Genomic DNA, 71,029 nt, shown 5'->3' with positions numbered 1-71,029 from the left:
ACAGCAGAGGGAACACCCCCCTATCCACATTGATGGAACAGTAGTGGAGAGGGTAGCAAGTTTTAAGTTCCTCGGCGTACACATCACAGACAAACTGAATTGGTCCACCCACACAGACAGCATCGTGAAGAAGGCGCAGCAGCGCCTCTTCAACCTCAGGAGGCTGAAGAAATTTGGCTTGTCACCAAAAGCACTCACAAACTTCTACAGATGCACAATCGAGAGCATCCTGTCGGGCTGTATCACCGCCTGGTACGGCAACTGCTCCGCCCACAACCGTAAGGCTCTCCAGAGGGTAGTGAGGTCTGCACAACGCATCACCGGGGGCAAACTACCTGCCCTCCAGGACACCTACACCACCCGATGTCACAGGAAGGCCATAAAGATCATCAAGGACAACAACCATCCGAGCCACTGCCTGTTCACCCCGCTATCATCCAGAAGGCGAGGTCAGTACAGGTGCATCAAAGCTGGGACCGAGAGACTGAAAAACAGCTTCTATCTCAAGGCCATCAGACTGTTAAACAGCCACCACTAACATTGAGTGGCTGCTGCCAACACACTGTCATTGACACTGACCCAACTCCAGCCACTTTAATAATGGGAATTGATGGGAAATGATGTAAATATATCACTAGCCACTTTAAACAATGCTACCTAATATAATGTTTACATACCCTACATTATTCATCTCATATGTATATGTATATACTGTACTCTATATCATCTACTGCATCTTTATGTAACACATGTATCACTAGCCACTTTAACTATGCCACTTTGTTTACATACTCATCTCATATGCATATACTGCACTCAATACCATCTACTGTATCTTGCCTATGCTGCTCTGTACCATCACCCATTCATATATCTTTATGTACATATTCTTTATCCCCTTACACTTGTGTCTATAAGGTAGTAGTTTTGGAATTGTTAGCTAGATTACTTGTTGGTTATTACTGCATTGTCGAAACTAGAAGCACAAGCATTTCGCTACACTCGCATTAACATCTGCTAACCATGTGTATGTGACAAATAAAATTTGATTTGATTTATACTGGGCAGGGCAGGGCTGGATAAAACCTTTTCTAGCTGGTCCCATCTGGCTCAGTTGGTAGAGCATGGCGCTTGCAACGCCAGGGATGTGGGTTTGATTCCCATGTGGAACCAGTAGGAAAATGAATGCAATCACTACTGTAAGTCGCTCTGGATAAGAGTGTCTGCTCAATTACAAAAAAAATAATCTAAATGTCTAGCTGAGAAATAAACTTACACTGTCTCCCGAAGGCGACTTGAACCTTTTGATGGTGGGCTCCTCTTCTTTGTGGATGCTCATGTAGCGTCTCACTTTGTTGGCATGCTTTTTGCTCTGAAAAGAATGACCGAATGTAAGAATGAAAACATCTGATGCTGCTCTGTATAGTGGTCAAGAAGATGACCGTGAATAAATATCAAACTCAAGTGGGATCACCGACCTGATAATGTGCAAGTTTCTGGGAGTCAGAATTCAGGACAGCACTGCAGATTTTGCACAGGGCATCAGAAAACAGGTCACCATTCTCCTTTATCATTTTGTTGACTGAAAAATAATGTCAGCATTACTTTAAAAAAAAGAAGACATCAAATATCTGTATATATCCATCCATCTGTGGTGTCACTATGATGCTCTTCAGCCTTTGATGAAGCACTCACAGCTAAGTTAAAAGGACCAGTGCAGTCAAAAAAGCAATTTCTCTGTTATATACATTTCACACAGAGGTTGGAATAATAACTGAAAATGATAATGCACTTTTAGTGAAAGAGCTGTTTGAAAAGACCACCTGACATTTCTGCCTGTTTGGTAGGAGGGAGTGACGTCACCCGTACCAAACCGGCCACGCGCCTATTGATTTTGTCCCCGCAAACCAAACGCAATCACGACACGCAGGTTGAAATATCAAAACAAACTCAACCAATTATATTAATTTGGGGACAGGTCAAAAAGCATTAAACATTTATGGCAATTTAGCTAGATGGCTTCCAGTTGCTAGCTAATTTGTCCTATTTAGCTAGCTAGCTTGCTGCTGCTAGCTAATTTGTTCTGGGATATAAACATTGAGTTGTTATTTTACCTGAAATGTACAAGCTCCTCTACTCCTACAATTAATCCACACATAAAACGTTCAACCTTATCGTTTCTAGTCAGCTATCCTTCATGCTTTTTCTTCTTTGGACTTTATAGGGCGATTGTCATTTAACTTTTATAGTTACCACGATGACTGACCAAACTCAGTTAATCTTTCATTCACCCATGTAGGTATAACCAATGAGAAGATGGCATGTGGGTATCTGCTTCTATAAACAGTGAGGAGTGGGAGAGGCAGGACTTGCACCGTGTTAAGCGTCACAAATATAACTGATTTCTATTTTAGCGCTTGGCAACGCAGACGCAAATTAATTGAATAACATGTGTTTGAATGTATTTTGCAACGCTCACGCACGCAAGCGGTGTGGTCAGCATATAATAAGAAAGAGAAGTCCAAACCTCTGCCAATAGCATAGCATAGCATAGCATAGCGCCCCCCCCCCCGGTTCTGCCTGACAAATTGCTCAGAAGCGGTTTCCTTTTAACCATTTTAATTGAAAGAATATCACAGTAAGGTATTAAGTTGTTACCCAGATTTTTTTGATAGAGGTAACAGCTGCAATGGACCTTTCAATTAGAGTACTGCTTTATGCGTGGTTGTTGTTGGAACGTTAACTAGCTTAGTGGTACTAACGTTACTGCACTAGCTACTGATTTGGCCAATTTACTTCAGACACAAAAATAAAGACTAAAAGCATATACAAATCAATGCCGTCCTTCGTAAGGCCAAGGTGGATTTGAAAATAGCTAGCCGCTAGGTAACATTACTCCTTCACTAATGCATTGCATCGACCTTGGAACTTGCTGCTCAAATGGCTAATAGCTAGCTAGAATAGTGCAGATGTAGGTATTGCTAGCGTGGATTGTTTATGCTCTGTTCACACGGGCTAAGGCGGTAGCCCTAGGTTTTGGATATAATAAATAATGCATACTAGACCAAAGTGTATATCCATTATATTGCGCGAAGGAAAACATAATCTTACCCTCCGCCACCCCTGAAGGTAAATATGGAAAATCTCCATTTGGTTCTTCGAGCGCCATGTTTTCTGTCGTGTCAGCAGCAGCGGGCACATGCGTAATCGTGACGACACCAAAGAGCTAGCTTTCAAGACAACTGGAAATCAGGAAAAACGAGGTAAAATCATGACGTCAGTGATCTTCAGGACGGAAAGTCTGAGCTTTAGGTTTAGAAAGAGGTTAGAGTTCCCCGATTTGGAATTCCGAGTTGGATGACGGTTCAAAACTACTTTTCCCAGTCGGAGCTCGTTTTTATCTCCGAGTTCCCAGTTGTCTTAAATGCACTGAGGTCGGAGATTGCCGAGTTCCCAGTTGCTTTGTATGAATAAAAATGCACAAATAAATAATTGCATTAATGAATAAATGCACACAAATGCATCAATACATAACTAAATTGATGAATCCACACATAGATAAATAATTAATTACAAATTTAATCCCACTTTAATTTATTCATTTCTATTACTTTTTTCATTTATTTATTTTGTATTTCTTCCTGCAATATGATGAGGGGTGTCAAGCAAATTTATGTGGGTGTTATCTAACACCATTGGTTGATCAATGCCACAGCGCTTTGAGTGATTGCATGATAACAGTGGGATGCACTGTTGAGCGGCGTCCCTTGAGAAAGCAAGAACAAGATGTCAGATGTGCAGTATTATCATAAGGAGACGTATACTTGGAATACGGAGGAGGAATGGAGGGGAAAAGAGAAGCAGAGGAGGTCTAAGAGAGAGAGGGAGGAAGATGGTGAGCTTAAGTCGGTTCAAAATGGCAGAAAAAAGGGAGATGGTTTGTTGAAGAAGAACGGTAGAAAGTGTAAACAGAGTGAGCTGAAGACAGGAGGAGAAATGGAAATGAGTGAGGGTGAAGTATCGGACGTGGTAGGTGTGGTGAAGTTCTTGGAGGGGCAGGATAAAGATGAGTCTGTGACATTAGGAGTGAAGTTTTTGGGAAAAGTGGACCCTTGCCTTTTGGCTGATCCATTTGTGGTTTTAGGGTGGGTGAAAACAGAGTTGGGTACTGTGGAATCCGTGAGGGTAACCAGAAGTGGTCTTGTGATAATTGTTTGTGTTTCTGCTGGTCAGAGGGAGAAGACGCTCGGCGTTAAACGAATGGGGGCAAGAAATGTGAATGGTTTCGCTCTCAAGAAAAGGATACGTAAATGTAAAAGTTGACCAACTGATGGGGCAGATTCCTGGGACTTGTGATGCTCGTTGTTTGGTGTGACGCAGACAGGGTAACAGAAGAGTCATTGTCTGTTCTTTTGAGTTTTGAAGTTGAGTCTTTGCCCGACAAAGTGATGTTTGGATATATACAAGTTATCCTGTACCAAATACATTACGTTGTTACAGGTATCAAGCTTATGGGCATATGGCAGCAGTGTGTAGGAGGGAGGTTCCTAGGTGTGAGAAGTGTGCAGAAGGGCATGAGACAAAGGAATGTGTAGCATTGGGGAAAGTAGTGGTATGTGTTGATTGTAGGGGTATGGGCTGGGGATCATGCAAGAGAGGCAGATTGAGATTTAGATCGCTTAACAAGAGCTCTGTCCGTGGTGCTGAATGCACTGTACTTTCCCCTCTGTGTTTAATAATGAAAATACCTACCAAAAGGAGAACATGGATGTGTTTTATTTCTGTGCATGTTAAAAAAGTAAAATAAGTAGCATATCTGGACATGATTTACTATAGCTATATCTGTCAACATATTCATACACATGATGTATAATCCTGTAATATGATTCTGGCCCGGGATGGCAAAAATATATTCTGTGGCCCTCCATGGAAAATAATTGCCCAGGCCTGCTCTAGCTTAAAATGGGTATGCACAAAAACACAAGAAACAGAGAGAGCTCAACATTACATTTAAACTACTCAATCAGTGTGAGGAGTGAAGTCTCTGATGGGCCTTGACTAGAGCAATGAAGTCAGGTATAGTTTCTGACATCGCTATGCGCAGGATTGCTGAGTGGTGAGTCAGTAAGAGATGATCTGATCTGTACCTTGACTTGTTATATTTCATCACTGAAAATGTCTTCACATACATAGGTTGACCCAAACAGTACAAACATCTTCTGAGCATGTCTCCTAATCTTTGGAAAGTTTTGTTCATCGAGAAATGCATAGAACCTTTTCAGTGGCATTGTTTTGAATAGTTCTCTAATCACTGCTTCTATCTGATGATCGATAAGCTCAAGTTGCAGGTCAGTGGGAGCATGATCCACATTGAAGGTGAAAGGAGAGGAAACCAACAGCATGTCATTTTCCAACACTTTGAACTCTTCAAAACTATGAGAACTCACCGTTTGAAGCACACAGCAGCGATGTACACTTCTCCTGCTGATCATCTGATAGGGAACTAGTAGTGTTGGAAGGTCGGTGAGATTGTTGGCTTCTATTTGGCGGGTCAAGAGGAGTAATTTTCCCTATAAGGTTTGACAAGGCTGTACATCTGATATGCAAAAGGCCCTTCCCTTGTAGTTTGGAATTCAGTTAATTCATGAGGGCCGTGATATCGATGGTGAAGGCAAAATCAGCCAACCATTCTTTATCTTGCAGTTGAGGAATATCCACATATTTTCCTTTCATTTGCAAAAACTCATCTATCTCTGACTTCAGGTCCCACACCCTTTTAAGCACTTTCCCCAAACTCAGCCATCTCACGTTTGTGTGGTAGGGGAGATCTGCATGACCCGACTCGGTCTCTTCCAACAGTGAGAAAAACTGCCTGTGGTTTAAAGATTTAGTGGCTGTATCCACAACATGGCTCATTTTCAGAACACATTCACAGAGCATCTCCTGATGAATAATGCAATGCAGGAAAATAATTTTCTGATCTGGGTTCAGCTCAACTACTTGATCTTCTATCCTTTTCAAAATGCCAACGCTTTTTCCTGTCAAGTTTGGGCACCCATCAGTGGTCACTAAATAACTTTTCAAAACTCAGTCCCAGCTTTTCCACACTTATTAACCTCCTCCAATAAAATCTTTCCCTGTGGTTGTGCTCTTCATTGACTGCACTGAAGCAAGCTCCTCTGTCATTTCAAAGTCTGGGGTTATGCCTCGTAAGAATATCAACAACTGCACCGTGTCACGTACATCACTGCTCTCATCCAGGGCCATGGGGAAATAGGTGAAATACTTTACCGTGTCTTTCAACTGTTGTTCCATATTGTCTGCGATGTCCTCAACACGGCGTGTCACTGTTCGTCTTGACAGGGAAACATTTTCAAACAGCTCTTTCTTGTCGGGCAAAGTATTGCTTGCAGAGTCAATTAAACATTCTTTAATGAATTCGCCCTCAGCGAATAGATTGCTATGTTTAGCAATTTTGTGGACAGTACATAGCTATCTATCGCAATTCTACTTTTGCAACTGAGAAAATAACTGTTTCGATGCACTTGCTCTCTGCTCAGACGACATATTCCTATATTTCTCTGCATGCTTCGGCAGGAAGTGTTGGGACAAGTTGTAGTCTTTCAAGACAGTGATGCTCTCTTTGTACACGAAGCACACAGCTTTCCCTGATACCTCAATAAAGATATGTTTCGATGTCCACTCTTGTTGGAACATCCTACATTCATTGTCTACCTTCCTTTTCCATAAACTCATTTTCTGCAAAAATCAAATGAAATGTTTTTTGTCACATACATATGGTTAGCAGGTGTTAATGCGAGTGTAGCGGAATGATTGTGCTTCTACTTCCGAGAGTGCAGTAATATCTAACAAGTAATCAAACAATTTCCCAACAACTACCTAATACACACAAATCTAAAGGGGTGAATGAGAATATGTACCTATAAATATATGGATGAGCGATGGCCGAGCGGCATAGGCAAGATGCAATAGAAGGTATAAAATACAGTATATACATATGATGAGTAATATAAGATATGTAAACATTATTAAAGTGGCATTGTTTAAAGTGACTAGTGATCCATTTATTAAAAAGTTTTCAGTGATTGGGTCTCAATGTAGGCAACAGCCTCTCTTGAGTTAGTGATAGCTATTTAGCAGTCTGATGGCCTTGAGATAGAAGCTGTTCTTCAGTCTCTCGGCCCCAGCTTTGATAAACCTGTACTGACCTTGCCTTCTGGATGGTAGCGGTGTGAGCAGGCAGTGGCTCGGGTGGTTGTTGTCCTTGATGATCTTTTTGGCCTTCCTATGACATCGGGTGCTGTATATGTCATGGAGGACAGGTAGTTTGCCCCCAGTGATACGTTGTGCAGACCGCACCACCCTCTGGAGAGCCTTGCGGTTGAGGGCGGTGCAGTTGCCGTACCAGGCTGTGATACAGCCCGACAGGATGATCTCGATTGTGCATCTGTAAAGGTTTGTCAGGGTTTTGGGTGACAAGCCAAATTTCTTCAGCCTCCTGAGGTTGAAGAGGCGCTGTTGCACCTTCTTCACCACACTGTCTGTGTGGGTGGACCATTTCAGTTTGTCTGTGATGTGTACGCCGAGGAACTTAACAGTTTCCACCTCCTCCACTACTGTCCCGTCTGTGGATGGGGGGATGTTCCCTCTGCTGTTTCCTGAAGTTCACGATCGTCTCCTTTGTTTTGTTGACGTTGAGTGAGAGGTTGTTTTCCTGACACCACACTCTGAGTACCCTCACCTCCTCCCTGTAGGCTGTCTCGTTGTTGTTGGTAATCAAGCCCACTACTGTTGTGTCGTCTGCAAACTTGATGGTTAAGTTGGAGGCGTGCATGGTCACGCAGTCGTGGGTGAACAGGCAGCACAGGAGGGGGCTGAGCACGCACCCTTGTGGGTCCCCAGTGTTGAGGGTCAACGAAGTGGAGATGTTGTTTCCTACCTCCAACACCTGGGGGCGGCCCGTCAAAGTCCAGGACCCAATTACACAGTGCGGGGTTGAGACCCAGGGCCTTCAGCTAGATGATGAGCTTGGAGGGAACTATGGTGTTGAATGCTGAGCTGAAGTCAATTAATTCTTACATAGGTATTCCTCTTGTCCAGATGGGATAGGGCAGTGTGAAGTGTGATGGCGATTGTATCGTCTGTGGACCTGTTGGTGGGGTATGCAAACTGAAGTGGGTCTAGTGTGGCCAGTAAGGTGGAGGTGATATGATCCTTGACTAGTCTCTCAAAGCACTTCATGACAGAAGTGAGTGCTATGGGGCGATAGTAATTTAGTTCAGTTATCTTTGCCTTCTTGGGTACAGGAAAAATGGTGGCCATCTTGAAGCATGTGGGGACAGCAGACTCAGCCAGCTGGTCTGCACATGCTCTGAGGACACGGCTAGGGATGCCGTCTAGGACAGCAGCCTTGCTAGGGTTAACACGTTTAAATGTTTTACTCACGTCGGCCACGGAGAAGGGGGCGCAGTCCTTGTTAGCGGGCCGGCACTGTATTATCCTCAAAGTGGGTGTTTAGTTTGTCTGGAAGTGTGACGTCGGTGTCCGTGACGTGACTGCTTTTCTTTTTGTAGTCCGTGATTTCCTATAGACTCTGCCACATACAGTTGAAGTCGAAAGTTTACATACACTTGGGTTGGAGTAATTAAAACTCGTTTTTCAACCACTCCACAAATTTCTTGTTAACAAACTATAGTTTTGGCAAGTTGGTTAGGACATCTACTTTGTGCATGACACATTTTTTCCAACAATTGTTTACAGACAGATTATTTCACATATGTATCACAATTCCAGTGGGTCAGAAGTTTACATACACTAAGTTGACTGTGCTTTTAATCAGCTTGGAACATTTCAGAAAATGTCATGACTTTAGAAGCTTCTGATAAATGATGTCAATTAGCCTGAGTCAATTGGTGGTGTACCTGTGGATGTATTTCAAGGCCTACCTTCAAACTCAGTGCCTCTTTGCTTGACATCATGGAAAAATCAAAAGAAATCAGCCAAGACCCCAGAAAGAAAATTGTAGACCTCCACAAGTCTGGTTCATCCTTGCGAGCAATTTCCAAATGCCTGCAGTCATACTGCTCAGGAAGGAGACGCGTTCTGTCTCCTAGAGATGAACGTACTTTGTTGCGAAAAGTGCAAATCAATCCCAGAACAACAGCAAAGGATCTTGTGAAGATGCTGGAGGAAACAGGTACAAAAGTATCTTTATCCACAACCAAATGAGTCCAATATCGACATCACCTGAAAGGCCGCTCAGCAAGGAATAAGCCACTGCTCCAAAACCGCCATAAAAAAGCCAGACTACGGTTTGCAACTGCACATGGGGACAAAGATCGTACTTTTTGGAGAAATATCCTAAGGTGTATGTAAACTTCCGACTTCAACTGTATATCCCAGACAGGATTGAACGGGACAAGTAGACAAAGTGAATAGAAGTCCGTGATTGCATCCCTAACAGTTTGTATGAATGACTGGCTACATACAATACATGTTGCTAGAATGGCTGAGAGAGAGTTGCTGTACTCTCTGGTAAGGCCCTTGCGTCCAGTACCACTGAAGGCCGCAGTATTCAGTCAGTCAGTGTAACTATCCAAGTACACGTCACCGCATGCAGTGGCCTGATGACAAATGCATTATGCACCTGTAAGTCACCAAAGCCATGTTAACATTTACTCTACATGTTTAACAATGCAACCCTTTTGTTAAGTGTCATTGATATGGAAATTCACACACTGAATTCAGTTCATAAGCATTGACAAATCGGGGTATGCAATCCTGGCACTTCATGTTTTTAATTTAACCAACCTGGAAGACGAGGTGTATTGAATTTACGCAATTACTGAACTGATCAATTATCTCAGTTGGTCAGGGCTGCATTCAGTACATAAAAACATGATAGCAGTACTGTACAGAACGACCAGTTGAAAAACGGGGAAGGGTTGGGTTGTGGGTTCAAAATGCTCCATAGCCCTTTAAATACGTCACTCCTTGCGTCAAGCCACACCTCGGCACACCCACCGAACAGAGCAAACATATCTCAGACTGTTTAAGAACGTTTTGGGAAAGTGTTGTTCAGCACAAACCGTTGTGCAATGTAGAAAACGTTCAAGCGAACTGAACGCACCCCTGGTTTAGGGCCTAGTTGGAACAAAATCCTGCAATAACTGCGGCACTCCAGGGTCAGGGGTGCCTACTGTTAAGTGAATGCTGTGCAAAGTATTGGGCAACAGCTTTCTTCCAGGGCCCATATTCACAACGCGTCTCAGAATAGGGAGTGATCTACGATAAACTCCCCCTTGTCAATGTAATTGTGAAAGTAAAATGGATCCTAAAATCAGTACTCCTACTCTGAAGTTCTGTGTGAATCGCTAGCCTATCAGCAATGCCACTCTACCTGAAATGCAACAAAAAACATAAGAATTAGCTAAGTCAGTCAATTACTTGGTTAACTATACTGAACAAATTTGTGCACAAAATTTCAGAGAAAAGCTTTTTGTGCTTATGAAACATTTCTGGGTTCTTTTATTTCAGCTCTTGAAAGATGGGCCAAACACTTTACATGTTGCGTTTATATTTTTGTTCAGTGTAGGTAATGAAACACTCATGTAAAATGTGCACAAGCCTAATATTCCAAATTATATGGTAACAGTCTAGTTGCAGTGAAATTAGGAAGGGCATTTTTCTTGCCAACTTTCAATCACCAATAAACAGGCAGGGGAACAAAGTAGTTTGTCAAAAATGGTTGAATAGTCAGTAACTAGTTAGTCTTTAAAATATAGCTACGAATTACATAGCTAGTTCGTTTGTACAGTAGCTAAACTGAACTCTGACGGTTGAGTAAACTAAACGTTAGCTAGCTTTACCCCAGCAGCTTTCTGGCTAGTAATGGCATTTTTATCAGCTTTATCAATCAGATGAATAGCTATCAAATATATTCATACATCTGTCCCCCTTGTAGCAGCTTGCTGACCCAAGTTTGATGCATGCCTCCACATGGAAAAGCATGTAATCTGGAGTTGTGTTTTCAGCAGAGTTTAGCCAAAACAGTAAAAAGTCTTGCATTTAAACTGATGCAAACGGATACAAATAGTGGAATCATGCCAAATTTGGACTAGATAATGCTTAACAAGTTTGTAATGTTATATTAATTCAACAAAAGACAACAATTAGTTAATTTCACAAAAAGGACAAGTCAGTTAAATTGCACTGTGGATGCATTAGACTTCATAATTGCATTGGGGGGATACTTATATTTCACTGTACAGCCTTACTTATGGACCTTTTGTCCATGATATGGGGTAACAGCCTACTCAGTGACACCCACAGAACACACCTGTGAAGAATTCACACAAATATGAGCATTTTAGCTCTTTTTGCAGGATTTTGACTGGGAAATCACCTCCCCAGTCAGTCGATTGTGAAATGAGCCACATTATCCCACCGGTCAACCTACTATTTGTATTGAACTTTCATATTGCAATGTAGTCTTGGCTAGGGATCTTGAGTCCATGAAATGGGGTATCAGCCAGTGGTGTAGTGCAATTTTCTTTAGGTGAGGGAGTGCACATTATCTAATATCGAAGTTTGTACTGACAGGTATAGCCTATTGAATATCATTGTACATTAAGCCTATGCATAAAATGCATCCTCCAATTGCAATGTTCTACCTATGCCCACACTGTCAAATGTTTTTCTATTTTTTGAATTACTGTTCCGCAGGAAAATTAAGGCAGATGGCATTAAACTATTAGCTTTTCTTGTAGGCCTATTTCGTTGAAATCCAAGCTTAACCTGCCTGGTTGCACGCACTGTTCCATTTGGGCTGCATGAGGAAATAAATGTGACTATTCAGCTTCAGATAAGAAATGACATGTTTTTGGTGTAATACAGGCCTACTATGCTACAGTAGTCTTAATACTGTTATATTTGTTTCTGTTAAATACACAATCATTGTGATCTTGTGTCTCACTGCTTTGCTTTATCTTGGCCAGGTCGAAGGTGTAAACTTGTTCTGAACTAGCCTACCTGGTTAAATAAAGGTGAAGTAATCAAATTAAAAATTCACAGTCGCCTCTGAACAGTTGATGTTGATATGGCTCTGTTACCTGAACTCTGAAGAATTTATTTGGGCTGCAATTTGAGGCCAGTAACTCTAATGAACTTATCCTCTGCAGCAGAGGTAACTCTGGGTCTCCCTTTCCTGTGCCGGTCCTCATGAGAGCCAGTTTCATCATAGCACTTGATGGTTTTTGTGACTGCACTTGAAGAAATGTTCAAAGTTCTTGAAATGTTCCGGATTGACTGACCTTCATGTCGTAAAGTAATGATGGACTGTTGTTTCTCTTTGCTTATTTGAGCTGTTCTTGCCATAATATGGACTTGGTTTTTAACCAAATAGGGCTATCTTCTGTATACCACCCCTACCTTGTCACAACACAACTGATTGTCTCAAACAATTTAAGATGGAAATAAATTCCAGAAATGAACTTTAACAAGGCACACCTGTTAATTGAAATGCATTCCAGGTGACTACTTCATGAAGCTGGTTGAGAGAATGCTAAGAGTGTGTAAAGCTGTCATCAAGGCAAAGGGTGGCTACATTCTCTCATATAAAATATATTAGGATTTGTTTAATTTTTTGGTTACTACATGATTCCATAGTTTTGATGTCTTCACTAGTATTCTACAATGTAGAAAATAGTAAAAATAAAGCAAAATCCTGGAATGGGCAGGTGTGTCCAAACTTGACTGTTACTGTACCTATGGGCTGCTATAGCCTACATATTCATGCCATCATTTTCCTTTCATTTTTGTTGTAATTAAATAGAATCTTTCAGAATGAATTTTACAGAAATATTTTTACCAGCTCAGTGTATTCTGAAATTGAAAAAAAGTGAGGGAGCACTACAGCAGCACAAAATCCCTGGTAATCAGCCTACTCAGTGACACCCACAGAGCACAACTTGAAGAGTGTACACACATATTAGCATCATAGCTCTAATTGCAGGACTTTGACTGTGTCAATCACTTCACTATTCAGCCTATTGACTGGTGAGCTAATGTGGCTTATTTCACAGTGATGTCAGTCTTGCAATAAGAGCTACGACCTTAATATTTGTGTAAACTCTTCACGCTGTGTTCTGTGGGTTTCACTGAGTATGCTGATACCTATGGATCTTGGGTCCATGAAATAGGCTAAGGCTGTACATGGCAATATAAAATGTCCAATACACACAATAGACTGACTGGTGAGGTGATTTTCCACAGTCAAAGTCCTGCAATATGAGCTACACCGCTCATATTTGTGTAAACTCCTCACAGTTGTGTTCTGCTGGTGGCGCTGCTAAAACGTTATGACATTATTTTGATAGGGTAGTTTTACACAGCTTGCTGTAGTTTCATTTGTGAACATTTGAACGGTTCTCGAGTGTTGTAAGACCGCGTACCTTGCGTGTTTGCTTACTCTAACGTTACCTGTTTGAAATGTGCATTCCAAAGAGAGCACATCACATTTCACCCCTCCATCAAAAAGTTCGCCCTGCTTTGAGTCACGTGGTTTAAGAAAATGGCTTCTTGAAACGAATTTTGTCAAATGTGTTGCTAAAAGTTGAAATTATAGCTACCTAAAACTGAATGCGAGTGTTAATATTGGACTGAAGGGTTTGTAACTTCAATCTCAGAAATCGTTATGCATAAGTAACCGTTCTTTCATTTTTTCATGATTCTCAGGAAGATGGGTGTGCAGCAGATCTCAACTGTCGTAACATAAGATAGCTTACAGTAGCTAGCTAACTAACAAATCTGTCTCGATTTAAGCACCAAAGTCAACCGAACAACATGCCTCCTCGGAAAAAGCGAGAGAACAGAGGCACGGATGATTGTCCCAGGAAACGACGACGAGCTCAGGAAGAGGGCAATGTCGTCATCTCAGACAGAGACGAGGTAACCAGCTGAACTAACGTTACTGTATTTAGCTAGCTGGTAGCACACTACATTGCTAGCAAACTATCTTCCCACACTGGACGCAGAACTACCGAGATAGCTATATTTCGGTGTAAATGTACCTTTCATTAAATCTTAGCTAGAATACAAAGACTGTATGGTATACTTGATAACTGTCGGCCTTCAAGCTATTTGTATTTGGATCTCTAAGCTAGGCATCCAGGCTTGAATAATAATATTATACAAACCTGGATGCCTAGCTTAGAGAGCCAAATACAAATAGTCTGAAACAGAGATACTGCTTGGCCGACACTTATCAAGCATAGCATGCAGTCTTTATATTCTTCATGTCATTAACAACTCATCTCTCTTCTAACCCAGGATGAAGACTTCAGACCGACATCATCAAGAGGGGAGCGCAAACGGGAGAAGGAGAGTAGAACACGACCAAACGGTATTTTGACCAACATATGTCTCCTTATTTGTAGCTAATTAGACTCGTAATTTTCATGTACCACATCAACAGAATGCAACTATTGAAGCACTGCAAGATGGAACTTTAACCTACTGTACTGAAACTGTCCCTTCTCTTCTTAGAGATGACAGAGGAGGAGATGCTGGACCTGGCCATGAGACTGAGTAAACAGGAGGCCAGCAGCGCTGCTCTCCGGCAACGACAGGAGGAAGAGGCCGTGAGGAAGGCCATCGCTGAAAGCCTCTACGTAAGTGTAGATATTACTGACAGAAATCAAATGTCGCCTGGAGATTTACTCGAGCAGTCCTCGCCATTCTTTCAGATCAATCCAACCATTTGTATTGCATTCTATCTATTCCTGTGATACATGAGTGTTGCTGTATCCCTTCAGGCAGACAGCCCTACTCATCCCCACTCAGAATCTTTGCTCGGGTCAGGGAGCCCTACACAACAATGTCAAAATTCTCCTCCAGAGGGAGAGAGCAGCATACAGCCCCCCAGGTGTAAACTCTCCTACCCTAACCATGGTGTGGCTGACAGGGAGGGAGCCCGCGGTGGAGGTGTTCATGTAGGGGTGGCTCCCTCAGACAGGAGGAGGAGGGGGAAGAAGGAGGGAAGCCCATTACTAGATATGCCTGACCTGTCTCAGACCCAGAAGGTCTACTCCCAGTTCTCCCCCCTCAGCCAAGCTTCCACCTCAGTGCCTCTCCCATCCTCACAGGTCAGTGGTGAACACACACAGACCTACGCCATTATTTATCTGTCATTGCCTGTTCAACCCTGGCTGCTGTTCTGCATTTCTTCAGGGGCTTCAATGGGCCCAGATCTAACTAACTACGCTCATACCTTAAGACTTAACTAATATATGTGTTAAGTTCTGGTGACAGCAGGGTAGAAGAACCAACAACTTACTCTATATGTGTTTTTAACAGCAATGTTGGCATCATCTTACACTCATCACAGGCTAAGAATGCATGCCAGATCAGTTCTTACAATGTTTTTATGATAACATCTTCTATGCCATTTTAAGGAAGAGGGGTCTTCTCAGAGGAACCTTTTCGGAGACCGCTCATCCAAGGCAATTGAATCTCAGGACTACAACAACTCCACAAAGAGTGACTCCCAGTCCCAACTTAGGATCAAGTCCCCTGGTTTCCCTTCCACTACGGCTCCCCAAGCCAACAAACCTGTCCTGTGCCTGGAGAAGCTTAGCCAGGACCTCCTAGTAGACTGTCAGGCCTCTGGGTTCCTACTAAAGGGTCATCCCATCTTAACGCTTCCCACAAAGTCCCAGAAATCTCAATCTTATCAGCCCAAGAGCCCCACATTCTCCAATACCCCTGTGTTTTCCAAAACAGAGAGAGGTGTGGAACCAGGCCAAAGTAGTCCCTCCTTTCCTAAACGTGCCATGTTCTCTAATTGTGATTCAGGAGAGGAAGAAAAAGAGGCCAGTCCCACCATTCCTAAAAGCCTGGTCTTTTTCAAGACTGATAGAGGAAAGGCAGAGGAACAAGGGAGTCCAACTTCTCCTAAAAGCACCATGTTCTCTAAGACTGAAAGAGGACCAGAAGAGAAAGAGACCTTCTCTGGAAGTCCAGTCTTTCCCAGAACTGATCAGATAAGGGACCAGGGTCCACAGAGCTGTGTTGAAAGTGTCTCTGCAACAGGAGACTATGAGGATGGAGACAGAGACGATGCTGTGAAGAGCAGGGATGCCTCCGAGTGCCTTCCACCATGCCCCAGAACAACCCTGTCCCTGAACAAGAGATTTGTGCCTATAAGGAAGACTGCTGGAGTTTCAGACAAAGTTGTTGACCAAGAGGAACGCGAGGGTGAATCCTCGCAGAGAACTGTAAACAGGATTAGCATGCCTGCAAAGTTGGGTATGTTTTTTTCCCTATTGTTTTAAACACTGTCATACATACAAAGCAATGTTACGATCATACATTGAGTATGAATAAGAACAAGAAATACCTTTATGGCAGGTTCAAATGGCCTCTCTGCCTGCCCTTTTGGCTTTTTATGTTCAGATTCAATGTATGTATTGACATGATTGTTCCCTTTTAGCTGCAGAAGAAGACCTTAATTCAGAGGAACTTACATTGGCTTTGGAGACTCAGCCAATGCAGGAGTTAACCAGTAATATGGCGCTACGCTGGTCAGATGATGACGAAGAGGAAAATGGTCCTGAAAAGGTGAAACCAGGGAACTACAATATTGTCTATCACCAGTACTGTTATATAGCTTTTGGCCTCACCCGAAACCTAGTTTCCACAATACACTGTAAATATCTTTCTCTCTCTCTCTCTCTTGCAGTCAGCTCACTCGCCCAGCCCAGTCTTCCCACAGGAGAATGACCTCCCTCAGCCAAGCAACCAGGGTCTCTCCCCAAACACCCACGACCACCATTCCCCCCAACACAGACACAGCCCCTGCCTCGTCCCCAAGAAACGCACTCACAACTTTGAAGGCGCCGCGTGCGAGGAGGGGGAGAGCCAGTCCAAGTGCATCCGGAAGAAGTTCACCTTCAAGGGCATGTATGGAGCCCCCTCTCCCTCTCTTCTCAGACAGGCTGCAGGTAGGAGCCAGGATGAGGCCAAAGGCGGAAGCACCTCTTCCCACCAGCCCCTGGCCTCCTCCAGCTGCCTCTCTCCCCCCACAGACGGCCAGGGTTATGGGGGAGTGGTGCGCTACTATTGGGGTGTGCCTTTCTGTCCACGGGGGCAGAACCCAGACGCCTACACACAGGTGATCCTTCTTGGTCTGATGTAGTTTTCATTCATTTTTCTCTCACACATACATTTTCTGGATTATGAGTCGATGTAGGTAACTGACTTCTGGGAACACAAAAAGTGAGGGGTATGAATACTGTGTGCTATTGTGTTAGAAAAGTTCTATCCATTATTTTGTAATATTTCATTGATCTGATGTTAGATGTCATGACTTCTAACTGTAAGTGTCTAATAGAAATTACATGATTTTCCTTACAGGTGATCCTGTCCCAGCTGGAGGTGTATGAGAAGAGCCTGAAGGAGGCCCAGAGGGGTCTGCTGAGGAAGGCAGGCTGGGGGGAGCCAGTCCTCCCTGGGCCCCCAGAGAAACCCTTCTCCAGGAGGGGACGCCTCGAGAGACGCAGGGCCCCACGACTCCTGGAAGAAGAGGAGAGAGGGGGAAAACGTGAGGAAGAGCTAGTGGAGGTGGTAGAAGATGATGATGAAGAGGAGGGAGAGAAGAGGGCGAGACAGCTGTCACGGTGGGGGGTGGAAGGGGGAGAGAAGAGAGGAAGGCAGGAGTGGAAGGACTGCCAGGATCTGTTTGTGTCCTCTCCTGAACAAGAGGAAGTGAGTATTGCTTAATAATTAGAAATGCCTTTTATAGGCAGCTTGGAGCAATGCATTTATGTATTTTCGTAAGCTGTATTAATATTATTATTTTTCTTTAGAAGTGTCAATCATATCAAAGGCTCTGATGGTGCTACAGTACTTACTTAAAGTTCCTTGTTACACTATCTAACCACTTGATGGCACTATCAACAATTTACAATCCCAATGTGTTATTATAATATGGGTTTAAGTGTGTCTTTTTAGGATAGACACATTTTATTATGTAGAAAGGTCGATCCACTTGATGTTTTTCCCCCAGCAAATTTGTCTTTGTTTTGTCTTCCCATAGAAATCTCCCTCCCCTGTATTTCATGCAGATACCAGTCAGCTAATTCTACTTCAACGGTATGGGAGGCGTAAACTGCTAAATCATACAGTATGGACCTAGGTTGTCTTTAATCTCAATGATACAAGTATATTAATTGTGCACAAGAATAATAAAAAACAATGTATAAAGAATTCAGAGAGTTGATTTCTCATTTTATCAGGAGACTTGGCCTTAGAAGAAAAGAGGAAAGAGTAGCAGAAAAACAACCACCTGACTTACTGGAGGAGAGGGAGGAAGACGAGAATGAAGAAAAGATGGATGATAAAGAGGGTGGAGAGAAGAGGGAGGAGGAAGAAGTGGATGTCAGAGGCTTACAAGTTCCAGGTATAAGAAATAATGTAATTATTCCATAAACCGGTATATATGGTTCTATTTAGATTTGAATAATTAATGTTTGAGCTTCATATGTAGCTGTAATTGTCATGCCGCTACTTCTTGTTGTTTCTGATGACAGAGTCCCAACTCAGTGACGACAGCACTCAAGACCTCATGGTCACCAGCCCTGCACAGGTTAGTCACTTCAGCACTACCAAAGACACTCATACATAGAGCATTTTAACTACGGTTCTGAATGATTCTCCTTTTACCCAACACCTAGCAATAATGGGTGTGTGCATAGAATTGTGAGGCTATGGTTTTACATTTTAGCCATTTAGCACCGTGGTTTCCAAACTGTGGTGCTTGCCCCGGGGCCCCCCCCCTCCAAAAAGAAAACGGTCTGGCTTTCAACTTACTCTTGAAAGTTGTAATAGTAGAATCGAATGCACAAGGTACTATTTCGAAATTGGGGAGTGCATCATCAGCTGTTTATAACTTGTCAAATGTCCACATCAACTAACCCATGTCAGGAAGTGTTTTTTAGCTAGATTGTTACCCTATACATGTTGTTGTGATGTATAAGTCACTCAAATATGACATGAATATACACTGCTCAAAAAAATAAAGGGAACACTAAAATAACACATCCTAGATCTGAATGAATGAAATATTCTTATTAAATACTTTTTTCTTTACATAGTTGAATGTACTGACAATATTTTTTGTGTGATTTTTCAATGGAAATCAAATTTATCAACCCATGGAGGTCTGGATTTGGAGTCACACTCAAAATTAAAGTGGAAAACCACACTACAGGCTGATCCAACTTTGATGTAATGTCCTTAAAACAAGTCAAAATGAGGCTCAGTAGTGTGTGTGGCCTCCACGTGCCTGTATGACCTCCCTACAACGCCTGGGCATGCTCCTGATGAGGTGGCGGATGGTCTCCTGAGGGATCTCCTCCCAGACCTTCACTAAAGCATCCGCCAACTCCTGGACAGTCTGTGGTGCAACGTGCCGTTGGTGGATGGAGCGAGACATGATGTCCCAGATGTGCTCAATTGGATTCAGGTCTGGGGAACGGGCGGGCCAGTCCATAGCATCAATGCCTTCCTCTTGCAGGAACTGCTGACACACTCCAGCCACATGAGGTCTAGCATTGTCTTGCATTAGGAGCAACCCAGGGCCAACCGCACCAGCATATGGTCTCACAAGGGGTCTGAGGATCTCATCTCGGTACCTAATGGCAGTCAGGCTACCTCTGGCGAGCACATGGAGGGCTGTGCGGCCCCCCAAAGAAATGCCACCCCACACCATGACTGACCCACCGCCAAACCGGTCATGCTGGAGGATGTTGCAGGCAGCAGAACGTTCTCCACGGCGTCTCCAGACTCTGTCACGTCTGTCACATGTGCTCAGTGTGAACCTGCTTTCATCTGTGAAGAGCACAGGGCGCCAGTGGCGAATTTGCCAATCTTGGTGTTCTCTGGCAAATGCCAAACGTCCTGCACGGTGTTGGGCTGTAAGCACAACCCCCACCTGTGGACGTCGGGCCCTCATACCACCCTCATGGAGTCTGTTTCTGACCTTTAAGCAGACACATGCACATTTGTGTCCTGCTGGAGGTCATTTTGCAGGGCTCTGGCAGTGCTCCTCCTTGCACAAAGGCGGAGATAGCGGTCCTGCTGCTGGGTTGTTGCCCTCCTACGGCCTCCTCCACGTCTCCTGATGTACTGGCCTGTCTCCTGGTAGCGCCTCCATGCTCTGGACACTACGCTGACTGACACAGCAAACCTTCTTGCCACAGCTCGCATTGATGTCCCATCCTGGATGAGCTGCACTACCTAAGCCACTTGTGTGGGTTGTAGACTCCGTTTCATGCTACCACTAGAGTGAAGTGAAAGCACCGCCAGCATTCAAAAGTGACCAAAACATCAGCCAGGACAGCACAACAGCATGTGAAATGTATTGTCAATCAGTGTTGCTTCCTAAGTGGACAGTTTGATTTCACAGAAGTGTGATTGACTTGGAGTTACATTGTGTTGTTTAAGTGTTCCCTTTATTTTTTTGAGCATTGTACATTAGATGATGTATAGAATTGCAGGAAATAAGCTTTAAACTTACAAAATGTCCTCTCCGCCAACAAAAAGGGTATGAACCGTTTGTGTCATGAACAGTGCTTGGACCCATGGAAATATGGTGCGTGGGAGGTTCCCCAATGCAGGAAGGGGGGCCTGAGTGACAAAGTTTGGGAACCCCTGATTTAGCAGACGTTCTTATCCAGAGCGACTTACAATTAGTGCAGTCATCTTAAGATAGTTAGGTGAGACAACCACATATCACAGTTGTAGGAAATACATTTTCCCTCAAAGAAGTTATCAGCAAAGTCAGTGCTAGCAGGAAAAGACAAGTGCAGGTTTTTTTGTGGGGGGCATTGTGGGATTTGTCAGAAGTTTTCGGAAGAGGATTGTTGATGTCTATGATTGATTTGGCAACCTGTAGCCCCAGCCAGAGAACCAGTCCCTGCCTCAGATCCAGACCTTTCTTTCATCACCCCGTCCTCTGGAACAGCATGAAGAGGGGATGTTGGTGTTTGGAGAGGAGGAGGGGCGGAGGAGTAGCCCTATGGGGATCCCTGCTGTAGGAGAGGATGTTCGGATGGAGGAGGACATCCCAGAGCCTGCCTTCCCTCGGAGCCCCAACATGGACTGTCCCATGTGCATGCGTCTCTTCCCCCTGACGGAGATTGAGATGCACGCTGCCTACTGTGACGGTACCACCGGTATCATGGAGGAGGAAATGGCAGAGGAGAGCCACTCGCAGGGTGATACGATTTTCCTTTTGTAGGAAAATACATCTGATTCTGAGTAGGCACAGCAGACCAGCATGATGAAAATGATTAACTTGTCAATGTCGCCAAATTTTACAGTACCCACAAATAGTATTTTATAGTACTTCAGGACTGATGTACATACAGTAAAACAGTCATGTTGATATGTAGTTTCAGTCAAGGCTCGTAGGAAGAGGACCAGAAGGGGTGAGAACATTGGAGAGGAGCAGCCCAGCTCTTCTGGCTCTGGCAAGTAAGTAGGTATGACAGCATTTACCTTGGTCTAGCAGCATGTCTTACTCGGGTTACTTAGGGATTTTGTTGTGTGTCTCATCCTAAGGTGTTGAAAGTAAATTTCCCTTACTCCCCCTTCCTATAATGCCTATACATGTTAACAAATATGAATTAATGGAAGACAAGCAACTGATGTTCATACCTTTTCTACGTGTGTTGTCTCCACGGCAGGGTGGTACAGGGAGAGAAGTGCTTCCTGTGTCAGCAACTATTTCCTCTCAAGTACCATGAGAAGCATGTAGAGGACTGCATCAAGAACAAAGAGTTCTCCAAGGCTGCACCCAGAGACGGACAGGTACTCCTGGTTGGCAGTACTACACACACTAGTACTTGTTTTTTTTTCTTCAAAGAAGGGTCTACTTGCAGTGACTGATATGTGGTTGTTTTTCTTACTAAACTTGGTTGAATGCACTGACTTCAAGTTACTCTGGATAAGAGTGACTGCTAAATGACTGTACCTCTTCTGGTCTTCTGTCTGTGTGACGATCTTGCAGAGTGGAGTCTTGCTGAGTGCTCTGGACCAGACAGAGCATATATATTCAGGTACTGTACTCTCACTTTCTGTCATTGGCTTGTTTTACACTTTCCTAAAGCCTCTTTCCACCATGTTTGAATGGGAGAAAAAGAGAGCCAATGTTTTCACTCTTTTGTCTCTTTCTAGGGACTGCTGAGGCCAAACCATGTGATACTACCGTCAATAACCAACAAAGGTAAGCAAAACAACCGGAAATAGTGATGGATTCTTTTGGGGAAACTCCATTTGACTGTTACTGTAGTACCCACCCCCGGTGACATAGGATAGGGAGGGGAGTCTGATAAGCGGACCCTATTTGTCTGTCAAGGATATACTCTGATAGTTAGTTATCTGAAGCATCATAGCAAGTCTATTACATGCTTATAAGACTTCATAGTTGTCCATAGTGGACTAAGGCTGTTAGTATACCCCTATTTAAGTAGTTATTAATTTGCCATTTTCTGCTGGTTTAATAGTTCATAAAAAGAAAACATTTTGGGTCAATATGAGATGGTAGTAAGCAGACTGCGGCGTTTGGTGCTGGTCTACACTTGATTTGGGATTCCACAGCACTCCAGTAACTATATGTCATCAATCTACCTCTCAAGCCCATTACTTCTCTGTATAACAGTGTGCATGTAACACCTGCACTTGTCCAATAAGAAATGCACATTTTCACTATCTGTTGCATAATGTTTTCCTACGGTCTACCTCAATGAACATGACCCTGCTCTGTATAACGGTGTTACTTTTATTCCAGTGGCCTGATTGATGATCTGGACACAGCAGAATCTGGGGGAAGAGGAGACTTCAGCGCCCCAGGTTTCAGAGTGAGCACTTCGCCCATCCAATCCTTCACCCCTGTCTCAGAAGCCACAGACTGCCTTATCGACTTCTAACGCCAATGCTCTTCCTCTACCTCCTCTTCCTCTTCCAGGCCCAGCCAAAAAGAGATTAAAGCAATAGTTTACAAAAAAATGTAAATTACCGTCAACCACTTTTTTATACCCCTGTAGATCTTTCATTTGTAGTGTTTGTTACACTGAATTGAATGACAAAAATGTGTGTTATTAATATTGTATTAAATTATACTGATTTCTTTTATCTACTTTCGTTGGAGACATGTTTGTTGGATTGTTACTATGTTGATGTAGATGTCATGAGGTATACGTGTAGTTCTAAACTGTTTCTTGGCAGTAATACATACAGAAAGCAATGTAAGAGTCAATTCACTTTTGCAGACCAACCAAAAGAATGCCTGCATACCAAACAGTCACAGCGAACCAAACCGTCCTCATTGTACATTATTGGGTTGTATTTTGGAAGGGGGAGAACTATCAGGTTACAGCAGCCTTCATCAGTGCCACTGTGGCTGTATGATTGTAATAGAAATACAGTGCTACAGTGTAAACAATGATTGCAAGAGGACTGATTGTCAATTGCAGGTAAACATTTTTTCAATTTATTTTGTAGTGAATTTAGGTACATTCTGTCGAGTTAATTTTGTTTTATGGTATGTCAAGTATATGGTAGGGCTATTTATACCTGATGTTGCATGAAGTATTTCCTTCCAAAGTATACTGAAAACGTGTACTTTCTTCTGCCAACACTACAAGCATATCAAGTTAAGTGATTCAATCCATGGAATGTGCTATAGAAGTACAGTTAACACTGCTATTAGCATCTAAGCTCTTTGCCATATGTGTACCATTCCAGTGATTCTATATCCTCCCAGATGAGCAGCAAGAGGGCCAAACTTAGCCAGGATTCCTCAGACCCCATCAGCATATGCATATCCGCAGATACCTTCCACATGGTACACCCACTGTGTGTGACCTTATCGCTGCGTTTCATCCTTCCTCTGCAGGGGAAAGTGTCTCCCAGCCTTTCCGTCTCTGAGTAGAACGAGGACCTAGGAGAGGTGTCATCTCACCTGCAGAAAGACCTGAATAAATTACTGGGCAAAGACACCAAACATCTCCTAAGATGCTTCCCACCTTTGTGAGGACCACACCTAATGGAACAGGTATGTTAAAAGAGACATGGTCTCGATGTGGTCCAGTGAAAACGACTTATGTGGACTGAGTTTTGTTTACTCAAGGAAAGTGGAAACTACTCTGGTTGGCTTCAACAGAGACTGGTGACTTCCTGGCACTAACCTACGTGTCCTCTATTTGAAGTTAGGAGTGGAGGATCAGCAGCATGAAAGATGTTTACACCATCCATGAGGAGGTTGATACGTCTGGAAAGGTGAGTGTTAACTCAGTGTTTAAACACTTTCTTAGTGTGTGTATGTGACCCACCGAAAGAGTGTAAAACTAACACTTTTCAAAGTGCTGACAGACTAACACCTTAAAGAGTGTTGGGTCTGTAACACCCCGGGTGTTGCAAATTGGGTCCGTAACACCGTGGTGTTGCAAATTCTGACTTAAAATAACACTTAGTAGTTTTAAAGTCATTCTTGGAATGTTGTTTTAGCATTATATGGTGCAGAGCATTATTTGCATATTTCCCAGCATGCATTTCAAGTGAATGTTAGTGATACCCACCCATGACTGTGTTTTGTTAGTAACAGAGACATGGTTTTGCAGTCAACACTAATTGACTGCCTGAGTGCATGTTTTTTAATTAAAAGTTAACTATTTATGTAGATATCGTATACATTTGTAAGGCCTAGTTTCCCCCAATATTGTGGTCTGATGATCCTGGCTCATGGGCCATATAAAATCTGCAAGTCACAATATGCTGGCTTGTGAAGTGATTTGTAATTCCTATTGGAATCCAGCTAGAGGGAGGATATTCAACTATTTTTATCAACCAGCATTCAGAATGACTGCTATGGTGGAGTACTAGCTAATGAAGAATACCTAAACCATCTAAACTGGAACAACCATCTCAGTAATGGATTCAGTAGTCTAACCACTTACAGATTGGATTTGTTTATTTTTTTATATATTTTTTGATTAGTTTAGATTTGCTATGTATGTTTGTGTAGAAATATTCTAAAAATCAATCTGCAACAAAGCATGCTGGGAAATGTGGTAAAGGCCCCTCCCTAGTACATCTTTTTTCACTCAGAGTTAACAGAAATGAACTTGACTCAGTTGAGTAACAACACCACGCAGTGTTGATTCACACTTGATTTATCCCACTGGTGTTAACTCCACTAGAATAACACTCACAACACTTACCTCCACACTAATATTTTAACACCTGCAAATTTGAACTATGAGAGAGACCTTAGGAAAAGTACTGAAGTTAGTGTGAAAGCGGAGAGTGTCGCAGAAGAAGAAACTGAGAATCCATCCACGTTCCTCGCAAAACCATGAGCAGCCATGAGCTCAGATGCAGAGGCTGTGCCAGTGGGTTAATTGAAAACTGCCTTGTTCAGGGGCAGAACAACAAATTTTTACCTTGTCAGCTCGGGAATTCGATCTTACAACCTTTCGGTTCCAAGTCCAACGCTCTAACCACTAGGCTACCTGCCGCCCCCAGGTTTATTTATTGGAAAATCAAATAAATAAATGTGATGCTGGATGACAACATAATGTTTGTTTCCAACATTCTGGTTGTTTTCCTAAAGAAGTTAAATCTGCTTTGCTTTTTGATTCCTTTCCACGATCCTATACTATCCCAACCCTACTGCAGTGACAGTAAAAAAAAACAGCAGGGATGAATGTTGAAACTTGTCGAAGGTATTTCAACAGGGTGGAACGTTGAGGGCACGCCACTACTCTGCCATGCAGGCCCCAAACAAAGATTTGTTTTTCTATAATATTTTTTTATGGCTGACTGTGTTCAACCCAAACAATACCAGTTCCTTTCCTGTGGAACTTTTTTGCCTGTTTTCTGACGTGTAGGTCAGTTTACACTCCCTAATAAAGTAATCAATTAGTCCATGTTTCAAGTCAAGGACTTTAAAAAAATTATAGCAATCTAACCTTTATTTATCCAGGTTTGATTGAGATAAAATATATTTAGCAAGGGAGACCTAATTGAACCTGGATGAATGATATATGACCTGGATGAATTAAGATGTAAATATAGTGTTAGGTATAGGGCTGGGTGCCTCCTGAAAAGATGTCAGTGTTGTCATGAGCAGATCTGCTTTACAACATTGATTTAAGATTACAGTATCATATTTGAAGAGAACAGAAAAGTAGGATCTAGGGATTCACCCAGTCAAGTTAACTTAAAATGATACATGACTTTCACTGGAGATGGAATATTTCTGACGGATAATTACATATGCATGGGCATCGTCACCTTGTGGAGAAATACTTACTTTTGTCTATTCTGACTGTTGTGTTACTCTGAATAACATGTCATAATCCCACTGGTCATCTTTGACTATGCCATTATCTGTAATAGTGTTATAGATGGTATACAGGTGTTATACCAGATGACATGGACAATGGTAACCTGAAATAGAAATAACAAACCTTCTCATTGGTAGAGTGTCTGCAGCCTTTCCGTCGCTCTGTGGAGAAGCTGCGGGACGTGTCGTCTCGCCTCAGGAAGGACCTGACCATAAGGCGGGACAAACACACAAACCGCTGAGCGGCAGTCAAGATGCTGCCCACTTTTGTGAGGTCTACACCTGATGGCACAGGTACAGGTGTGTACTGTACTGTATTCCTTAAGGCCCAATGCAACCGGTTTTATATCAATATCAAATATTGTCTGCGTAACAATTAAGTACCTTACTGTAATAGAACTCCATTAAAATGGGCAAAAATAGCTATTTAGCAAAACTATTTCTCAAGCAAGAATTTTGCTAGGACTTTCTGGGAGTGGCAGAGAGGTTTGGAACTGTCTTTATCTTTGGTCTATTAACCAATTTACTCAGTGCTTAATTTGTAAATTGGGAGGTACCCAAAACAAAAAGCGAGCCTGGGAGGGGTGACCTGGGGAGGATCTGAGGTACAGGAAGGCATGAAGGGGAAAAAATCAATCTTTATAACAAAGTATTGCATGCATTGTCATCGCTTTTGCATACTGGCATAGAGCAGTAGAGGCCTTATATAATTGTATGAAATGTGTTTAGAAATCATTTTTGACAAATTATCGAAATGACAGCCTACTTTGACACTGAGAATCTGAGATCAATAAAAATGGCCCTGTCTTGAATACATCTAGGTGTGTGGAGACTAGGGTTGCAAAGGGTGGGGAAACTTTTTCCATAGGAAGTTAAGCCCGGGAATGTTGGGAGTTTTGCTTAAATTCATCAATAAAGTTAGCTTATAACAGTGAACCTTTTTTTGTGGGATACACAAAGCCAATTCTAGGTCTTGAGGCATAGTTTAACCAAAATATCTCAAATTCAATGGAATTGAAACCCTCTGCATGCACAGTGCATTCTTCCATCACATGTACATCTGATTCTCAAGATTTTGCACACTAATGGGATGCTATTGAGCCCATACTACTAAGCTGTCTGAGCCTAGGACTAAATACTTTCTGGGAAGTTTTGATTACAGTACTAGGTGGGGTGAATATCTTTTTTGTTAACTAGTAAATAGTAGCCTGCTGCAAAATGTGTTTAAATAATTTCTAACTTGTTAACCATTTCTGCCTGTTAGTTTTTGCTACCATGTGGGTTTTAGCTTGCTTGAGCTTGCTAACTGTGAAGTGTTAATTTACCTGCTTCCATACATGTTTCATTTTAAAACAGTTATCTTAAAAATAAGTTGTTTAATCTTAACTGCTTAACTATTTATCTGTACATGGAATTGTATTTGTTTTGTTTTTTTACTCTTTTTTTTTCTTCTAATCTTTACAGGAAAATGCCACATGCACTATCTGATGTGTGGAGACATTTCACTGCAGCTAATGTAGAAGGGAAAGCTATGTACATTTGCAAATACTGTGCCAAATCATATGTGAAGAATGCAACAAAGATGCACAATCATCTGGCCAAGTGCATAAAGTTCCCTCAGCGCTCACAACAAGCTACCTCTGACAAAATTCCCTCTACATCTATTCGAGGTGAAAATGATGAATCAGACACCTTATCGATAGCAACAGCTCATGGTCCTTCTGGAATCAGTTTTTTATTTTTTTTTTATTTTTACAGTGGAGGAACGTAGTCCGAGAAATATTGATAAATGTCTTGCTCGAGCTGTGTATGCAGCTGGTTCACCGCTGATGTTCACAGGCAATGTGTATTGGACGAAATTGCTGAATGTTCTTCGCCCAGCACACACTCCTCCAACCAGACATGCTTTATCTACCGTAATTTACGGACTATAAGACGCTACTTTTTTCCCACGCTTTGATGCGGCTAATTTATGGATTTTTCCCGCTTTCACAAGATTCATGCCGCCAAAAAACTGAGCACCGTCACATAATGTGACGTAAATCGAGCGCGCTCAAACGTCCCATCATTCTGATTACGGTAGTCATTTTGTCACCCTCATCATGGCAAAGACACGGAGAAATGCATATGATGCAGCTTTCAAGTTGAAGGCGATCGATCTGGCTGTTGGAAAAGGAAATGGAGCTGCTGACAGCGTGGAGCATTGTCAAAAAATCCACTATCATCAACGGGTTCCGAAAGGCTGGACTGCTGCGTGTTGAAGAAGGCAGCGATCCAACATCGGATGAAGCAATTCTGAGGCTATTCAACTCCGACACCGAAGGAGATGACTTCAGTGGTTTCAGTGCACAGGAAGAGGAAGATAGTGACCAATGACTTTCTTGGTAGGCTACTGTTTACTGCTATTTTTTAAATTTTTGTTACAAGCCGTGTTTCGTTTAAAAGCCTATTTATTTTTGTTGTTTAAAGGCTGTGTAAAGTTCATTTGTTTCAATGTACCGGTAGGCACCTGCGGCTTATAGACATGTGCGGCTTATTTATGTACAAAATACATCTTCTTTTTTTTATTCAGTGGGTGCAGTTTATATTCAGGTGCACTTAATAGTCCAGAAATTACGGTACTAATTTGCAGGATGCAGAGTTCAAGTGAAGGTCAAGTAAATCATAGAGAAAGCAGACTGTATTACAATCATCTCTGATGGGTGGTCGAATGTTCGCGGGCAAGGAATAATTAACTACATCATCTCCACCCCGCAACCAGTATTCTACAAGAGCACAGACACAAGGGACAACAGACACACCGGTCTCTACATTGCAGATGAGCTGAAGGCAGTCATCAATGACCTTGGACCACAGAAGGTATTTGCACTGGTGACAGACAATGCTGTGAACATTAAGGCTGCTCGCTCACATCACACCCATTTGCTGTGCTGCTCATGCATTGAATTTGCTTCTCAAGGACATCACGGAACTGAAAACAATGGATACACTCTACAAGAGAGCCAAGGAAATGGTTAGGTATGTGAAGGGTCATCAAGTTATAGCAGCAATCTACCGCACCAAGCAAAGTGAAAAGAATAAGAGCACCACATTGAAGCTGCCCAGCAACACCCGTTGGGGTGGTGTTGTCATGTTTGACAGTCTCCTGGAGGGGAAGGAGTCTCTAAAAGAAATGACCATATCACAGACTGCCGATATGGACAGCCCCATCAAGAGGATCCTCCTGGATGATGTATTTTGGGAGAGTGGTAAGCAGCCTGAAACTCCTGAAACCTATAGCAGTAGCTAGCCATTGTACAGATTGAGGGAGACAATGCCATCCTGTCTGATGTTCAGACTTTGCTTGCAGTTGTAAGATAAGAAATCCTTACTGCCCTGCCAACTTCACTGTTGCTCCAAGCAGAGGAAACTGCAGTTCTGAAATGCATCAAAAAGCGTGAAGACTTCTGTCTGAAGCCCATGTTAGACCCCAAATATGCTGGCAAGAGCATCCTGTCTGGTGCAGAGATCAACAAGGCCTATGGTGTCATCACTACCGTGTCTCGCCACCTTGGCCTGGATGCTAAGCTTCTTAGCAGTCTGGCGATGTACACTTCCAAGCAAGGGCTGTGGGATAGAGATGCAATATGGCAGTTATGCCAACATATCTCATCAGCCATCTGGTGGAATGGACTTTGTGGATCTGAGGCTCTTTCCCCTGTTGCCTCCATCATCCTCCAAATCCCACCAACATCAGCCACCTCAGAGCGCAACTGGTCCTTGTCTGGGAAGCCGCACACCAAAGCACGCAACAGGCTGACCAATACAAGAGTTTAAAAATTGGTGGCCATCCTGGCAAATTTGAGACTTTCTGAGCCTGACAATGAGCCATCCTCAACAAGGTTGAGCTGTGCATCACCCAATGAAGCGCAGCTCACTCACTGGCGATGGCCCTTGTGTCAAAAGCCTTTCTCTCTTGTTTTAGTTTGTAAAGCAATGCTGTTTGCTCAGTAGGCCTATTTGGAAGTTAATAACATACTGTATTTGGTAGCCTATAGGCAGATTAGTCTTCTCTTTTCAGCAGGAGCCATTTGCTTTCCTGTCTGTGGTTTCCCGCGATTGTATTTTAAATATTGCGGCAGGTCTGTTTTGGCTGCATGCTGTTTGTTCACTGACAGATTTGCTGAGTGTTCCAAACTATAGGCTATGCCTTGTGATTGGGCTACACACAATCCACAGTTAGCAATTTGTTTTATAAGCTATTGATCAAATCAAATGTATTTATGTAGCTCTTCGTACATCAGCTTATATCTCAAAAGTGCTGTACAGAAACCCAGCCTAAAACCCCAAACAGCAAGCAATGCAGGTGTTGAAGCACGTTGGCTAGGAAAAAGTCCCTAGAAAGGCGTCCGGTGATCCTCTGTGGCTAAATTATAGGCCTACACCTGGTGTAGTCTTCTGAATGATTTCATTTCTTTCTGAACAGACAGCAGTCTCATTCTATATCTTTGGCAAATGTATGTCAATTTATCAGGGGTGCTGCGGCTCCTCCATCACCCTTCACGTGGACAGGAAGATCTGCGCCATACCCCAGGTTATTATGCTGGGGCCGCGAGAGCAGGTGTGTGTGGTACTGAGTTCACAAGAGTAGTCTTTCATTGTATGTTTGGGATGTACATGTTTTTACAGCTCATCCCACCCCTCCCATGGGGTGGTTATTTTTTAATCCCAGGTAGAAACGGTGCCTGTAAATCCCTGTGTTGTTACAATGTCTTACTTTGTAAGCATGGACTTTCAATGGTTCATTTTAAGTCAAACTACAAATATGGGACATTGACTGGAAAACCGCCTGTCAGCCACAAAGTCCTTTCTAAACTACTCATGTGACTGATCAGGAAAACACAAGTCAGATAATTGAACATAGACATACTCAAGGTAATACATCTTGGTGACTCATGAGGGCTGTGACTTTGCCAGGTTTTGATGGCTGAAAGCCATGCTCAGTTTCTAGAGAAAACGCATACGATTCCCCAGCCTGCATAGGTATGAATCCCCTTTCAGACCAGTCTCTTGGATTTTCACACACCGTTGTAAAATGTTGACTCATTGTGATGTCTTTCCCTGTCCAGTGGTTTTACCACATTGCGGCCTGCCTGGCTGAGTTCCTGGAGCTGAAGGATCAGACGCTACCTCTGGGCTGTACCTTCTCCTTCGAGCAGAAAGACATCGACAAGGTTCGTCACAGTCAGCCAACACACACAAACACATGCGCAGGCACACACACATGAATCCACAAAGGATCCATTCATGCAGCCAGGACTGATATTAGTAGAAAATACCAAGCCCAGGTGACTTCTCAACATTGGACTAATTCAGAGTCATGACATTTGAACATTTAATTGTCTTTACACTTGTTTGGACAGTCTATTTGACAACTTTGTCAGAAAAAGTCAAGGGCTAATAGTAAGTGATGGTCAAATCTCACTCATTGTCTGACCTCGACTTCCAGAGTATCCTGATCCGTTGGACCAAAGGCTTTCTTTAACTGTTCAGGAGTGGACGTGGTCAGGCTACTGAGAGAAGCCATCCACAGCAGAGAGGTGAGTCTGTAGGCCTCTTTTTATCATCCAACTACCACCATTTTCTAATAAACAATTATTTTGATGGGATATGCATTTGGAATGTTATTAGTACATTAGTAGAGCCTATAAAATAAGTTGTTATACCAGTATATTTCTTTCTGTCTTTCTCCCCCCCTTGAACTATGACATTGGTTCAGTTGCAATGGTGAATGACACTGTGGGTACCATGATGAGTTGTGGATACAGGGACCAGAGCTGTGAGATTCACATGATCATTGTTAGGTAGTACCTATCTGTACTGCAGCCACACTACTGCAAATATAGCATTAGAGGAAAGAACACAAAGGCATAAGATGCCCCATTTAGCCTAGCAAGTGAAGGAGAGGGTGACTGTAGTAACCATATATAAGTCATATTATCATGTTACTACAAATTGCTTGCCACAATGTTAGGGATGTCAAGGATAACCATGGAGTCCTATCTTGAAACATATCATATAGTTTAGTGACATTTCTAGCACTTCCACAATGCAATGGCTCCCTCTGCTGGAGATGATAGCAAAGGGGTTTTGTTTGTGTTTTTGTGTGTGCATGCAATATGTTGCATTCATTTCTGTGTAAGATTCTCTGCCTCCCCAGGGACGGGGACAAACGCATGTTACGTGGATTAGATAAATAACGTGAAGAGAGTGGGCGGGGAGGATGTATGTATTTGCAGGTAGCCTGGCAGGGAGGAGCATTGGGTCAGTAACTGAAAGGTGACCGACAAGGGTTGGGGCGTGTTGTTGACGATGGGACATCCAAACTGAGTTTGACCTGATGGTGGATCGAGTTTTACTCAACCCAGGCGTGAATGCGTATGTGTTTCTACACCAAATTAATGAGCAGTCAAAAGTACATAGCTGAAGTACATAAAAATACATAACTTCTATGTTTGACTCTCTTGACTTTCATTTGCCGAATACAGGCCAAACCTCATTCACCCTGGTCAATTTATCTGTGTACTTAACTCTGTTGTTTTGTGACTTTGTCCAGGACAGCTTTGAGACCAGATTCATCTCTGGAGGTAGAGGAGTAAGTGACTGACACCATGCTCTTATGTGTCATCTCTAGTTACACAGATCCTAATTATAGCAGTTATTTTTTTTAAATCAATGTGCTACATAATACAGAAGCTACTACTGAGTAAGATTGAGAGAAATGAGCGCAACTGTCTTTAAACTATATATTATAAAATTGACTAGAAATGGAAGGGCTGGGAATTGCCAGTAACATCATGATACGATATTATCACAATACTTAGGTGCCGATATGATGTATTGCAATTCGATACTGGGATTTTTTTGGCAATTTAACGTTCTAAACATTGCTCACCATATGTCTGCTGCAAAGGGACATGAGAAAATGAGTTTTGATCAGTCATAGAAATATTGTTAGTGCTGAAAACAAATGAGCTCCCTTATTAAAAAGAAGGTTGAAGAACTAGTTATGAGGGGAAAATACTGAAATGTTGGTACAGACAACTAGCGCAAAAACTATATTGTGATAATGTCGATACGATATATCGTAAAAATATGTTCACCTCAGATAGAAATGTTATGAAATGGTCCACAGGGTTATTTCAGTTTAAGTGGAAAGTTACAGATAAATCCTGCTTTTTATATTCTTGTCACTTGATTGAATGGAGAATATCCTCTTGTGCTGCCATAATAACAATGTGGATTTCCTGCCTTTGTTTCCTCAGCGTATTCACAAGTCACTGAATCTCAGTAATATGTCGGTCTAACCACTATCCCAAAGTTAATTTACACCCCTCCCTCAACCTTATACCTGCCTTTCCACTCTGTTTGTCTAAATGCAGGAATTTCACATGATGGAATATTATTTCATAGAATAGTTATTTTCCCATTGTCCTTGGAGATTGTATCTCTCATTCACCCCTTTGCACTGTCAGGAGGACCAATGTCAGTATCAGGTGTGCAGGTAGCCATACTTTGATTTGACTATCTCCCTGTCTCTCTCAACATTGTTATCCCCCTGTTTCTCTTCCCTTCAGCATCAGTAAGCAGCTCCAGGAGACCGTAAGAATCCTGATCCCTAAGTGTGACATCACTTTCCTCGTCTCGGAGGATGGCAGTGGAAAAGGGCACTGCCATGGTAATGGCGGTGGCACAGAAGCTGGCCATATCGCCCCGACTGTTAGAGGACAGCAGAGGAGGATGAGGAAGATGGAAATGAATATGTTAGGTCAGAGGAGGCATACTGGAAAGACTACTTGAAATGCAGCACCATAAAAATGTCCCCCTCAAATGCTTTTGTTGTACGGTACATGCTAAACAGCTCACTCACTTTCTCCTACTGTATGGAAATTAAAGAATTCATTGAGGTTAACTTTTTTACAGTAGGCTATTTTTTGTTGTTGTACATGGTTAACTTTCAGTGAGGAAATTCCCTTTTTTCTTAAACTTCTGTGTGAAATATGTATTATGTATAACAAATGTTACATTATTTTATACTAGAATGAAAACTTGTAATGGGCAAACTCTCACTGTATTGCTAGTATATTTAGAGACCAGATATTTGATACTTGGACATCACTGCAGCTATATTTGAATGGCAGCTTGGTAATACAATTAGTCTTGAAGTAAAAATCTATGAATTTCATGGTCAAGCCAAGTTCCACAGAATGGAAAGAGACACATGCTCACGCCCCCTGTTGGAGAAACTGTACAAAGGAACATCAGGTCATTAAATCAATGTTTTCCGCAAAGTTATACAACTTTAGAATATTCAGTCACTCTTAGGCAACAGACACCTTTCTGAACACGTGTTATGTTAATCAAAACTTACTGCAAATAAAGATGGCTAGCATTTGATATTGATACAATGTTGCACTGTACATTTCCCTGCACCCCCAGTAGGCTAGTAGTTCTGTTGCACTTCTTCAGCCATAACACTTATCACGTGTTTGTCTTTGCTCACCTTTTCTCCCAGTGTGGTATAGTGTAAAATACAAGTCACGATAACTTAAAATGATCACCAGGCGTTTGTCTCCATGTAGGTACCATGGTTATACACGAGGAGCCAGACTGACCAGTTCAAAGATTGATATTAGGCTACACTGTTAGAAAATTTCAACACCATCGTGAAAAATAAAATAAGGGCTATTATAAGCATGAACAATGATTTCAGAATGGAAAAATGTCCTCCCATTAAAAATATCCACTTTCATATTAACAATAACTTAGGCTACTCTCGCAAACAGTTTTGGCCACACCTAGATCCTGTCCTATTTTCATAAAAAAGAGGGGCCTTTTCTTGTGCATTTGTTGTGTGCCGGTGAGTACCCGGCTGTGTAACTTGATAGGGGGCTTCGAGAGGGAATAAGGGAATGTGGGGCTGCAATGGAGCAGAATGCAATACAGGTAAAACCGACACTCACTATATTGTTAAGAAATAAATCATAATTTTTCTATGCGCACACATGCCACTTTTACATGTTGACATCGGGAATAAATCGACTATTTTGGTCTTATTTTGATATCAGTTTGCCGGGTTTCAAGTCTGGAATTTTGTTTAGAATGTAGACTTGATTGTCTTCCTATCAAGCTAACAAGTATTTTGCAATTGCAATTTAGCTGAATGAGTCAACTTTCCAGTGGAGAAAATAGCTCGCTAAGATATTTGAAAGCCCCAAATTTCGCTAACAGGATTTTACGATTTTATTTACCAGCGTTTGCAATGTAATTCAACTTCAATATTTCTATATTTTCTTCCTGTTAATGATTAATTTATTTTGTGTCGTGTCTACTACCTACGTTTTCTACCCCCACATTAAAGAACGTTTTTATCTGACGATTCGACAATATTAAGATTTTGTTTTTCAACTAAATCAATGGTGTAATTTAACCGTGTTTTGAGTAATTCGAAAACAAATATCTTACATTTACAGTGACGTGATATTAAAGATTATAACATCGATGCAACTAGGAACAATTTATTTATCGAACAAATAGCCAACATATGGATAGTAAAAAAAAAACGACGTTATGTCTCGGGTGTATTTGGTATTGTTCAAAATGGAATGAGGATTTTCGTGATGGAAATCGCTGTACTTTTTACTTGAAATTGTGAGGATTATTTTTGATTGTATCATACCAGGCCTACAAAAATGCACAGGATGATTTTGTTTCTGTCGAATTGAAAGACTTCAATAACAATAAACCTACATTGGTTTGATATTTAATATCAGAAATGTTAAAGTTATATCATTAATGATGGTATTTAAGTTATAGGTCTAGCAAGCATCGTTTTCTCTACATTAATATTATATGTCCCTCGGATCCTCCTCTGTTCTAAATAAATCCAATAATGTACTTTTGTACCCCTTAGAATGTTGTAATAGTGTGTAAACGATCATTTGTATATTATGATATCCAAGGTCACATAATGTTCTTTTGCAGATAGAGCACATTTTATTTTAGTTCCTCTCTTCCTGGAACAGCAGTGCCAATCTAAAGCCATCACGAGCATTGACGTAATCAAATCAGTTGGTTAGTGTTTCTATTTAAAAATCCACTTTAAAAATTGAAAACCCAGTCTTTTATATTTTGTGGCTTTACTGTAGAATCAAACTTACTTAATTTTCACCACTAGTTGGCCAAGTGATCAACGTGTTCTGTTCCTGCTACACTAGGTAGGGGACGGGGTTGCCCACAAGAGGGGGTGGGGTGGGGTGAGGACCAGGGGTGCGAATTTGAGACGTTTCCGCATTTAGGCGTCTGGGCTGGGCCCTATAATAGGCCTACAGGGGTGTTAATTTTAGAAGATCCCGAACAAAGATAATGGACCGATCTATTATTGTTTTGTTTTTTTAGATTAGGCCTTAAGAGTTTATTTTTTATTTTTTTAAATAATACTTTATATAAATTAAACATTACAGCAAGTTTCTTCATAAATTGTATAATTTTTATTTTATACCCATCCAAAAAAACTATAGAATATGCATGGAGGCCCATATCTATGAGTTGCCTACTAAGTAGATTAATACTTTGGAATGTGTTTTGGTGCATGGTAATGCTAAAGTGGCATGATGCTAGAGTGGCGAGCAGAAGGGCACTGTATTTAGCCATGGTAATTTATGGCCACTTGCAGGAGGTCACTCACACATAGAGACATAGACTGTGCAAACTATACTGAACAAAAATATAAATGCAACTTGTAAATTGTTGGTCCTATATTTCATGAGCTGAAATAAAAGGTCCCAGAAAATTTCCAGAAGCACAAAAAGCTTATTTCTCTCAAATGTTTTGCACAAATTTGTTTACATCCCTGTTTGTGAGCATTTCTCCTTTGCCAAGATAATCCATCCACCTGACAGATGTGGCATATCAAGAAGCTGATTAAACATCATGATCATTACACAGGTGCACTTTGTGCTGGGGACAATAAAAGGCCACTGTAAAATGTGCAATTTTGTCACACAACACAATGCCACAGATGTCTCAAGTTTTGAGGGAGTGTGCAATTGGCATGCTGACTGCAGGAATGTCCAACAGAGAATTTAATGTTAATTTCTCTACCATAGGCCACCTCCAATGTCGTTTTAGAGAATTTGGCAGTACTTCCAAACGGCCTCACAACCGCAGACCAAATCTAAACACATCAGCACAGGAACTCCACATCCGGCTTCTAAGCCTGCAGGATCGTCTGAGACCAGCCACCCTGACCGCTGAGAAATACTCCTCAGTTCCATGTCTGTAATAAAGCCCTTTCTTGGGGGAAAAACTCATACTGATTGGCAGGGCCTGGCTCCCTAGTGGGTGGGCCTGGCTCCCAAGTGGGTGGGCCTGGCTCCCAAGTGGGTGGGCCTGTGCCTTCCCCAGCCCACCCATGGCTACATCCCTGTCCAGAAATCCATAGATTAGGGCCTCGTTTATTTCATTTGACTGATTTCCTTATATGAACTGTAACTCAGTAAAATTATTGAAATTGTTGCATGTTGCATTTATTTTTGTAAAGTGCATTTGGAAAGTATTCAGACCCCTTGACTTTTTCCACAATGTTTTACTTTACAGCCTTATTCTAAAAGGGATTTTTTAAAATCATTGTCAATATACACACAATACCCCTTAATTGGCAGCGATCACAGTCTTGAGTCTTCATGGGCATGACGCTGCAAACCTGGCACATTCATTTGGGGATTTCCCATTATTCTTTGCAGATCCTCTCAAGCGCTGTCAGGTTGGATGGGGAGCGTCGCTGCACAACTATTTTCAGGTCTCCAGAGATGTTTGATCAGGTTCAAGTCCGGACTCTGGCTGGGCCACTCAAGGACATTTAGACTTGTCCCGAAGCCACTCCTGCGTGGTCTTGGCTGTGTGCTTAGGGTCGATGTCCTGTTGGAAGGTGAACCTTCACCCCAGTCTGTGGTCCTGAGCGCTCTGGAGCAGGTTTTCATCAAGGTTCTCTGTGCTTTTCTCCATTCATCTTTCCCTCGATCCTGACTAGTCTCCCAGTCCCTGCAGCTGAAAAACATCCCCACAGAATGATGTTGCCACCACCATGCTTCACAGTAGGGATGGTACCAGATTTCCTCCAGACATGATGCTTGGCATTCAGGCCAAAGAGTTCAGTATTGGCTTCATCAGACCAGAGAATCTTGTTTCTCCTTCATGTGCCTTTTACTGAGGAGTGGCTTCTGTCTGGCCACTCTACCATAAATGCCTGATTGGTTTAGTATTGCGGAGATGGTTGTCCTTCTGGAAAGTTCTCCCCTCTGTCAGAGTGACCATCAGGTTCTTGGTCACCTTCCTGACCAAGGCCATTCTCCCCTGATTGCTCAGTTTGGCCTTGTGGCCATCTCTAGGAAGAGTCTTTGTGGTTCCAGACTTCTTCAATTTAAGAATGATAGAGGCCACTGTGTTCTTGGGGACCTTCAATAGAGTAGAAATGTTGTGGTACCCTTCCTCAAATCTGTGCCTCGACACAATCGTGTCTCGGAGCTCTACGGACAATTCCTTCGATTTTGCTCTGACATCCACTGTCAACTGTGGGACCTTTTTATATAGACAGGTGTGTACCTTTCCAAATCTTGTCCAATCAATTGAATTTACCACTGGTGGGCTCCAATCAAGTTGTATAAACATCTCAAGGATAATCAATGGAAACCGGATGCACCTGAGCTCAATTTCAAGTCTCATAGCAAAGGATCTGAATACTTATCTAAATAAGCTATTTCTGTTTTTTTTTTAATATACATTTGCAAACATTTCTGAACCGGTTTTCGCTTTGTGATTATGGGGTATTGTGTGTAGATTAATGACGATTTAAAAAAATATATTTAATCAGTTTGAGGATAAGGCTGTAACGTAACAAAATGTGGATAAAGGGAAGGGGTCTGAATACTTTCCAAATGAGCTGTACATATTAACTAATGTTGATAAATGGGGAGTAATACAGGTCTTTGCCAAGAACATTGGGTAGAATCTGAAGGTGTATGTTCATGGCCAAATTTAATAATTTGTGTAATGTGAAGGGGTGTCTGTGTAAGGAGTTGTGTTTGATTGTCAGATTGTACACATCGATGGGATAAAAATTTAAATGATGCTTTCCTTGTCTGTTACAGACATTTGTGAGGGGCACTAATTAGTTGTACTAATAAAACTAAGTATTTTATGTTTAAATTGATTTATATAGTAGATGTCAGTTGGGCTGTACAAGACATAGTCACATGATTATTGCTCCCAGTATAATTGCAGAAAATAAATGGTGACAGTACACATGGTTTTGCTGTTAAATGAAAGCAGCTTATAATAGAGAAATTAACATACAGCTCTGGTGGACATTCCTGCAGTCAGCATGCCCCCTGTATATAGCCTCACTATTGTTATTTTACTGCTGCTCTTTAATTATTTTTTACTTTTATTTCTTATTCTTGTTTTTTGTAGTTTTTACTGCATTGTCGATTAAGGGGTTGTAAGTAAGCATTTCACAATACCTGTTGTATTTGGCGCATGTGACAAATAACATTTTATTTGAATTGCACACTCCCTCAACATGAGACATCTGTTGCATTGTGTTGTGTGACACAAGTGCACATTTAGTGGCCTTTAATTGTCCCCAGCACAAGGTGCACCTGTGTAATGATCATGCTTCTTGATATGCCACCCCTGTCCGGTGGATGGATAATCTTTTTCAAAGCAGAAATGCTCACTAACGGGTGTAAAAAAATGTGTGCACAAATTTGAGAGAAATACGCTTTTTGTGCATATGAAACATTTCAGGGATCTTTTTATTTTAGCTCATGAAACCAACACTTTATATTTTGCGTTCATATTTTTGTTCAGCGTACATTATGGTCCAAGGTTGACTCAAATCACATGCCTAGTCACATTGAACAGACAGGAATGGTTAAATGACTCTAACCGTTCTTTCTTTTTTTGTGAAAATTGCTCTCAGTGGTTAGGTGCTCCCTCCTGCCTGCGTGGATCCTTTGCCTTCTATAAGTCAGTGAGCTGTGAGGCCTTGGCCGGGTCCCCTGCACTGGTCTGGAAACTGGGGGAGTTCTACTATGTCCGCTGTGGCCCCCAAGAACCTGTGTGCATTGCTGAGGTACGACTTCCCATAGCTCCGTTAGTTAGCGCATGATACTTCCGTACCAGGGTGTATTCAGGATGGTGAAATGTGCAAAACGTTGCAGATGGATACATAATCATTTGTTCTTCACTGATTTCTACCTGATTTGAGCAGTCTGTAACGTTGCAACCTCCTTAACAAGACCCAGAGTTTTGAGTTTCATTCCTTCTTGTCACGTTCTGATTACGTATTAATTGTAAGTCACTCTGGATAAAATCATCTGCTAAATAACTATGTATTTCTTATTTCAGGTGACTTTACTGTGGGAGGACCTGGTCCAACGCCATCTACTGGCCAGCTCCAGACTCTACTTCCTCCCTGAGGATACTCCCAAGGGCAGGACCAGAGAGCATGGAGAGGTTAGGGGGGGCCACTGAGCTCTATATTATAGACATCATTTGTGGGCAACCAAGGGGTGTGGGTCTGGTGTTTCCTCACAAAGTTTCTTTTTTTTGGTTCTGATTCATTCAAAATATTTATTTTTATAGGAAGAATGAATGTATATCATTTAGGAATTTTCAACCATTTTCACAACTGCTATTCAAATCTACATTACTGTAAACACTGAATGTGGGTGTCATTTTCTCTGTTCAACGTAGAAGTACTTAGAATCACACAAAATTACAGTCCTTATCTGTCATTGCTAGACTAGTATGTCATACACAGCATAACTCATGAAAGGACATACTGTATTGTGCAAGATCATATGTTGCTTGGGTTGACGTAATAATGGATTGTGTGTGCCTGGCATTTAGCCGACTTGTTTAACCACCGATAACTTTAAGCAGGAATCCTTAGATTGTTGTGTTACTTCTCCCCTCATTCAAGTGAAATATTTTGTTATTATCCTAGACAATTCATGTGTTGTTAAATGCATTTTCATTCAAGTTGTTTTTTTAAACTTTCAGTTTTAATAATGCACAAGTATGGCAAAGACTATTTTCATGAGATGTATTTATTTTCCCAGGTGGTTGTTGCTGTGATGTAAATAATGAGTTATGAATCCCAGATTTTCCAAAGTTGTTTCCTATTTCGCTACAGTCCTATGTTAATAACAATGTGTTGGGAGGAGTAGGAGGTCTGATGGCTCCTCATGTGCCACAGGCTATTGGCACTCTGACTTATATCATGTGAAGTATTTCCTTGAATCTTAAAATGTTTGGTGGCCCTTTCTTTTACGGTATGTACCAATTTTAAAGAATGTGTGTGTGTGTGTGTTCCTCAGGATGAGGTGTTGGCCGTCTCGAAGAAGATAGTGGTGCGGGTGGAGGATCTGGTGAGGTGGACCTGTCCTGAACCTCCAGGATGGAAAGGAGGAAGCCAGAAGTCCAGCGAGACCAACAGTCATCACAAACATACCCCCATCATTACCAATGGACCCCCAACATCAATCGAAGAGAAGGGTGAGCGTCTGGGGGTCAAGGTGCTCAGTTACCCCCAGTACTGCCGCTTCCGCTCCCTCCAGAGACGCATTCAGGACGGGGTGGTGTTGGGGCTGCAGGGTCCCCATCTGCTGGCCCTGGGGGGGATCAGGGTGGCCCAACACAACACCCAGGTCCTCTACTGCAGGGACACCTTCAACCACCCCACCCTGGATAGCAATACCAGTGTCTGGACACAGCTGGGTGAGTGGCTGGCTGGTGGAACTTAATCTCTATGTTGATGAACTGTAAATGTGGCCATTGTGTGGCCATTGCCAAAGTGATTTGATTTTGTAAATCTAATTGGGCAATGGAATCTAAAATGTGATGACAAAGACCTTTTTATGAATTAATGGCAGATCCAAGTGTTATCTTATTGACTGACTAATTTACTGTATGTTGTGGACATAATGTGCTGAAGTTATGGGATATAGAATATTTTTTTGAGGCCCATGCTTCTCTTCTTATTTGGAATTCGGGTGAAATGTGTGTCCCGTTAACAGGATGCACCTCCCTCAGCTTGAAGGGGCGACCCCTCAAGAGAAGAGGAAGGCCAGAAGGCCAGAAAGCTGTGGAGCCACCAGCCCTCAACCAATCAGAGTCCTGGATAGAAAGAATAACGGTACAATTAGTTTTGTTCTATAAAGTTTTGCTATGGCTACATACCAACTTCATCCAGTTACTTTCAGATGTCTTATTATTAACCTCATATTCACTTAAAAATCACTTTATATCCTAGTAATTACCTTGAGTTTTTGTTGTTGTTATGAAATGCATCACAACACACTATTTATGCCAAGTAGTTACTCTTCTTAGAAATAAAAATTCCACATAATTTGTTAATGGACACCAACTGAAATGGGACTGTTAAAAAAAGAAATGGGACTGTACAGCATTACCACATGTAGTATGGTGAAAACATTATGTATCCTGTAGGAGAATGTGGTGGGCAGTGTGGAGATGCAATGTGAAGAGGGCTGTCTCCCCCACCCTGAGGAGCAGATGTTCCTGGATCAACTCTACTGCTACATGGAGCGCTGCGGCTCACCCATCAGCAAGGTGCCCAACCTCGGCTTCAAGAAGAGTGAGTCACTCACTGATGACTTCATCAACAACCATTAATATCCAAAGACTTTGAATACAAAGTGCGTTTCCCCTATGGAACTAAATAAAATGTTCCCACCATGTGGTTATGTATTTGAACAAGCTGTTTATCTGTCAATGATGTAATCCAGACAGTCAAAGTCACAGCTCTTAGGACCTATGGTATGTTTTAACACTCTTACCTGTGTGTGTCCACAGTTGACTTGTTTGTCATGTACTCTATAGTCAAACAGTTGGGGGGCCATGAGAGGGTGAGTAGTGAAAGCCCTCGTTCTTTATCAGCCACATATCTCATACAATAGTGGATAGATCGCAATGTCTGAGCAAATGACTTAGAACCATTTATAAAAAGATGTAATTGTCTAAAAAAATGCTTTTAAACTCTTTACCATCTCTCCTGTAGGTGACGTCCCAGCGTCTGTGGAAGAAAGTGTATAATGAACTAGGAGGATGCCCGGGCAGCACCAGTGCTGCCACCTGCACCAGGAGGCACTATGAGAGGTAAGGCAGGAACACCGCTGGTGCCAGACTAGTTTACATTGTGCCCCACCTAAAGTATGCATATTCTTCTTGTGACAAAAGGTAACCATGTGCACAACTATTACCCGTGCTTCAGCTGTGAGAAACACTGAGTCAGGGCTGAAACTATTCATACATTTTTTCAAAAGATTGTAGTTCTAGAATGATGCCGTTAATGTACTTGATGGGAATCACCAGCAGTTGAGGCTTCTTGGCCTTGGTGTTTCCTTACAAAACTTGTTTTTCATTCTGAAACTTTTGGATTTGTGTGTTTCCCTAAGGCTGATTCTTCCTTACGAGGAGCACAGAAATGTAGGTGGTGCAGAACTAAAACTCCCAGCATTCTCTGGGCATACCCGAGTTAGGGCGATGAGTGGGAGGAGACCGCTGGTGAAGGGGAGAGGAGCAGAGGCCAACCAGGAGAAGACTGTAACCCCTACCCCTCCAGTGAGTCTGTCTGCTAATCTCTCACTCTACATACAGTTCATCATTTTTGACTTGCTCAGTACATGTCAGTCATTTGATATTTAATATGCAATTCATCACTCGTTATGTCTTGTTTTGATCTGAATCTAATGTAAATTAATGTATAAGTGTATTCTATTATGTTATTTATAGAGACTAAAATGAGAATTCCTCATGTATGGCATCTCTCTCACTAGACCATTTCTCCAGACGGTGTGGTGGTAGTGAAGAGAGGCCGTGGTAGACCTCCAGGCAAAAAGAACCAGGTCAAACTCCTAGTCTCCAAGGCCAGTCCAGTGGTCCTGTCTCCCCCAGCTAAACCTAGCCTGGACCTCGGGGCCCAGCCCCCTCTCCAGGCCCCCTCTCTCGAGTCCCTGTCTGTGTTCCAGGGGCTAAACCTGGCCAACCTGCCACTAACCCCAGACCTGTCTCCCATCTCTGCCCCCTTCCTCCTGCCCAAAACTGAAAAGGAGGTAAAGATGGAGAACGGGGATTCTCCAGCACCATCACCCATTTTGTCTCCTGCCACTTTCTTGCCTGCTCTCCCCAGGCTCCACACAGGGGGATCCTTTGAAGGGTTCAGCCCCACTAAAGGCCTCTGTACCCTTGATCTCTTTAGGAGCCGACTGGGCCTCACTAGCCTGGACACCCCTGGTCTAACCCCCCAGAACCCTGCCTCCCACCAGCCCTCCAGCCTTTACCTCCAGACCAAGACAGGGAACCCAAACACCACCCTTCTCAATGGGAACCATCCCCACCCACAGTCTCACCATCAGTCCCAGCACCAGTGCTGGGGGTGCAGGCTGGATGAGGAAGCCCAGAGGGGGGGTAGCAGCAGCACCAGGGAGGTCCGTAGCAGCAGGCCTCCCCTGCCCCCTCTCCGGGTCCTCCCCCTGGATCTGGACTGCAGCCTGCAGGTGCGCCAGCTGATGCGTACGCGTTTGGGCTCGGCCCAGCTCTACTCTATCACCAAGCGGCTGTCGGAGGTCTTAGCCCAGGACCTGAGTAGCAAGCCACATCTGTCTGTCACCCCTCCCCCAGAGCAGGCCCTGCCCCTCAACCTCAGCAAGTGCTCCACCACCAAAAGATCTGCCTTTGATGAAACTGACTACAGGATGTCTTCAGGGGATCAGGATAATGGTGACTCCACACTCCCCTTAGCTAAAAGTCGTAGAGTGGAGTCGTGTGATGAGGCTGAGGACTTGAGCTCACCCAGCAGGGCCAGAGCTTTCCTCCTGGAGCTGCCGCAGCAGACCACTACCAGCCCAGACACCTCTACTACACCTACCCAGTTTTTCCTCACCAAGTCTGGGGAGGCCTGGGGAGACACCCCCCTGGAGAACCAGGGCAGGAATTCTGACTCTGAGCCAGCAATCCAGGTGAAGGTGGAAGAGGACCTGAGGGAGAGCAGCTTGGTGGAGCCTGAGGGAGACTGCTCTGTAAGGACAAAGCAGGCGAAAGTGGAAGAGGGAGAAACTGTAAAGATGGATAGGGAAGAAGAGAAGATTGACGAGGTTGAAACCGTTATCATTGAGGATGGTGTACAAACTCAATCAGAGAAAGATGAGATAGAGGGGAGGAAACTAGAGATGATAGAAAAACAGTGTAATACCATAAAGATGGGCGGCGGCATATCAGAGATTATGAAGGGGACTGAGGATTCCTTAGCCCACTCTGCCAGTGACTCTGGGGGCCAGCAGGTGCCAATGGATGATGAGGAGATGGAATGTGATGTTGAGGCATCTATCAAAGGGCTGCCCAGTCCTATCCTACCCCCAACCCAGGCCCAGCCAAGCTGCCTGAACACCTGCACACAACCTCAACTGCACATAACATACTCATGACCAACACCAACAATCACTACACCACTCTACCTTATGGGAGGATACTCTCAAACACACAATCAAAGATGAATCCTATAAACTCTGTAACGACTCACACACAGACTTTGAAACACTGCCATTGCCTTTAGATGACACCATTATATTGTTCTATATAGTACTATGCATCATACAACTTTCGTGCTTCCAACTTTATTACACAAAAATTAGAGTGCAGAGGTTTTTACAACAATCCACCAATTTCCTGAAAAGGATTGGATAAAATATGTGCCTTAAAGCTGTTGTGCTCTGATTTCTAGTCATTCACACAGTACAACAGCCAGGGGTGTATTCATTGCCAAATGGGACGAAATGGGAAGGGACCCATCTGAATTTGTACAATAGAAACTAGTTGTCATTGCAAACCATTTTTCCATTGTGAAATGCTTTGCTACAATGTGCTCTAATGAATTACACCCCATGAAACAGTGTTTGAGTCCTATATGTACTTCCTGTTTGCAAGTCTTTAACACTGACAGGATTTGCACACCTACTGTACTTGTTCCTTTTTTTTCTTTTATGAGGCAGTCATTTTATGAATATTTCCTCTGATGCCAATTTTGATGTATTTTAATGTTTGTCTAGTTTAGAGAAACAATGCTGACACCACTTGATGTTTTTAGTCCTTGGTGCCTTGATCAGAGTTTGACCCCAGTAAGTCTGTCAGACAGTTGGTATGTTGTGTATGGATCTGGGGTGTACTCTGATCTGATTTAGAGTAGCAGGGGAATTCTATTGACTACAAGAACCAAAGGCCTTTCATAACTCGTTCAATAGAGAGAGTACAAGTTTTCAGTAGTGCTTTATAGATTTTTCTAAATTATTTTAAAGATATATCCCTGTTTGATATATCTGGATCAAAAATTGGAGCTATTTGTGGTTCATCCTGTTAGTGTTGAGTGTCTATCCTCATTGCAGCCTGATGTATTTCTTTATGTATAAAATGGGCAGCGTACCTTTGGTGAAAGGGCCACATTGGGTGAGTGGGCAAAATGTTCTAGTTGAGCTACACATAATTTTGGTGTGATGAGTTCCTCATCGAGTTGAATAGGGTTTAGGTATTTAGTTAAATTATTGTTTGTGTAGCTTTTTGATGTTATTTTGATCATTTAGAGTTTAAGATCAAATGTTTACATTCAATAATGCAACTAATAATATTAAGTTGGTTTTGTATCTTTAGTGCTTTGCAGATGGTCAGACTGGTACTGTGTTAGAGTTGGTTCACACTATACCTACTTCTGGAATGTGAACAAGAGTCTATCTTCATTCAACTATGGTGGACTTAAAGAGAATCTCTGCTACTTTTTTATACTTTTAAGCCAGTAGTTCTGAAAGTAGCACTTATGAGCCAAAAGTAGTCCCGGAAGATTGCGTACTACGTTACATTTGCAGATATGTGCGACACTTCATTGCTCACACTCACTCTCTCTCTATTAATCTCACTCACTGAGCTGTTGGGCCCACCCTGCAACCTCATTTGAGAACACTGGGCAGGCCTATTCCTAGCTGTCACATTGCTAACGGGCTAGCCCACTAGAAATGTTGTGGCTAATTGAGGTAAAACTGTAATTCTGCTCATAAATTATGCATGTATGAACTACACATTGACACATCCATCCCAAAGCGGGAGGATTACAAAATAATTTCTTAGTTGCCAAAGTACCAGAGAATGTCTTTAAACTATTGTTAGAAAAAAAAAAGATAGCATATGGAATTGATTTCCAGTTGACTCCGATCTACTGTCTCTTATACCCCCCCCCCCCCCCCCTTTATTACTTGAACAACTGCTACAGAGTTAATGTCATGTAGTTATATCTCTATTTAAACCTGTGTATCATTTGAGCTCATCTTGCTCATGGCAGACATCTGTCTCTGGTATTCCTTTAATTGCATGTGAGAGTAAGACCAGTGCACATCTTGACTCCTGCACACTGACAATTGATAAAATGGTAATTTCAACCATTTTTGTTTTAACACTGTATATTTATATTAAAGGTGTATCTGTTAACAGGTGGGGGTTGCAGATTTGTGTATGAGTGTATATGTATTTTAGGGGTGTTTTTTACATTTCAGACACCGATTAAGTCTAATCCTGTACTAAAATCTGTTTCTTGGAGATTTTCCATTGATCTTGTGTTTTAGTCCAGGACTAGGTTTAATCTATCTGGGAACCACCCCTACTGTATGAAAATGTGTCAGTCTCTTTCACGAGGCATGATGTATAGAGACCTGCAGTTTCCTAAAATGACTACTAGATGGAGACAACACCAGCACTGTCCTATGACAGGCCTGGCGAGGCATTCTACAGCCCTAAAGAGGAGGAAGGATACTCTACTAGATGGAGACAACACCAGCACTGTCCTATGACAGGCCTGGCGAGGCATTCTACAGCCCTAAAGAGGAGGAAGGATACTCTACTAGATGGAGACAACACCAGCACTGTCCTATGACAGGCCTGGCGAGGCATTCTACAGCCCTAAAGAGGAGGAAGGATACTCTACTAGATGGAGACAACACCAGCACTGTCCTATGACAGGCCTGGCGAGGCATTCTACAGCCCTAAAGAGGAGGAAGGATACTCTACTAGATGGAGACAACACCAGCACTGTCCTATGACAGGCCTGGCGAGGCATTCTACAGCCCTAAAGGGGAGGAAGGATACTCTACTAGATGGAGACAACACCAGCACTGTCCTATGACAGGCCTGGCGAGGCATTCTACAGCCCTAAAGGGGAGGAAGGATACTCTACTAGATGGAGACAACACCAGCACTGTCCTATGACAGGCCTGGCGAGGCATTCTACAGCCCTAAAGAGGAGGAAGGATACTCTACGCTAGCCAACACCAGCACTGTCCTATGACAGGCCTGGCGAGGCATTCTACAGCCCTAAAGGGGAGGAAGGATACTCTACGCTAGCCTACAGAAGAAGTAAGTGCTGAGTTTGCTTCAGAGCTAAACAGATCAGTGCAGATACATTCCATCATTTAACAGCCCAGAGATCTTGAATAGATATGAGCTTCGGTGGGCCATGCACTTGGGCATGTGTCAAAATGCCGACCTTCAGCTATAATTTGACAAAGTGTAATGGTAACTGCTAGGCCTACATGTGTCAGGAATCATAAACCATTTACTGAGACCTTCCAGAAAAATGGATGTGTGTTTGGGGGACAAGCCAATCTTATTAAACATATCAAATGTGCTTTCAGTAGCCTAGTCTTGCTTTATTGTATTGTTCATCCACCCCTGTGAATTAAACAAAAGAGGAAATGAACACATTCCAGAAGCCACCAGAACATTGCTTTGTTGTGCTAGTTGCCGCTCAGTGAAGAGGTAACTGGGGTTCAGGTCAGGGCAGAGATGTGTTATTGTCTGTTTAGCCATGTCATGGACTGGGGTTACACTTTGTCTTTCTTTCTGTGACCGGGATTGCATGCAGAGAGCCTGGTTGACCTGCATTTTTGGACATGTTTTTGTAGAGTACTGAAATTCCTGTCATTCAGCTGCTATCAGTGGTCTGATTCTGTTTTCCAACTTAAAAAGCTCTCCATGGGTCCAGGCTTCACTGGTCTGGTATGTGGATAGTACTTTTTTTCTTTTCTGCACAACAAGAATTTAACCCTTTGGGAGTCATAAATCTTTTTTCTGTAAGTCTGGCCGCCTTGTCTCGGAGTGAGACACTCAAACAGCACGTATTTCCTCCACACTTGACCATGGTTGTATTGACTAAAGTAAACACTAAATGCTTTTCGCGTTAAGAGGTAGTGTGAGATTTACATGTTAACTCTTGCACCTTGAACCCACTTAAGATCAGAGAACCTTGCCTCCCTCTAAAAAGAGTGTTTCAAATGAACTCACAAAACGGTAGCCTTTTATCCTCTCCTTTTGATGTTAGTCTTTGTTCATTATGTGGAAAATAAAGCACAGAAGAATGAATGTCTCACCAAGTGTTTTTTTTTTCTCCAGGGGGTTGTAACAATGGCCTTAAGTGCTTATTTGGTGTGTTTTTTGTTTTTCAGCACATCACCCATCTGTCTGTTCCCCATGGCAGCAGAAAGAGAGTGTGTGTTCAGGGGGCCTGTGTCTGAGCAAGACTTTAGGACACCACACAATTGTTTTCCTTTTGGATACTAACACAGTCAGATGTTAGGCTAACTCAGGGATAGGATACAGCCGTGTGTGCATGCCTGCCTATGTGTCAGTTGTAGCAGACCTTTCCAAGGATGTGGTCCTCATCCCTCAGACAGAGGAGTTGGCTAAAGCATAAACAAATCACATTTTATTTGTCACATGCTTTGTAAACAACAGGTGTAAACTCTGTGAAATGCTTACTTACGGGCCCTTACCAACAATGCAGAAATAAAGAAATGCATAACGAGTAACGATATCTTGGCTATATACATTGAGTACCAGTACCGAGTCAATGCGCAGGGGTACGAGGTAATTGAGGTAGATATTTACATATAACTACAAATAAAGTGACTAGGCAACAGGAGAGATGCAACAGTGTAACTGTTTATGTGATGAGTCAACAAAGTTGTGCAAAAAGGGTCAATGCAGATAATCCAGGTAGCAATTTGACTAACTATACTGAACTAAAATATAAACACAACATGTAAGTGTTGGTCCCATGTTTCATGAGCTGAAATAAAAGATCCCAGAAATGTTCCATTTGCACAAAAAGCTTATTTCTCAAAACCATTGTGCACACATTTGTTTACATCCCTGTTAGTGAGCATTTCTCCTTTGCCAAGATAATCCATCCACCTGACAGGTGTGTCATATGAATAAGCTGATTAAACAGCATGATCATTACACAAGTGCACCTTGTGATAAGGACATTAAAAGGCCACTAAAATGTGCAGTTTTATCACACAATCCAATGCCACAGATGTCTCAAGTTTTGAGGGAGTGTGCAATTGGCATGCTGACTGCAGCAATGTCCACCAGAGCTGTTGCCAGACATTTGAATGTTCATTTCTCTACCATATGTCGTCTCCAACTTGGTTTCTGAGAATTTGGCAGTACGTATTCAGTGTATTTAGCAGTCTTATGGCTTGGGGATAGAAGCTGTTCAGGGTCCTGTTGATTCCAGACTTAAATAAAACATACAATAAAAAGTAACACAATAAAATAACAATAGCGAGGCTATATACAGGGGGTACCGGTAGATAGAGGTAAAGTGACTATGCATAGATAATAAACTGGGTCAATGCAAATAGTCCAGGTGGCCATTTGATTAACTGTATAGCACTCATGGCTTTAGGGTAGAAGCTGTTAAGGAGCCTTTTGGACCTAGACTTGGCGCTCCGGTACCACTTGCCGTGCGGTAGCAGACAGAACAGTCTATGACTTGAGTGGATGGAGTCTTGGCCCCAGTGATGTACTGGGCACTACGCACTACCCTCTGTAGCCCCTTGTGGTCAGATGCCAAGCAGTTGCCATACCAAGTGTTGATGCAGCCAGTCAAGATGCTCTCAATGGTGCAGCTGTAGAACTTGTTGAGGATCTGAGGGCCCATGCCAAATCTTTTCAGCCTCCTGAGGGGAAAGAGACATTGTCGTGCCTTCTTCACGACTGAGTTGGTGTGTGTGGACCATGATCGATCCTTAGTGATGTGGACACAGAGGAACAAAGTTTTCAACCCACTCCACTACAGCCCAATTGATGTGAATTGGGGCGTGCTCTGCCCTCTGTTTCCTGTAGTTCACGTTCAGCTCATTTGTCTTACTGACGTTGAGGGAGAGGTTGTTGTCCTTGCACCAAATGGACAGGTCTCTGACCTCCTCCCTATAGGCTGTCTCTTTGTTGGTGATCAGGCCTACCACCGTTGTGTCGTCAGCAAACTTAATGATGGTGTTGAAGTCGTGTGCGGCCACGCAGTCGTGGGTGAACAGGGAGTACAGGAGTGGACTAAGTACGCACCCCTGAGGGGCCCCCGTGTTGAGGGTCAGTGTGGCAGATGTATTGTTGCCTACCCTCACCATCTGAAGTTAGGAAGTCCAGGATCAAGTTGCAAAGGGAGGTGTTAGTCCCAGGGTCCTTAGCTTAGTGATGTTCTAGCGAAACAGTCCTCTAGTCTAGCATCCGCTTCATTGGACCACTTTTGTATTGAGCGTGTGTGGAGTAAAGGTGATCTAGAGTTTTGCCGCCTCTAGTTGCACAGGTGACATGCTGGTAGAAATGAGATTAAATGGATTTCAGTTTCCCTGCATTTAAAATCACCGGCCACTAGGAGCGCCGCCTCTGGATGAGCATTTTCTTGTTGCTTAAGACCCTATACAGCTTGTTGAGTGCGGTCTTAGTGCCAGCATCGGTTTGGAGTGGTAAATGGAAAGCTACAAAAATATAGATAAACTCTTGGTAAATAGTATGGTCTATGGCTTATCATGAATTATTCTAATTCGGACAAGCAGAACCTCGAGACTTCCTTAATATTAGAGATCCCACACCAGCTGTTGTTAACAAAGACACACACCTCCCCCTTGAGCTTACCCGAGGCTGCTGTTCGATCCTGCCAATGCATAGAAAAACCAGCTAGATGTATATTATCCATGTCCTTGTTCAGATATGACTCCGAGAAACATAGGATATTACAGTTCTTCAGGTCCCATTGATAGGATAGTCTCGAATGGAGCTCGTTCAGTTTGTTCTCCAGTGATTGTATGTTCGCCAATAGAATGGAGGGTAGAGGCGGAGCCTGTAAAACAGCAGCTGTCCATTGCAGCCCCATTCTGAGTAGTGCAGTTCTGGGACCAGAGTACTAGAGTGAAGATGTGAGTTGGAACGAAAGCCTTTTGTCTTTCCACCTGCCTTCACTCCCCTTTACCCCACAGACTTCCTAAAATAGAACCAGATCAATAAATCAATACCACTCTTTTATGAACTCAGAACAAGCTGCTCATTGTCCTCCGTCTCCCTCTGTTTCTCCAGTTTGAAAGTACTCTGAATGACTAAGAAATCATGTTACTTTGTTCAAATACGAGAAATGAATTATAATTCCTCATTCTAATGCTACAGTGTTTTTGTCTACTTTCGGCCCTACTGACAGATTATAGGAACTAGTTTGTGTTGTGTAATTCAGTTTGAGCTTGATGCAAAAGCTGCTGTATTCTCCTTCCTTCAGCCCCAGCAGAGTAATTTGGCCACTGAAAGACTGAGAGCCTGGTGTCAGAGTCCTATATGGAGCTACTGGCTCAATCCCCTGCTGCTCCATTTAAGACTGGGTGTGAGCTTTGGGCACTGAAGCCAACACACACACATACCACGATCCCACCCACCCAAACAAACACACACTCACCCCCCATGTATGCATGCCACTGCTGGAGAATCCTGGACATTGGATCCCAGCCCATTCTTTGCTGGACAGATGTCTTCCCTGAGAACAATCACTACAACCAGTGAAAATAATTGGTACCTTAGCCATCTGCAGGAGACGCTGAGGACCGGATGGATGAGGAGAATAATTAAGGTTAACCCACTTAACAGGGAGAAGGGCCGCTATGGGCCAAACACAGATCCTCATTGGATGAGACAGTTAGGAAGGAGGGGTGAGTGTGGGGGGCGTGAGCGTGTGTGGTATGAGGGTCATTGATGTGGAGAAGGAATATTGTTGGATAAAGAGGATAAGAGCATATGTAAGTGTAGAGGTGTGTATTGTGTGTGTGTGTGTGTGTTGGGGGGGAATGATTGACACTCATATCTATTTCTACATAAGTGGCATGCTGTGATTTGTGTCAGTTAGACTGATGAAGGATTACTGCTCTTCCCCCTCCTGAAAATAAAGCATTGTGAAACCTTAAATGTACATGAGACATTCTATTATCATGTTATTACCAGTTTAGTTTATGTTGTAATGTAAAGTGCCACTATCCATAGCACTTTTTCTCATGGATGCTAGAAACATGGCCTGTCTCGTGTTGTGTTCTGAGTGACAGTTCCCTGGCAATCTGAGGTCTTGTCAGGGCTGGCAGGGCTTGTCAGGGTAGCGCTGGAAGACGTACACTACATGACCAAAGGTTTGTGGACACCTGCTCGTCGAACATCTCATTCCAAAATCATGGGTATTAATATGGAGTTAGTCCCCCCTTCGCAGCTATAACTGCCTCCACTCTTCTGGGAAGGCTTTCCATTAGATGTTGGAACATTGCTGCAGGTACTTGCTTCCATTCAGCCACAAGAACATTAGTGAGGTTGGGCACTGATGTTGGGCGATTAGGCCTGGCTCGCAAAGTTGGAAGCACAGAATTGTCTAGAATGTCATGGAATGCTATAGTGTTAAGATTTCCATTCATTGTAACGAAGGGGCCTAGCCCAAACCATGAAAAACAGCCCCAGACCATTATTCTTCCACCACCAAACGTTGGCACGATGCATTCGGGAAGGTAGCGCTCTCCTGGCATCCTCCAAACCCAGATTCGTCTGTCAGCATGCCAGATGGTGAAGCGTGCTGCCAATGGCGTCGAGATTTACACCACTCCAGCCGACGCTTGGCATTGCGCATGGTGATCTTAGGCTTGTGTGTGGCTGCTTAGCCATGGAAACCCATTTCATTAAGCTCCTGACGAACAGTTCTTGTGCTGACGTTGCTTCCAGAGGCAGTTTGAAGCTTGTGTGGACGAGCACTTCGCGACTGTGCCGTTGTTGCTTCTAGACGTTTCCACTTCACAATAACAGCACTTACAGTTGACTGGAGCAGCTCTAACAGGTCAGAAATTTGACAAACTGACTTATTGGAAAGGTGGCATCCTATGACGGTGCCACGTTGAAAGTCAAGGAGCTCTTTAGTAAGGGCATTCTATTGCCAATGTGTGTCTATGGAGATTGAATGGCTGTGTGCTCGATTTTATACACCTGTCAGCAACGGGTGTGGCTGAAATAACTGAATCCACTAATTTGAAGGGGTGTCCACATACTTTTGAATATATAGTGTGGGTGTTGAGGTGTGGGTGTTGAGCCAATGAAGCCTGGGTGCACAGCACTGAGGCTGCCCCTGAGGTTCCGTCCAACACTGTTTGGGTAGGAGTTGGGTCAGCTGTAAGCACAGATTCAGGATCAGTTTACCCTCCCCAAACTGTAACTATAACCATAAGGAGAATAAAATAACAAAACTGACCTTAGCCTGAGTAACTTAATCTTACTCTATACTCAAAAATAACAAAACTGACCTTAGCCTGAGTAACTTAATCTTACTCTATACTCAAAAATACACTGTAGACCCAGACTGGGCTCTAGGATCTTTATCCCAGTTATCAGGCAACAAAACTGTTCTCTCTCTGCCCAATATGCATACAGTACAGACTACAGACCCCCCCCCACCCCCAACATGTTTCTCATCCCAGACACACACTCCAGACTGGGTCGGATGCTATCAGGGCTGATTGTTCCTGTTATTTGTTCGTAAAACATTATCACTCTGAGAGTTGCAGCTAGCTACAGCCTTGAGAACTGGTGGCTTTTGGATGAATCTCTTTTCCACAGCCCAGACATCAAACACCCATCTCTGGATAACCAGCCAGAGCCAGACAAAAGCCTAAAACAACAGCTGTTAAATAAAGGGCTGTTTTTATCAAAGAGCAAATTATGAAGAGGATTAATGAGAATGTTGTGTAAAAAAAAGAAGACTTTGAATCCTCCTCCCGCCTGTTAGTTAGACCCCCATTTCTGTAAGAGGCTATGGCTACTGTCATCTCCTTGGTCTTTGTCAGGTGCTGGTTTGACGAGTCATTCCATGCCTGGTCAGATCAGGATTCAGTGCTGACTGCTGACGTTCTATAAGGCGCTAGGACCCAGCAGTGTTTTTTAGAGGTCTGTGAATTTTTCGCACTAGGACCACGCAGTTTGTGGGGCTGTAAGCGCTGCACTGTCTTTGTTCCTCCACTCAGAATCTCTCCCCCTCTCACTTTCTACTCCGCAGTGTCTCTCTCCCTCTCTTTCTCTCTACTCTCCTTTACTTCCATTACAGTATTACACCGGTCTGGATGATTGCAGAGACAGCAACATGGCTGTGAATCTCGGCAAGAACAGACTGGCCCTTCTAACAGCCTACCAGGATGTTATCAACGAGACCTCGTCCACTGACTGGTAGGTCAATTGAACTTCCCTTATCTATCATGGCTCATCGGCATTAAAGTGTTTTTATCGTTGAGTGTGTGTGTGTGTGGGGGGGCGTTGAGGATGCGGATGGATGCACAGGACGGGATATGCACATCCCCCCCATGCAGTACCGTCTGCAGGCTGTTTTTTGTGATAGGCTACGCAGCATCCCCCTGGTCTTTTGCAGGAGGAACAGGATGGGGAGAAATGCCGAAGTAAGCCTACAAATTAAAGTTCAAAAAGCACTGTGGCAAAAATCGCAGGGAAATCATAGTTGATACTATAGGCTAGTATGTAACGATCCATGATGCGGGATGATCTACTGATACATGCATAACATGTAACGGTTCCATTCCAAAGCTGTCAGAAGCAGGGCGTTCAGTCCAGAGGGCGATTTTTTTTTCATACAATTAAAATCCCACTTGTTTAAAGTGCTGAAATGTGCGGCTGTTTACAGCAGACCAACTGACACAGCGGTCACTGGCTGCTCATAGTCCAGAACAGCAGCAGGCAATGTGCGCATTGATCAAATATTGAGAAAGAAGAAGGGTGATTCATTGTTTGCTCAGAGCGAGTTTTTACTTTGGACCACCGACCACTGTGTTTCTGTCTGTCATAGACAGACGTAGTGGGGAGTCCCTGAAAATGTTTGAATATTGAGAGAATGTACGTACGTTTCCCCCTTTGCAATAGCATACCGCTCGTTTCCCTAATTTTAAATAAAAACATTTACATGTAGCGTTCTCGCATCCCGACTAGCGAGGGCTGAGATGATATGGGCGAGGCGAGTAGTGTCAGTCTAAAAACCCTCAATGTGACAGGCCCTGTTTCTCTTCTGCTCCCTCTTCTCTCTTCCTCCCATTATACGCGATGTAACTGCTGTTTTGGCCTGTTGGGGGGGGGTTATCCATACATTCCATCGGGCCTTGTGTCAATGTGGAGGCGTTTCTCTTCCCTTTGTGTGGAAATGGATACACATGGTCAGTGGAATATCTGTTCACCTACAAAACCAGCCGGCCTTAACAGAGAGAGTGAGACATTCTGAAAGGCTGCATCCATTGAAGTCCACTGATGATCACTTCTCTCTTTTGAAGATGGATAGGCCTTTGACTCTATGCTAAACAGCTTAAATTATCACATTTTTCCAACTAAAGATAACCAATTGCTATCTTTCAAGATAATATAAAACATTTTTTTTAGAGCATGTGTCATCCTTTGGAGTTTATCTCTATAGCCTTATAGGCATATAGAGTTGATCTGATTGAATCATCTACAACATCACTATTGTAATGTCTCTTTAATAATAAAAGATGCCACAAGCCAAGAAACAATATATTTTGTCAGTCTGCCACCATTGTTTTGTTTATTTTTCAATACAGATGTAGCCTTTTATTGTTGCCTAAATGGCAGTATCTGCATGTTTTGACTGGGCTTCAGTAGTCTACCACCAGCCTGTTGGATTGCCCATTCCCTGTAGAGCCCCACTAACCCCCATTTCAGCCTGTGTCTGCTTGGAACAGGTTCACAAAAGCCCACAAAATGGATGCAAAGCAAAGTGAGATTTTCCTGTACATAGAAATGACATATTCTAAATTAAGAAGATACAGCTTGTATGTGTGATGATGAGACGTGTTACCATGCTGTTTTATTATAATCGTGTTGTAAACATTATATTGTTAAATGATAGAAGGCTAACCTAGGCTTTTGAGAGGAGGCATCCTCCCTCAACCTGCCTGTTAGCCAATAGCCACACTACTAGAGAAATTCCTACCTGTAGTTGAATATCACTCTCTGCTTTTTGTTCAAGTGGGTTGCACTCATATAATTGACAAAGGTTAATATTTCCTTAGGCTGTGTTTAAATGTTGCAAGGGCCCATTTTATTTGCTTATTTATCAGATTATAGCAAAGAATAGCTTGATAATGCAAAGGGCCTTAGGCTTTCCCCCATTTACTCACACTTGAACTGAGCTGAACAAAGACAGGGCTTTCAACCATCTATGACCCTAAACAACCTCAATCTTCCCCCTCTTTCCCTGTCCATATAATACCTCATCATCTATAACGTCATGGCTGCCTTGCCCCGACACACAAGTGTGCATGCACACACTTACACACACGCGCTGGCACTTTTTAAAATTTGCATTTTAATCATGTAGCATACGCTCTTATCCAGAGCGACTCACAGTAGTGAGTGCATACATTTTCCTACTTCTTCGTACTGGTCCCCTGTGGTGCCATGCTCTACCCACTTGACCCACACACCCCAACACACACACACATACCGTAAATGTATCATACCCCATCATACCCCCTCAAAAATATGAGCCCTCTTCATGGGCCCTCAATGCCTCTGACACACAGGTGTCTTTCCCCTAATGGTGGATAAGTGGTGGATTCATTGTGGGCTTTCTGTTCACATAACTGACCTTCCTTCTTCACTGAGCAACGCTGTCCTTGTCATGCATTTTTCAGGACTTTTTATGGAGTAAAAATGTATTCCCATTCAAATTCCTATTTTCCCTAACCCCTAACCCTAAACCTAACTTTAAGCCTAACCTTAACCCCTAAACCTAACCCTAACTCATAACTCTAAACCTAACCTTAACCCTAAACCTAACCCTTAAGCCTAAAATAGCATTTGAACAAATTCAGGACATTAAAAATGTCCAGACTTTTCTAAAAAATAATAATAATAATCCTACCTTGTCAGGACATTGTGATCCTGTTAAGGTAGGAAAATATGTACACACACAAGGTGATGGCACGACAATGGGCCTCAGGTCATCGTCATGGTGTCTCTGTGCATTCAAATTGCCATTGATAAAATACAATTGTGTTAGTTGTCCATAGCTTATTCCTGCCCATACCATAACCCCACCGCCACCATGGGGCACTCTGTTCACAAAATTTACATCAGCGATCCACTGGCCCACGCGACGCCCTACACTCTGTCTGCCATCTGCCCAGTACAGTTGAAACCGGGATTCATCCGTGAAGAGCACACTTCTCCAGCGGCCATCGAAGGTGAGCATTTGTCCACTGAAGTAAGTTACGACGCCGAACTTCAGTCAGTTCAAGACCCTGGTGAGGATGACGAGCACGCAGATGAGCTTCCCTGAGATGGTTTCTGACAGTACTGTATATGCAGAAATTATTTTGTTGTGCAAACCCACACTTTCATCAGTTGTCCAGGTGGCTGGTCTCAGACGATCCCGCAGGTGAAGAAGCCGGATGTGCAGGTCTTGTGCTGACGTGGTAACAGGTGGTCTGCGGTTGTGAAGCCGGTTGGACTTACTGCTGCATTCTCTAAAACAATGTTGGAAGTGGCTTATGGTGGAGAAATTCAACATTTAACTCTCTGGCAACAGCTTTGGTGGATATTCCTGTAGTCAGCATGCCAATTGCACTCTCCCTCAAAACTTGAGACATCTGTGGCATTGAGTTGTGTGACAAAGCTGCACATTTTAGAGTGGCCTTTTATTGTCCTCAGCACAACGTGCACCTGTGTAATGATCATGCTGTATAATCAGTTACTTGATATGCCACACCTGGCAAAGGAAAAAATGCTCACTAACAGGAATTCAAACAAATTTGTGCACACAATTTGAGAAAAATAAGCTTTTTGTGGTTATGAAAAAAAATCTGTGATCTTTAATTTCAGCTCATGAAACATGGGAACAACCCTTTACATGTTGCGCTTATATTTTTGTTCAGTATATATTCCTACCCCTCCCATCATGCCTTTTTAATCTTTCCAACCATGTCTCTGAAACCTGATTACAAAGCTAGTTCTGCATTGTAGGAGCTATAACAATCAAACGCTGGCGGCAAATACCTCATACAGGGTGAGAAGACACTACCTGTCTGATCATGGCATGATGAGACATTTCTCAAAGCGGTTCAGAAAAGGCAGACAAAGCCAGTAATAACTATTGCAGAAAGAATCCAGGTGGATGATGAATTATATTATAGTGTCCTTCAATTCAACGAGGACCAGCCAGAGCCTCAGTGACAGTTATGGCTAGAGCCTAGAGGACTCTTGAGAGGCTCTTGCAAGAGAAAATGAAGGCTTTTTGAACTCCACCATGAAGATGTGACGCACAACGAGCCAGAATGTCACAAGGGTTATCCAATATCAAACACACACAGACATCTGGAATGTTCCATGTAGAGCGGTGGCTGTTGCTGATTCACCGGGAGCCATGGGTTTGACCCTTTGACCCCTAGCCCTCTCAGTCATTACCTGACATGTTTCCTATATTATCCTGATGATCTGTTCCTTTACCCATCATGCTGCATTGATTGGGTTATCAATCCTTTTACTTGGATTAGATAGGTCCTGGTTGGTTGCTTCAGCAGAAAGGCTTCGTTAAAAGTGTAATATCTTAGTATCTGAAGACAGAAATATAAACTTTTTTCTGTCCTTTGCAATCAGTTGTCCATTTTTTTAAGAACAATGTTCTTCTAATTTGCTCAGTCAGATTTTTTTTGCTCTCCGTCTGTCATCACCGGTATAGGTCATATTCTGAACAGGAAGGAATGTTTTAGTTCTCAGACAGACAGCCAGACCCCTCTCTGTCCAATCAGCAGCAGGTTTGGCCCCTGACTTCCTGTCTGTCTCTTCTCCTGGAAGTCATCAGTGTGTCAGTCACCTGGTTGCATGGCCACCTCTGGCTGCTAGCCCGCTAAAAGCTATCCCACTATGCTCCATCCATACAATAACAAAATGTGCAATAAATCTCAAATTTGTCGTAGATAGTTTTTCATTTTACCCCGTTTTTTCAGTTATTTCAGTTAGGCTACATAAATCAGGATTATTGTGCACTTCAAAGGTACAACATGAGTTAAGGTGTCAATCTTTGTGTTTCTGTGTCTCGACTGTTATTGACTTTGTTGCAATGCTCCTTCAATGCAATGCTATTGCCTCCTCCTCCCACTCCTACTCAAGTGGCGCAGTGGTCTGCATCTCAGTGCTAGAGGCATCACTACAGACCCTGGTCGATTCCAGGCTGTATCGCAACCGGCCGTGATTGGGAGTCCCATAGAGCGGTGCACAATTGGCCCAGCGTCATCCGGGTTTGGCCGGGGTAGGACGTCATTGTAAATAAGAATTTGTTCTTAATTAACTTGTCTAGTTAAATAAAGGTTCAATAAAATAAATAAAAAATGCCCATCCCCCCTCCAAGTCAACCAGACATGGTGCTGGCGACATCCCTGGGGACAACACACATACAACACGCATGCAAACACACAGATGGAGAAAGAGAGGTATAGCTACAACTGTATAGGGTTCTTTTACACTCTTGTGCCATGGGAACCAATTTAAGCCACACACACACACTGTAAATTGGGCAATAGTGGTCTGGTGGTCTGGGAAAAGGCAGGAAGAGCTCACGTGGTTGAATTGGCCTCATTCATGTAATTAGCAAGAAAAATCCACAAACTGTTCATTTTAAATTCAATAACGTTATTATGCAATAATTCTGTTCTGGTCCAAGTGTTCTGGGGTTTCGAGTTGACTATGAGAGCACTGTACTACAATAAATGCTATATAACCCTCCAGTTATTAAGACAAAATGTCCAAATTTGGTTTGGGAAATCATTTGCACTCCACTTGCACTTTCATGCCATGGGGATGAAGATTCAATTGGGTAGAAAAGATAAGCCATGCAGTCATTCCACAGAACAGCTGTCTAACAATAAGTCGCACAACGAGACCCAACATGCTGACCAGACCGGACACGTCGCTTGCGCGAGCATCGCAAAATAAATGTAGAAATCCATGTTACTCAATTATTGCACACACACTGCTCGCGCGCGCCAACAAGCGTCTGCGATGCCAAGGGCTAAAATAGAACTCCTTTCTATTTCTGACGCAGATCGCGCTGAAAGTCCTGCCTCTCCCATCTCCTCATTGGTTTATAGAAGCAGGTACCCACGTGCCATCTCCTCATTGGTTATACCCACGTGGGTGATTGAAAGACTAACTGTTTTGCCGGTTGTCGTGGTAATACTACGAAAGTTTAGATGCTGATCATCATATAAGTTCAAAGATGAAAAGGCCTGGGAGTAGAGATGACTAGAAACGATTCGGTTGGCCGTTTTATGTGTGGATTAATTGTCGGAGTAGTGGACCTTGTGCATTTCAGGTAAAATAACAACTCAATGTTTATATCCCAGGACAAATTAGCTAGCAAGTGCAAGCTAACTAGATAAATTGCCATACATGTTTAATGCTTTTCGACCTGTCCCCAAATTCATGTCATTGGTTCAGCTTGTTTTGATATTTTAACCTGCATGTCGTAATCGCGTTTGGTGTAGGGGGACAAAATAAATGTATGCACGCGCGCAGCCTGTTTGGATTCCGTGTAAGGCTGTCTACTCCGTCATTTTCCATGCTAGGTCACTTATTTTAAGGTGATCAGCACACATACAATGATGGATTGGACACTGTCTGCCTGAAGTCATAGATGAGTTTCCGTCACTGACTTTTTCATGGTCTTGCATTTTGATTGCTCCAAGATCACAAAGACAAAACAGTATAAAAACATCCATCGAGCTCTGCAAATGGAGGACAGAAAAGTTTTCATTGGCTCTTGGCAGAGCTGAAACTTCCCTATGAGAAAGAAGTTATCCTTTGTTTATGGAGCCCAAAGCTAGAAAGTAGACCTTGAAAAGACGGTTTTGGTTTGCTCAGCTCCTTCAATCAGTAAGTCAGTCAGTCGAATCACAAAGGAAGTCAGAGAAACACCAGCCGAGACTGGAAACTCTACTGTTTGCTCTCTGCTGTCAAGAAATGACCTGGAAACCAGCGAGGGCAGTAAGAATCTGGAAAGTCCTGTGACCGATAGGCAAGTCACTTAGAAAAACACACCGTTTTGAAGCAATTTTTTTGTGTAAAATCCAAAGCCATTGAATTACTAGTCTCATTTACGTAGACCTCCTCACTCCTGGATTCACTCGGCGCTTGATCGCTCTCCAAGCCGGCCTCTGATTACTGGTATTGACCAAATCACAAAGCATGACAACCTCCCCAAACTAAGTTCGGACTCCATTGGCTTTAATACCACTGAGTGATGTGCTATTTGGAGAGGTCCTATGTGGTAGAGGCACAATGCCTTACCAACTAAACATTGACTTGATTTGGAATTCAATGCAAAACAAAATCCTGATACTGTTCTTCTTCATTCCCCCTTTCCATGCTGACCTTGAGTCTAATTTACTGACTAGTATTTTACAGATGGTGGCCATGAAGTTCGTTTCTACATACAATCTGTAAGTGTTTGTCCCTGTGTGTTGTTTTAATGACTTCTACAGCCCAGTATGTTGCATTGAAACAGATCCTCTTCAGGGAGTCTCTAGTGAAGAATCATAGTCATAGCAAATATTCCTCTCCTCGCTCCTCCACATCACATTCCCTCGTTTACCTCTGGACCCTAGGAGAGGACAGAGAAAGGAATTCTCACTGTGGAAATGGATGCCTGTATAATAAGTCAAATAATTCCTTCCCTTCTTTCAGAACAACACCGTGATGAAAATGCTGATTATTTGGCACTTGGGTATACTGTCAGTTAGCAGATCAGCGTCAGACACAGATCAGAGTGTGTGAGACAGTAACAATAATCCTGTCATTGTATTGTGTGTTTTGGCATAGCCTCAGTTGTAGGAACTGGACTGTTATTCTGTCTGGAGCTCAGCCTTCTGCTACTTATTGTGATTATGAGCATGTCACAGGGCTTGACAATCCTTCAGAATGGGTTTACCTTTGAACATTTAGCAGGTTTCTTATGCCCTTTACAGACAGACTTTACGGTATGTTGCCTTTAAAACAAATCAGGTATGTTTTTTAGAGCCCAATTCATACAGTCCCATTTTTACCACATTCTTGCCAGTTTAAGCCTTTTATATTTCCTGTGCAGATGCCGGCAAATTTAGGAGTGGGAGTAGACATGCATTTTAATAAACCCATTGAATATACACCATCACAAAGAAATCAATTTTTAATTTGTTTTAGGCAGGCCCTAAGAAACATTTGAAAATACTTTGAAAATGTATTTTCCAAATAATAGAATGGCAGATGTTGATTTGAATTGTGTTACTGGTTTTGCAGCATATATGCTACATGTGTAACGGATGTGAAACGGCTAGCTTAGTTAGCGGTGGTGCGCGCTAAATAGCGCTTCAATTGGTGACGTCACTTGCTCTGAGACCTTGAAGTAGTAGTTCCCCTTGCTCTGCAAGGGCCGCGGCTTTTGTGGAGAGATGGGTAACGATGCTTCGTGGGTGACTGTTGTTGATGTGTGCAGAGGGTCCCTGGTTCGCGCGCCGGGTATGGGCGAGGGGACGGTCTAAAGTTATACTGTTACACATGGCTGCGCCATGCACATGAAATCAATAGTTATTTTGTAAATTTAACAGACAAGACACACTTAGGCTACCCTGAACAGTCAATTCAAATAATATTTCTCCCACAAAACTTGTCTCAGCAACGTGTGGAACCGCTGTCATATAAATCTAGAGGTGTAGGCATGGGTGGGCCCAGGCCCACCCAATCAAATTGAGATTAATTTTTTTTTTAATACATTATTATTCCAAAAATGCTAACATTTCTGGCTACGCCCATGTATAAAACAAGTGATATTTTGAAACAGTGCCCAGGGAGCATGACACTTGGGTGAATTGTTGGAATCATGGAAATAGAATTATTATTCTAATTCTACAGTTAGAATATAAAAGTGGGCACTTTGAATACAGTGTTTGACATGACAACAAAATAAAATTCCAGGGAGGAGTCATTGTGACAGGGTAGGAACCAAAATGTTGACAATTGTTTTCTAAGGGACCCTATAATCATTGGCTACATTGAATGTTATCTTAGCTACTTGATGTAGCTAACATATTTTTGCGTTGTGTATTCTTTAAAAAATATATATTTTTGAATTATACCCCCTTTTTCGTAGTATCCAATTGTTAGTAGTTACTATCTTGTCTCATCGCTACAACTCCAGTACGGGCTCGGGAGAGACGAAGGTCGAAAGCCATGCGTCCTCCGAAACACAACCCAACCCGCGCATCCAACCCGGAAGTCAGCCGCACCAATGTGTCGGAGGAAACACCGTGCACCTGGCAAACTGGTTAGCGTGCACTGCGCCCGGCCCGCCACAGGAGTCACTAGTGCGCGATGAGACAAGGATATCCCTACCGGCCAAACCTTCCCTAACCCGGACTACGCTAGGCCAATTGTGCTTCGCCCCATGGACCTCCCGGTCGCGGCCGGCTGCGACAGAGCCTGGGCTCGAACCCAGAGTCTCCGATGGCACAGCTAGCACTATGATGCATTGCCCTATGCCGCGTAGCGTATTCTTTTGATTTAGAATATACTGTTGCACAAAAAACATGCAGATGTAGGTCTACACCAAAACTGGTATTATCTGACTGTATTTCTAGTTACGTTTGCTCTGACTCAGTACATTTATTAGCAAGCTAGCGATTAGCTTTAGCGGCTAACAGCATTAACGGCTAAGACTAGCTGTTTGCAGATGTAAGAAACACAAACTAATAGTGTAATTCTCGAAAGCTAGTGGATTTATATTAGGACGCAATGTGAAAACAGCATTGTCTCACGAGTGGCGCAGCGGTCTAAGACACTGCATCTCAGTGCTGGAGGTGTCACTACAGACACTGGTTTGATTCCAGGCTGTATCACAACTGGCCGTGGTTGGGAGTCCCATAGGGTGGCGCACAATTGGCCCAGCGTCGTCCAGGTTAGGGTTTGGCCGGGGTAGGCCGTCATTGTAAATAACAATTTGTTCTTAACTGACTTGCCTAGTTAAATAAAGGTTAAATATTTTTTTTTAAATATCTTTGTCATCAACATTGTTGCATGTGCTGCATTGACTCAACGCAAGTATCTCCAGGTCGAGGAGGAACAACAAATGCGAAATTGAGTGACAAGGGGCGAGGCTAGGTCTGTGTGGAAAGTGGCACGAGAGAGAGAGAGAGAGCGGAAAGAGATGACGAAGTAAACTATAAAAATGGACGTTACACACGGCGTATCACATTTAACAAACCAAACATTCAAATACCGTTATAGAAGGTAAAGTAAACCGATCCATGCATCAATACCTGTGTATCATAAAATACTGTATACCGCCCAGCCCTAAGGTGAAGTGACATGCCTTGCAAAGTTTAGAACCGGCGAAAGAGCTTATTAAGAGCCAATGCCTCCTCAGCATTACGGCTACATTTCATACTAAGCTGTAGGCAGAACTTTACCGCAATCATGACTAGGTCGGTTGGCGGAAATAAAAGTGGAGGCTTTGTCGCCTGCAATACCTTTCATATATAAAGAAAAGTCTGAAAAAGGTTGTTGGGATGCTAGTTGGCATAAAGACGTCTTGGTTTGAAAGGTGTATTAGTATGTTAGTATCTGATAATAAATGCACAGTTTTGTCCCAAAGGAAAGTAACAAAGGATTCTGGTCCCCTCTAAAGTGTTCAAATTAACACTATTTGCTTTCAGCATCAACGGGACCTTTCATCTTGCTGTGGGAAATGTTAGGCTAACCGTTTGCGCCAGCTAGCATTACCTGTCCCAAATGGAATTCCTCCTCTCAAGCATCTTGTGTGCGGAACACAGCAGCAGCTACAGTAGCAGCATTCGGCTCAGTTGCCCATTAAAGCACATCTGGCAGTGCCTGCTCTCTCGCTTCAGGCAGCCGTGGCTATTTCTGATTCTAACAGGCTTTAGCATAAATAGTGTATCGACAAGCTAGCATCTCTTTCCAACACCAGCCCAGCATGCTAGCTCTCTCGCTGACACATGGGAACAAAGATAAAGGTGGAGGAGGTTGGGAAGGAGTAGGCATTCTGTCCAGGTCAGGCCTGAGTGCCTACAGATGATGCCACTGCTAACAAGCCACTGAGGATTATGGGTGCAGGAGTTGGGCGCACCTTAGAGGGAGAGGTTCGCTAGCTAACACCGTCCCCCACTCTGATTCAGTTCCTACACTTCATACCAACCCTTCTTCAGTGCCTTCATCCACCTTCACCCATGACCCTCCACCCAATCCACCCCCAATGACCCTACTCTGCTTCAACCCCTTGTGAGTTCATCTTCCCCCCAGCCCCTTACAACCACTACTGATGTCCCCATCCTGCTTTAGTTTCTACCCCCCCACCTCTATCTACCCTCTCAGGACTGGGATTCAGTTGGACTTGATAATCAGCTGTGTGGAAGTAATCGGCCCGCTAATCCCCCAACATTAAACAGCATATCTCCAACTTTAAACATCTAGGTAAGTCTGGCCGTGCCAGTAGTTTTGGTGATAACAAAAACAGACAGCAGCGTGGTCTTATCAGAGAGCTGCTTCCCCTGCCTGACAATGTACAGCAGGCCTCGCCCCAGGCCTCAGAGTGGCCATGCTGAGTTGAGTTTATGAAAAATAGCATCTGATGAAATATTAACAAAAAGGCTTTATTTAGGCCTTTGAGGAAAATACTACAAGGTGGTGAAACCAAAGCAGAAGACTGGCCTTTGTGTACTTTGTTTGGCGGCGGTTTGAAGTGTGTGTGTAATGCTGTTTGATCTGTGTGTTTCCGTGTCCTCTCACGCTGTTTCAGGTGGATCCCACTGTTCGCTCTCTATCCCAATGGGACTTCCTATGAGGAAACACTCCTTCTAAAATAGGTCCGGCAGCTAAAAGCTTACCCCAGGTGGTGGCTCTGGCAGTCTCTGTGTTACTATGCTATTTGTCTCCAGCCCTGTTTCTCCTGGCACTACTCCTTCCCTCCTGCATATCTTTCCTTCAGAAAGGAAGAACGGAAGACTGCTTAGCAGTACCATGACGGAAGGCTATCCAGTCAAGGCAATTCAGTGGCTTGGCCCTTTCTACTCTCATTTTAGATCTGCGTTTTGGTATTTCTTATGCGTTTTAATCTTTTTTTCCTAAGTGAAAAGCACATAATTCTGAGTTAACCCGAGCCATACGTTTAGCTAGTTATCTAAGTAAGGTTAAGTGGCTGAATTAATAAGGTGATGGGGTATCATATTGTGTTAGCTTTGAGAAGTCAAAGCCCTTTGGATGAGTTATTTGTACAGTAATGGCAGTTGATTGGGTTTTTCTCCTCTTCAATCTCGGCCCGTCTGCTCCTCCCCGTCTTCTACAAGCTGAGCATGCAGGGTCCATGCTATCTGGGATCCTTGGGACGTCCCTCCCCAATTGACATTGACATTTGAAAATGGTTGGTAAGGGCTAGGACCCCATACAGCACTAACCAAACAGGCAGGCCCGTTGCCCTAGCAAATCCAGACTCGACACAGCAGGTACTGTAGGCCTACACATGCTGCTCCAGAGACATTTTTTCTTTTTAATTTAACCTTAATTTAACTAGGCAAGTCAGTTAAGAACAAATTCTTATTTACCATGACAGACTACCTCGGCCAAACCCGGACCAATTGTGCCCTGCCCTATGGGCCTCCCAATCACGTGGAGCTGCACTAGAACAAAGCAATCCCATCTCCAAGCAACTTAAAGAACACAATCAAAGCTGAATTATTCATTGAAATCACGACGGTTACGCTCACTAGCCTGAAGTGAATAATTTATTCTGCGTTTATATGGTTTGCCACAAATTCAATGGATGTAGTATTTTGTAGGTCATGATGATGAAACGTAACGTTAGTCATGGTATGTTAGTGGTGATAGCTACACCAGTGATGACGAGTGGAGAGAACAGTGTTCCAAGACACAATGAAGAAGTGGTTTGGGGTCTTTTAAAATACATTTGATGTTACATACAGTATTTATGACCATGGAATTATGAATTACTAAATTATCACTAGTAACTGCAGTTTGTCAGTTTGTTCTACATTGTAAGTACTAGTAGCATTCTTTTCACCCTTCCAATGCTACCCACATGCATCCATTCATGTGTATTGTTAACCTTCTTTGGTTACATAATGTGAACCTGCTGTTCTTTTTCTTCTTTACTGTTTGCAGGGTTTGTTTTTCAAATAGATATATATTCCATTCCTTTGTACCATCAGAACACTTGATAAAAAGGACTGAGAATCAGAAAAGCACAGGGAGCCCTTACAACAACAACAAAATTGTCAAATGTAGAAATCGTATTTTTAAGTGTAATATAACTGTTGAACATACATTTCAGATGTGAAACCATATTTTCACATATTTTAAATGTAGAGTTCACATGTTAACACCACTTTTTCAGGTGAGAGGAAAGACATGTTTTCACCTCACATGGGAAATGCAGTTGTACATGTGAAATTGGAGGTTTCACATGTTAAAACTTTCATGTTCACGTGTGGAATTGCAAGTTCACATGTGTTGGTGAAATAGTTGTATTCTCCTCACATGTGAAATGGTGGTGTTAACATGTTGCAGTAACAATGTTTCCACATATGGAATTACAAACTCTGTATTACCATTCTGTAAATAAGTAACATGATCTACCTGAGTATGATAATTCAAGTGTCTTAAAAAGAATGATTTATTACGCGCCTGCCTTCATACGTTGGTCAGAGACCGCTGGAAGAAACGCAGTGAAAGAACAGAGAAGCTAGCGTTCCGTGTCTCCTTATTGATCCTTTTAAACCCTCTACTGCACATCGTTGCCTTCAGGCAACAGAAAACCCCTTTTCCCTTCTTATAGTGACGGCAGTGTGCTTGAGGACAGTGGCCGCAAGGAAGAATGGATACCAGAATCAGGTTTGAGAGGCAGTGAAATACAAGTTTATGCCCATATTGTATTTTCTTATGAAAGGAGTGCCTGTTTCTACTATATTTCACATAATACATGTTTTAAATATATCAGATTTGACTTGGTGTTTTAGTAACCTTTTGGCACAGCGTTGCCCTAAGGCAAATGTGTAAAACTGCAACAAACCAAAAAATATATTGATACATTATCAGAAAGCCAAAAAACAAACAAAACAAATGGCCTTAAGGGCCTCCCGGGTGGCTCAGTGGTCTAGGGCACTGCATCGCAGTGCTAGCTGTGCCACCAGAGACTCTGGGTACGCGCCCAGGCTCTGTCGCAGCCGGCCGCGACCGGGAGGTCCATGGGGCAATGCACAATTGGCCTAGCGTTGTGAGGGTTTGGCTGGTAGGGATATCCTTGTCTCATCGCACACTAGCGACTCCTGTGGCTGGTCAGGCGTTTCCTCTGGCACATTGGTGCAGCTGGCTTACGGGTTGGATGCGCGCTGTGTTTAGAAGCAGTGCGGCTTGGTTGGGTTGTGTTTCGGAGGACGCATGGCTTTCGACCCTCGTCTCTCCCGAGCCCATACAGGAGTTGTAGCGATGAGACAAGATAGTAACTACTAACAATTGGATACCACGAAATTGGGGAGATAAGGGGGCAAATAAAATAAAAAACAAATGGGCACAATTTACCCCCTCTCAACCAACTCAGTGCTGGAATTACGTTTTTTTTTATTGGAATGCTTCCCCCACACGCCATTGCCCCCTCCTCCCCCCCTTGCAGTCCCCCACGTCTAACAAGGGATCATTAAATCAACCAATGTGAGAGCAGGGGGGAGTTGTTGTTTCCGAGGGGATTTATTTAAATCATATTCGGGTCGTTTATCATGACGACCATGCTCTGGGGTGCTCTCAGGGCATTCCTATTGAGCTGCACTGTAAATGTAAATGGTCCGTCTGACCCACCGAGGTTGAAATGTCCCTAGTGTTGTTTTTCCCAAAACAGTTCTATCCATCACATGTTGTAGTGACCGGGGTATTGAGATCTGCTCACTGTGCTCTGCTCTCTCCCCTGCCTGTGCGTGCTGCATTTGTAACCCTACTGCTACCAGCACTTTGGGCCCTTTGCCCAGACTCTGGGAGAGAGAAAGATAGAGGAGAGCAATTATAATAGAGCTGTTTATTTCCCAAAAGAGT

At 43.0% G+C, this 71,029-nt stretch overlaps 4 protein-coding genes and 1 non-coding gene across 19 annotated transcripts in view; 4 read left to right on the top strand and 1 right to left on the bottom strand.

Moving 5' to 3' along the window:
- Positions 1-3,362, bottom strand: part of LOC115135946 (zinc finger protein 346-like) — a 12,805-nt gene extending 9,443 nt beyond the window's left edge. The window contains exons 1-3 of one of the 3 annotated variants that reach the window (XM_029671199.2): positions 3,112-3,362; positions 1,479-1,582; positions 1,277-1,372 (exon numbers count right to left, since the gene is read on the bottom strand). In XM_029671199.2, the coding sequence (XP_029527059.1) occupies positions 1,277-1,372; positions 1,479-1,582; positions 3,112-3,169 (258 nt within the window). In that variant the 5' untranslated portion in view covers positions 3,170-3,362. The remainder of the gene's footprint in view (positions 1-1,276; positions 1,373-1,478; positions 1,583-3,111) is intronic. The other 2 variants (XM_029671198.2, XM_029671197.2) reach the window with 2 other exon arrangements.
- Positions 1,098-1,173, top strand: trnaa-ugc (transfer RNA alanine (anticodon UGC)). The gene has a single exon. It is a non-coding gene; the product is annotated as a tRNA-Ala (tRNA).
- Positions 3,363-13,372: 10,010 nt separating the features above from the next.
- Positions 13,373-23,214, top strand: LOC115135943 (BRCA1-A complex subunit RAP80-like). 7 transcript variants are annotated; one of them, XM_029671184.2, is made up of 18 exons: positions 13,379-13,968; positions 14,350-14,422; positions 14,566-14,690; positions 14,835-15,164; positions 15,474-16,326; positions 16,511-16,638; positions 16,760-17,191; positions 17,434-17,784; positions 18,116-18,171; positions 18,315-18,478; positions 18,609-18,664; positions 20,975-21,296; positions 21,474-21,555; positions 21,768-21,891; positions 22,091-22,139; positions 22,258-22,306; positions 22,871-22,940; positions 23,048-23,214. In XM_029671184.2, exons 1-18 carry the CDS (start codon positions 13,864-13,866, stop codon positions 23,066-23,068), a joined length of 3,390 nt encoding a protein of 1,129 aa, XP_029527044.2. In that variant the 5' UTR covers positions 13,379-13,863; the 3' UTR covers positions 23,069-23,214. The 7 variants fall into 7 exon arrangements, with proteins under 7 accessions (XP_029527048.2, XP_029527047.2, XP_029527044.2 ...); XM_029671183.2 differs by having other exon boundaries at positions 13,383-13,686; positions 13,843-13,968; positions 22,871-23,214; XM_029671182.2 differs by having other exon boundaries at positions 13,383-13,968; positions 22,871-23,214.
- Positions 23,215-24,017: 803 nt separating this feature from the next.
- LOC115135945 (AT-rich interactive domain-containing protein 5B-like) lies at positions 24,018-49,952 on the top strand. Of its 5 annotated transcripts, XM_029671190.2 has the most exons (16): positions 24,018-24,136; positions 24,291-24,360; positions 26,567-26,728; positions 27,893-28,812; positions 31,537-31,641; positions 31,917-32,007; positions 34,045-35,413; positions 40,449-40,601; positions 40,877-40,984; positions 41,851-42,250; positions 42,550-42,668; positions 42,983-43,130; positions 43,349-43,401; positions 43,554-43,651; positions 43,951-44,116; positions 44,332-49,952. In XM_029671190.2, exons 7-16 carry the CDS (start codon positions 35,393-35,395, stop codon positions 45,976-45,978), a joined length of 2,913 nt encoding a protein of 970 aa, XP_029527050.2. In that variant the 5' UTR covers positions 24,018-24,136; positions 24,291-24,360; positions 26,567-26,728; positions 27,893-28,812; positions 31,537-31,641; positions 31,917-32,007; positions 34,045-35,392; the 3' UTR covers positions 45,979-49,952. The 5 variants fall into 5 exon arrangements, with proteins under 5 accessions (XP_029527050.2, XP_029527052.2, XP_029527053.2 ...); XM_029671192.2 differs by lacking the exons at positions 24,018-24,136; positions 24,291-24,360; positions 26,567-26,728; positions 27,893-28,812 and adding an exon at positions 28,824-29,287; XM_029671193.2 differs by lacking the exons at positions 24,018-24,136; positions 24,291-24,360; positions 26,567-26,728; positions 27,893-28,812 and adding an exon at positions 29,294-31,028.
- Positions 49,953-55,873: 5,921 nt separating this feature from the next.
- LOC115135942 (drebrin-like) overlaps positions 55,874-71,029 on the top strand; it is a 119,935-nt gene continuing 104,779 nt past the window's right edge. For 2 of the 3 annotated variants that reach the window (XM_065023714.1, XM_065023713.1), the window contains exon 1: positions 55,874-56,095. In XM_065023714.1, the coding sequence (XP_064879786.1) occupies positions 56,013-56,095 (83 nt within the window). In that variant the 5' untranslated portion in view covers positions 55,874-56,012. The remainder of the gene's footprint in view (positions 56,096-71,029) is intronic. The other variant, XM_065023715.1, reaches the window with a different exon arrangement.

This window comes from Oncorhynchus nerka, linkage group LG10 (assembly GCF_034236695.1).
Source record: "Oncorhynchus nerka isolate Pitt River linkage group LG10, Oner_Uvic_2.0, whole genome shotgun sequence".
Taxonomy (NCBI): Eukaryota; Metazoa; Chordata; class Actinopteri; order Salmoniformes; family Salmonidae; genus Oncorhynchus; species Oncorhynchus nerka.
This window is presented reverse-complemented; position numbering and strand designations above follow the sequence as displayed.

Excerpts from the sequence above, each read along its gene's own strand:
- LOC115135945 (XM_029671190.2), top strand. The coding sequence starts at position 35,393 with ATGGAGCAGAATGCAATACAG. Across the intron at positions 35,414-40,448 it reads TGGAGCAGAATGCAATACAG|TGGTTAGGTGCTCCCTCCTG; the intron begins GTAAAACCGACA and ends AATTGCTCTCAG. Across the intron at positions 40,602-40,876 it reads AACCTGTGTGCATTGCTGAG|GTGACTTTACTGTGGGAGGA; the intron begins GTACGACTTCCC and ends TTCTTATTTCAG.
- LOC115135943 (XM_029671183.2), top strand. The coding sequence starts at position 13,864 with ATGCCTCCTCGGAAAAAGCGAGAGAACAGAGGCACGGATGATTGTCCC. Across the intron at positions 18,172-18,314 it reads CAGCTAATTCTACTTCAACG|GAGACTTGGCCTTAGAAGAA; the intron begins GTATGGGAGGCG and ends TCATTTTATCAG. Across the intron at positions 21,556-21,767 it reads AGCTCTTCTGGCTCTGGCAA|GGTGGTACAGGGAGAGAAGT; the intron begins GTAAGTAGGTAT and ends TCTCCACGGCAG.